Source organism: Arachis hypogaea, chromosome 3 (genome assembly GCF_003086295.3).
Source record: "Arachis hypogaea cultivar Tifrunner chromosome 3, arahy.Tifrunner.gnm2.J5K5, whole genome shotgun sequence".
Lineage (NCBI taxonomy): Eukaryota > Viridiplantae > Streptophyta > Magnoliopsida > Fabales > Fabaceae > Arachis > Arachis hypogaea.
In genome coordinates, this window is record NC_092038.1 from 114241927 (window position 1) to 114314015 (window position 72089).

At 35.1% G+C, this 72089-nt stretch overlaps 4 protein-coding genes across 6 annotated transcripts; 3 read left to right on the forward strand and 1 right to left on the reverse strand.

The window, feature by feature from the left end:
* Window positions 1-29688: 29688 nt before the first annotated feature.
* Window positions 29689-32034, forward strand: LOC112790955 (11-beta-hydroxysteroid dehydrogenase-like 4A). Of its 2 annotated transcripts, XM_025833592.3 has the most exons (5): window positions 29689-30213; window positions 30301-30386; window positions 30488-30619; window positions 31258-31383; window positions 31478-32034. In XM_025833592.3, the coding sequence occupies exons 1-5, from the start codon at window positions 29904-29906 to the stop codon at window positions 31700-31702; spliced, it is 879 nt and encodes a 292-aa protein (XP_025689377.1). In that variant the 5' UTR covers window positions 29689-29903; the 3' UTR covers window positions 31703-32034. The 2 variants fall into 2 exon arrangements, with proteins under 2 accessions (XP_025689377.1, XP_025689378.1); XM_025833593.3 differs by lacking the exon at window positions 30488-30619.
* Window positions 32035-32441: 407 nt separating this feature from the next.
* On the forward strand, window positions 32442-34216 carry LOC112790954 (11-beta-hydroxysteroid dehydrogenase A). The gene is made up of 6 exons (XM_025833591.3): window positions 32442-32691; window positions 32785-32977; window positions 33056-33141; window positions 33231-33362; window positions 33456-33620; window positions 33717-34216. Exons 1-6 carry the CDS (start codon window positions 32509-32511, stop codon window positions 33999-34001), a joined length of 1044 nt encoding a protein of 347 aa, XP_025689376.1. The 5' UTR covers window positions 32442-32508; the 3' UTR covers window positions 34002-34216.
* A 10549-nt stretch (window positions 34217-44765) lies between these two features.
* LOC112790956 (recQ-mediated genome instability protein 1) lies at window positions 44766-48671 on the reverse strand. 2 transcript variants are annotated; one of them, XR_003817862.2, is made up of 8 exons: window positions 48139-48671; window positions 47621-47791; window positions 47067-47212; window positions 46733-46866; window positions 45934-46616; window positions 45631-45706; window positions 45380-45508; window positions 44766-45266 (listed from the first exon to the last, which is right to left on the reverse strand). XR_003817862.2 is itself a non-coding variant. In XM_025833594.3 (8 exons), exons 1-8 carry the CDS (start codon window positions 48592-48594, stop codon window positions 45096-45098), a joined length of 2001 nt encoding a protein of 666 aa, XP_025689379.1. In that variant the 5' UTR covers window positions 48595-48671; the 3' UTR covers window positions 44766-45095. The 2 variants fall into 2 exon arrangements, 1 of the variants encoding a protein (XP_025689379.1); XM_025833594.3 differs by having other exon boundaries at window positions 45596-45706.
* Window positions 48672-48867: 196 nt separating this feature from the next.
* LOC112790958 (DEK domain-containing chromatin-associated protein 2) lies at window positions 48868-52268 on the forward strand. Its single transcript, XM_025833595.3, has 11 exons — window positions 48868-49277; window positions 49366-49399; window positions 49564-49643; window positions 49742-49801; window positions 50001-50111; window positions 50226-50306; window positions 50570-50641; window positions 50938-51346; window positions 51597-51694; window positions 51798-51828; window positions 51916-52268. Exons 1-11 carry the CDS (start codon window positions 48897-48899, stop codon window positions 52041-52043), a joined length of 1485 nt encoding a protein of 494 aa, XP_025689380.1. The 5' UTR covers window positions 48868-48896; the 3' UTR covers window positions 52044-52268.
* The last annotated feature ends 19821 nt before the right edge of the window (window positions 52269-72089 follow it).

Genomic DNA, 72089 nt, shown 5'->3' on the forward strand with positions numbered 1-72089 from the left:
TGCTAAAAGCGTTAGCATAGTATGGTAATAATAAGGAAAAGTGGGGTATGATTAGAAATGCTTTATGCTTTGAGTACTTAAAAGTTTAGTGAGCTTATACAGATACTGATTTTCGATAATTGGAATTAATTGCGGCTGTGAGCCTTAATGGTCCTGAAACGGATGAGGAAATTATCATTGATGCGTAGTCGGATTTAGATGATGATTGAGTGCAAGTTGTTGTGTTTGAGAGATGAGTGCTATGATGTTTGGTCATGATGACCTTGGATTTAGATCAAGATTTGTAATGATCGGTTTCAGAGAAATCGTTTGGAAACCTTTAAATTGCAATGCTGATGCGGTACTGAGATTGGTTTGAGGGAACCCGTGACGGGTGGTAAACTCCAATTTTTGGGGAGGTGCTGTTGAAAATTTTCCCAAGAATTTGAAGGAGTATTTGGTTATGTTTTTGAAAATGATTTTTGATCTGAGTAACTTCAACAAAAGAGATGTGTCTCGAAAGCTTTTATAGATTATTAAAGGAAAGCGGATTCATAAGAGTTTGTCAACTTGTTAGTACAAACTCATTGGATTCTAAAAACGAAGAAAGCTTTGATTGATTATAGTGATGTGGGATGATGGCTATGATTAACGATGATGGCAATATTATTGATGAGATTTAATAGGGTGTGGGTTGATGAGACGGTAAAAGTAAGGAACGAGGCTGTTGGTCGGCGTTGAACAAATGACCGAGACCCTTGGAGATAGAGAAATCAGAGCGCGGCAACGGAAGCGTGCAGAGTAAAAAGACCTTGGAACTGTTATGCGTTGGATATAAAGGCACACTACGTGCGCATACTCGTAGTGATGGATGGAATTTTCGAGGGCAAAAATTTCTGTTAGGGGGGTAGAATGTAATACCCGGTCTAACCGAAATTAATTAAATAATGAGTTAAGTAGGAGCGAATATGGTTGAAAGATTTGGCAATTGGAATTTGATGATTTAAATATGATATATGGATTCAGTGAATTTTTCCGAGTCGAAAAACATAGTTTTCTGCGTAAAAGCGCGCAGTGGAATTTTGACTGGAAGTACAGGCTGAGATCTGTCTGGTACTGCAGCTGAGAAAATTGATTATGAGTAAATAAGATTAAGAAATGAGGAATTATGATTAGGGGAGGTAGAAATATTTGAAGTGCGATTTAGAGCGCTAATCTTAAAGGTTTTGGTCCAAAATTGGGCCAACGGACAAAAATAAGTGAACTGGGCCTAAGTGGGCCCAAGACCCAACATATATAAACATTAGTTATGAGCATTTCAGCTCATTTTACCCTAAAAGAGAGGTTGGGGCGCTGAAATAGAGAAGAGAGAAGAGAAGAGAGAAAACCTAACTCTCTTTGATCTTCAAATCACCATAACTTGAGCTACGGAGCTCCGATTGACGAGCCGTTTGCGGCCACGCGTCGCTCTTTTCATCCTCTACAATTCTATCTAAGTTTTGTGGTGAGTATTCCATTCATCTCTGCCCAGTTTTCGAAATTCCCCACTGTTACACGTTTTTGGGAAGTTAGTGTTGAAATCTTGTGATTTTGGGTATTTAGGGATACTCCAACATGGATTCTAAGTGGGTTCTATCCCTACTTCATATGGGCTGAGGTAAGAAGTGCTCAAACCCTTGTAATTTGTCATTTTTATGAGCCCTAGGTTGATGTATGTATGTGATATTGGTTATGTTAGTGCATTTGATGATCTTGGTGCACAATTGGGAGATTGGTGTTGCTTGAGGAACTTTAGTGAGGCTTGGGACTAAGGTTGGTGGAGACTTCTAAAGAAGAGGCTCAATTGGTTTGGCTACAAGAGGTACGGTTTAAGTTTCATTTAAGTACCGTGTGGTGTGATGAGAATTCCTAGGCTAAATGCCCCTAGGATTAAGTTTGGATTGTGTAAATGATTGGTGCTAATATGCATAGTTGGTATGTAATGTGAAATTAATGATTGGATTGAGAATTGTGTGGCCTTGTATGTTTGGTGTATTGAAAATTTGATGTATTGGGTAATGAGTATTGATTTGTGGCTTATGCATTTAAATTGTGAAATTGGGCCAGAGGCCGTAAATTTTGGGCCGGAGGCCGGTAAGAGGTAAGGAAGGTAAGTTGATGTGTGCATTGTATGATGACACAAGTGATTAGATGGATTTTAGATAATGAATATATGAGTGATTGGGTTGATTATTGAATAATGAGGTTTGAGGAGTTGAAGTGTGGAAATTGGTAATTTTGGGTGAAATTATATAGATGAGATATCTTTGGTTTTGGTTGAGGTATGTTATGTGGTCATATATGTGATCATGATTATTGATGCCTTGATGGTATGATGATGCATAAGAGATATGTATGTTGTGGTATATACTTGAGAAATGATTAAGGTTGATTTGTGGGTGAAACCATGTGACAGTGAGTATAATATTGATTATGTGTAATGATGATTGATTGGAAGTAGTATTGTTGGAAATTGGGATGAGGAAAGATGTATGACATGTTAATGTGTTTGTAATTTAGCCATTTGTTTGAAATGGGTAAAAATGGTTATATGGCGGTTTTGTGCATCATGGTGAGTTGAGGAGGCTTGATGTGAATTTTGGTATATTTTGATTGATTTTAAAAAAGGTTGAAAATGGCTTGTTTTGAAAAGGGCACCTTGTGGTTTTGTATGAAAAACATTATTTTTGGGCATACTTTGACGGGACATAACTTGGACTACGGATCTCTGTTTTGTACCAAATCTGTTTAGAAATGAAATTGGATCCGGGATGTCCCTGCCGTTTGAAGAACGGGTGAAAAACGATTTAAAATGAGGAAGTTATGTCCGTCGGAAGATTGGGGGTTGAATCTGTGAATTATGCAACTTTTAACTTAGAAAATTTTTAGCAGAATGACCCTTCACGCGTAGGCGCACTTGGCGCGTACGCGTCGTTCTTCAAAAAGGCACCATCCACGCGTGCGCGTGGTGTGCACGTGTGTGTCGATGCGCTGCATCCAATGCCCAGCCATTTTTCCCGAGAGTTGTGCCAGAGTTGTGCCAGTTTTGTGCCTGGGGCGCAAATGCACCCACGCGTACGCGTGGCTGACGCTTACGCATCGTCTGGCTGTGTTTCAATCCGCGCGTCCACGTGTATGATGCATACGCGTCGATGAGCTTTGTGGGCGTCCACGCGTGCGCGTGGAGTACGCATACGCGTGGCCCTATTTTCATCCCAAAGTTGATTTTTGAGTATTAAAAGCCAAATCTCATACTTCTAAGCCTCCGATCTCACCCCTTATGTATTAAATCATTATGATATGCCTAGCAATGAGAAAGGAGTTAGGAGATGTGGTAACTTGCGAGTGAAGCAAGTGGAAAAGTTATGATCAATGATGATCAGCGATGATTGTATGAGATATGGAGGATGACGGTAGGAGTACCGTGTATGCCATGAGCCGAAGGGCTATATCTATTGATAATTGGCTGGTTCTTGATTGAACCATGAGCCGGATGGCTGAGTTATTGCCGGGTCACGGCAAAGCCATTATTGATTATGGCTGAGTATAAATACATATATGATTAATGAATGAATGTGTTGAATGGATAATAATGGAAAATGTTGAAATGTGATGTGTAACCCCGGGTAGTAGGCAGTGGCGTTGTCCACTTGCTCCAGGTATGAGACGGAAAAGGATGTTTATGATAAATGAGTTAATTATGGAGTTTTGAATGAATGTAACTCTGATACCTGGGCAGTAGTAAGGGTTGGGGTTCGTCCCACTTGCTCCAGGTTAATGTTTGAGATTTGATAACAATGAGGATTGATAATATGAATTGAGATTGAATGAATATATGTTTAAGATACCTGGGCAGTAGCAAGGGTTGTGGTTCGTCCCGCTTGCTCCGGGTTAATGCTTAAGATACCTGGGCAGTAGCAAGGGTTGTGATTCGTCCCACTTGCTCCAGGTCAGAGATTGTGACGCCTGGGTAGTAGCGGCAGAAGTGGTGAATCCACTCGCTCCAGGTTGAGCTTTTAAACACCCGCCTGGGTAGTAGCCGCAGTAGTGGTTGTTCCACTGGCTCTGGGTTGAGCGGGTAGTAGCAAGGGGGTTGTAGCTCAAACCTACTTGCTCCGCAAGGGGTGTTTCTGTCCAATGGTTAGCTACCAGGACATGTCGGGTTGGCTATATAACCGACAGATGATATCATCAGCCATAGGGCAGGCATACATCATTTGCATATGTTTGAATTTGTTTGGGTTTGCCTATTTGTTTTGGATTTCTACATCATATATGCTATGTTACCTGATTATATGCTACTTGTTCTACTTGTACCTTATTTGTGTATTAATTGTCTGTATTGCTTGTGTTTGTACAACTGAGAGATCCCTCATGTTGGTGTCGGTGGATGTTGAGGGCTGTTCTTGATGAGATGAATTGATAATGCGATTGCATGATGATGATGATTTTTGAATGAGATAACTTGAGACCCCCTGGGTAGACACAGTGATGTGATTTCACTAGCTCCAGGCGAGGGTATGATGTATTGATATAGAGTTGCTGAGGCAGAACAACAGGTGATGGTTTTGCTTATGATTCTGAGTCTGATTCGTGGAAGAATCAGCGAGTAGGGAAACATGTGTAACATGAACTAGATTTAGTATCCCCTTACGACAGATGCCTATTTATGGATTAGTGAGAATCTAGGCTGGATACTTGGTGAAAAGGAGTTTAGGATGCTTAGTGAGTTTTTATTGCAGTGCATTGTATTTATTTGGCACTTTTACCGTACTGGGAACCCATGGGCCCGGGGTTCTCATTCCGTATATATCTCTTGTTTTTCAGATACAGGTTCAAGTGCTCAAAAGTGAGCTGCGGTTCGTCTGAGAGACGGCGAAGATATTTATTTTCTCTACTTTGTGTTTTGCTTAGAATCTCTCCATCCATGTTTTGAAAAGATTATATTATGTATTGAACTCTTTTGAACTTGCCTATAGAGGCTCTTATGTTTCCTTTGGGAGAGATTAGGATGTTCTGTTGTCAACTACTTTCATATTGTACCCTAGCCGGCCTAAATTTCGCGGGTCGCGACTAGTGGCTATTTACTTATGTTATATATATCTATCTGTTATCTATCTCTTAATCTCCTTTATGCCTTGTCCGTATATCGCTTTCGGCTTCACGTCTTATCTTTTCGTTGTCGAAACGTGAGTGATACGTCTTCGCGATTTTATTTCTACTCTTTTCAGGCTTCTCAATTAATATTCCCTTCAAAATTACCTATATTTATATATTAAAAATCCACCTGAGAGTCGTAGCATCGTAATATCATTGACTTATGACTCGAGCATAAGGATTTGAATATTAGGGTGTTACATTATGGTATCAGAGCAGTTCGTCCTCATGAGCCTGAGGGATGAAACTGCTTATGCTTCAATGCATACTCTGAGTTTGGGCCTGTGCTAGTTAGGGTATCTAACTGATTCATCTAGCATGAACTCCATGAGTGTACCTTTGATACTTTGAAGCACTATACTTCTGATATTGAGACTGATCAACTTGATATCGATTGTTTGGTGTGTATAGGAACCAGATGGCGCCTCGTGGACCCGGTCGGGGACGTGAGAGAGATCGTACTAGCACGCAGGAACCGGAAGTCAACCCGAATGACTCGGTAAACCTTATGGCGGCGTTGGAGAATATGGCTGCTGCTATGCAGGCCACTACGGAGGCTCTTGGGCAACAGATAAACAATAATGGCAATAGCGGAAGTGTAGCTCAGGGCCCGATGACACTGGCAACTTTCTTAAAGGTTAATCCACCTATGTTCAAAGGAACCACCAATCCGACTGAAGCTGACACTTGGTTTCAGGCCATGGAGCGAGCACTGCAAGCGCAGTTGGTGCCTGAAGAGTAGCGTGTTGAATTTGCTACCTATCTGTTCACGGGGGAAGCATCGCATTGGTGGCAAGGGGCTCGACGTCTCCTGCAACAGGGGAATGATCCTATCACTTGGGATGCCTTCCAGGTAGAATTCTATAAGAAGTACTTTCCGAATTCTGCCAAAACAGCCAAGGAATTGGAGTTACTGCAGCTGAAGCAAGGTGCTATGTCCGTATCTGAGTATACAGACAAATTTGAGGAGATATTCAGGTTTTCCCGCATGTGTCAGGGAGCTCCAGGAGACTTTGAGGAATAGAAGTATATTAAGTATGAGGGAGGACTTCGAAGTGAAATCCTGAGCTCCGTTGGACCGATGGAGATTAGGGTCTTCTCTGAACTTGTGAACAAGAGCCGTATTGCTGAAGAATGTGTGAGGAAGGCTGTTGAGGCAAAGAATGACCGTCGGGAGTCCCACCGCAGGGAGCACAATCAAGAATACCCAACAAGGGGTCAAAAGTTTAAGAGAAGAGGATACCCACAACGTTTTCCTCAAAGGCGAAATGACCTTGCGACGAGTGAGAAGTCCCAAAGGAACGGTAAGGGAAAACGGGCAGCGGCTGCTTCTGATGTTTCGAGCTGTCAGAGATGTGGAAGTCATCACCCAAATAGGCCGTGCCGATTGGGGTCAGGCGTATGTTACAAGTGCGGGTTACCAGGGCATGTATCAAGAAATTGCCAACGAGGAGAGAGTCAGGATGCGGGCCGATTGCGGCAATAAGATTGAGGTAATTGCAATAATCAGGCCTAAATGGCAGTGTGTGATTTTATAATACCGCATGTACAGTAGAACTGGGACTGTCGAACATAATATTAGACTGAGAAGCAAACTGGATGGTCCGAGTAAGGATTTGCCTTAATATAAATGGATGAATGCCTGTGATGTAAATAATTTTCTGTTGAGAATGATGTGTTGTGCTTGTTTTGTAGTTGGTTGATTTCTAGATCTTTGGTAAAACGGATTGAACCTGTGACTTTTAGTTCCTTTGATTTAAATAGATAAGAAATGGTCCTAAATGATGGATTTAGAAACGTTGATTTGAAATACCAGTCATGTTAAGTTGTGGTTGGATACTTGAGGAAATAAGTGATGGAGCTAATACTTGACGAGAAATCAAAGTGGCATGGCAGAAGCTTGCTAAAAGCATTAGCATAGTATGGTAATAATAAGGAAAAGTGGGGTATGATTAGAAATGCTTTATGCTTTGAGTACTTAAAAGTTTAGTGAGCTTATACAGATACTGATTTTCGATAATTGGAATTAATTGCGGCTGTGAGCCTTAATGGTCCTGAAACGGATGAGGAAATTATCATTGATGCGTAGTCGGATTTAGATGATGATTGAGTGCAAGTTGTTGTGTTTGAGAGATGAGTGCTATGATGTTTGGTCATGATGACCTTGGATTTAGATCAAGATTTGTAATGATCGGTTTCAGAGAAATCGTTTGGAAACCTTTAAATTGCAATGCTGATGCGGTACTGAGATTGGTTTGAGGGAACCCGTGACGGGTGGTAAACTCCAATTTTTGGGGAGGTGCTGTTGAAAATTTTCCCAAGAATTTGAAGGAGTATTTGGTTATGTTTTTGAAAATGATTTTTGATCTGAGTAACTTCAACAAAAGAGATGTGTCTCGAAAGCTTTTATAGATTATTAAAGGAAAGCGGATTCATAAGAGTTTATCAGCTTGTTAGTACAAACTCATTGGATTCTAAAAACGAAGAAAGCTTTGATTGATTATAGTGATGTGGGATGATGGCTATGATTAACGATGATGGCAATATTATTGATGAGATTTAATAGGGTGTGGGTTGATGAGACGGTAAAAGTAAGGAACGAGGCTGTTGGTCGGCGTTGAACAAATGACCGAGACCCTTGGAGATAGAGAAATCAGAGCGCGGCAACGGAAGCGTGCAGAGTAAAAAGACCTTGGAACTGTTATGCGTTGGATATAAAGGCACACTACGTGCGCATACTCGTAGTGATGGATGGAATTTTCGAGGGCAAAAATTTCTGTTAGGGGGGTAGAATGTAATACCCGGTCTAACCGAAATTAATTAAATAATGAGTTAAGTAGGAGCGAATATGGTTGAAAGATTTGGCAATTGGAATTTGATGATTTAAATATGATATATGGATTCAGTGAATTTTTCTGAGTCGAAAAACATAGTTTTCTGCGTAAAAGCACGCAGTGGAATTTTGACTGGAAGTACAGGCTGAGATCTGTCTGGTACTGCAGCTGAGAAAATTGATTATGAGTAAATAAGATTAAGAAATGAGGAATTATGATTAGGGGAGGTAGAAATATTTGAACTGCGATTTAGAGCGCTAATCTTAAAGGTTTTGGTCCAAAATTGGGCCAACGGACAAAAATAAGTGAACTGGGCCTAAGTGGACCCAAGACCCAACATATATAAACATTAGTTATGAGCATTTCAGCTCATTTTACCCTAAAAGAGAGGTTGGGGCGCTGAAATAGAGAAGAGAGAAGAGAAGAGAGAAAACCTAACTCTCTTTGATCTTCAAATCACCATAACTTGAGCTACGGAGCTCCGATTGACGAGCCGTTTGCGGCCACGCGTCGCTCTTTTCATCCTCTACAATTCTATCTAAGTTTTGTGGTGAGTATTCCATTCATCTCTGCCCAGGTTTCGAAATTCCCCACTGTTACACGTTTTTGGGAAGTTAGTGTTGAAATCTTGTGATTTTGGGTATTTAGGGATACTCCAACATGGATTCTAAGTGGGTTCTATCCCTACTTCATATGGGCTGAGGTAAGAAGTGCTCAAACCCTTGTAATTTGTCATTTTTATGAGCCCTAGGTTGATGTATGTATGTGATATTGGTTATGTTAGTGCATTTGATGATCTTGGTGCAAAATTGGGAGATTGGTGTTGCTTGAGGAACTTTAGTGAGGCTTGGGACTAAGGTTGGTGGAGACTTCTAAAGAAGAGGCTCAATTGGTTTGGCTACAAGAGGTACGGTTTATGTTTCATTTAAGTACCGTGTGGTGTGATGAGAATTCCTAGGCTAAATGCCCCTAGGATTAAGTTTGGATTGTGTAAATGATTGGTGCTAATATGCATAGTTGGTATGTAATGTGAAATTAATGATTGGATTGAGAATTGTGTGGCCTTGTATGTTTGGTGTATTGAAAATTTGATGTATTGGGTAATGAGTATTGATTTGTGGCTTATGCATTTAAATTGTGAAATTGGGCCAGAGGCCGTAAATTTTGGGCCGGAGGCCGGTAAGAGGTAAGGAAGGTAAGTTGATGTGTGCATTGTATGATGACACAAGTGATTAGATGGATTTTAGATAATGAATATATGAGTGATTGGGTTGATTATTGAATAATGAGGTTTGAGGAGTTGAAGTGTGGAAATTGGTAATTTTGGGTGAAATTATATAGATGAGATATCTTTGGTTTTGGTTGAGGTATGTTATGTGGTCATATATGTGATCATGATTATTGATGCCTTGATGGTATGATGATGCATAAGAGATATGTATGTTGTGGTATATACTTGAGAAATGATTAAGGTTGATTTGTGGGTGAAACCATGTGACAGTGAGTATAATATTGATTATGTGTAATGATGATTGATTGGAAGTAGTATTGTTGGAAATTGGGATGAGGAAAGATGTATGACATGTTAATGTGTTTGTAATTTAGCCATTTGTTTGAAATGGGTAAAAATGGTTATATGGCGGTTTTGTGCATCATGGTGAGTTGAGGAGGCTTGATGTGAATTATGGTATATTTTGATTGATTTTAAAAAAGGTTGAAAATGGCTTGTTTTGAAAAGGGCACCTTGTGGTTTTGTATGAAAAACATTGTTTTTGGGCATACTTTGATGGGACATAACTTGGACTACGGATCTCTGTTTTGTACCAAATCTGTTTAGAAATGAAATTGGATCTGGGATGTCCCTGCCGTTCGAAGAACGGGTGAAAAACGATTTAAAATGAGGAAGTTATGTCCGTCGGAAGATTGGGGGTTGAATCTGTGAATTATGCAGCTTTTAACTTAGAAAATTTTTAGCAGAATGACCCTTCACGCGTAGGCGCACTTGGCGCGTACGCGTCGTTCTTCAAAAAGGCACCATCCACGCGTGCGCGTGGTGTGCGCGGTTGCGTCGATGCGCTGCATCCAATGCCCAGCCATTTTTCCCGAGAGTTGTGCCAGAGTTGTGCCAGTTTTGTGCCTGGGGCGCAAATGCACCCACGCGTACGCGTGGCTGACGCTTACGCATCGTCTGGCTGTGTTTCAATCCACGCGTCCGCGTGTATGACGCATACGCGTCGATGAGCTTTGTGGGCGTCCACGCGTGCGCGTGGAGTACGCGTACGCGTGGCCCTGTTTTCATCCCAAAGTTGATTTTTGAGTATTAAAAGCCAAATCTCATACTTCTAAGCCTCCGATCTCACCCCTTATGTATTAAATCATTATGATATGCCTAGCAATGAGAAAGGAGTTAGGAGATGTGGTAACTTGCGAGTGAAGCAAGTGGAAAAGTTATGATCAATGATGATCAGCGATGATTGTATGAGATATGGAGGATGACGGTAGGAGTACCGTGTATGCCATGAGCCGAAGGGCTATATCTATTGATAATTGGCTGGTTCTTGATTGAACCATGAGCCGGATGGCTGAGTTATTGTCGGGTCACGGCAAAGCCATTATTGATTATGGCTGAGTATAAATACATATATGATTAATGAATGAATGTGTTGAATGGATAATAATGGAAAATGTTGAAATGTGATGTGTAACCCCGGGTAGTAGGCAGTGGCGTTGTCCACTTGCTCCAGGTATGAGACGGAAAAGGATGTTTATGATAAATGAGTTAATTATGGAGTTTTGAATGAATGTAACTCTGATACCTGGGCAGTAGTAAGGGTTGGGGTTCGTCCCACTTGCTCCAGGTTAATGTTTGAGATTTGATAACAATGAGGATTGATAATATGAATTGAGATTGAATGAATATATGTTTAAGATACCTGGGCAGTAGCAAGGGTTGTGGTTCGTCCCGCTTGCTCCGGGTTAATGCTTAAGATACCTGGGCAGTAGCAAGGGTTGTGGTTCGTCCCACTTGCTCCAGGTCAGAGATTGTGACGCCTGGGTAGTAGCGGCAGAAGTGGTGAATCCACTCGCTCCAGGTTGAGCTTTTAAACACCCGCCTGGGTAGTAGCCGCAGTAGTGGTTGTTCCACTGGCTCTGGGTTGAGCGGGTAGTAGCAAGGGGGTTGTAGCTCAAACCTACTTGCTCCGCAAGGGGTGTTTCTGTCCAATGGTTAGCTACCAGAACATGTCGGGTTGGCTATATAACCGACAGATGATATCATCAGCCATAGGGCAGGCATACATCATTTGCATATGTTTGAATTTGTTTAGGTTTGCCTATTTGTTTGGATTTCTACATCATATATGCTATGTTACCTGATTATATGCTACTTGTTCTACTTGTACCTTATTTGTGTATTAATTGTCTGTATTGCTTGTGTTTGTACAACTGAGAGATCCCTCATGTTGGTGTCGGTGGATGTTGAGGGCTGTTCTTGATGAGATGAATTGATAATGCGATTGCATGATGATGATGATTTTTGAATGAGATAACTTGAGACCCCCTGGGTAGACGCAGTGATGTGATTTCACTAGCTCCAGGCGAGGGTATGATGTATTGATATAGAGTTGCTGAGGCAGAACAACAGGTGATGGTTTTGCTTATGATTCTGAGTCTGATTCGTGGAAGAATCAGCGAGTAGGGAAACATGTGTAACATGAACTAGATTTAGTATCCCCTTACGACAGATGCCTATTTATGGATTAGTGAGAATCTAGGCTGGATACTTGGTGAAAAGGAGTTTAGGATGCTTAGTGAGTTTTTATTGCAGTGCATTGTATTTATTTGGCACTTTTACCGTACTGGGAACCCATGGGCCCGGGGTTCTCATTCCGTATATATCTCTTGTTTTTCAGATACAGGTTCAGGTGCTCAAAAGTGAGCTGCGGTTCGTCTGAGAGACGGCGAAGATATTTATTTTCTCTACTTTGTGTTTTGCTTAGAATCTCTCCATCCTTGTTTTGAAAAGATTATATTATGTATTGAACTCTTTTGAACTTGCCTATAGAGGCTCTTATGTTTTCTTTGGGAGAGATTAGGATGTTCTGTTGTCAACTACTTTCATACTGTACCCTAGCCGGCCTAAACTTCGCGGGTCGCGACTAGTGGCTATTTACTTATGTTATATATATCTATCTGTTATCTATCTCTTAATCTCCTTTATGCCTTGTCCGTATATCGCTTTCGGCTTCACGTCTTATCTTTTCGTTGTCGAAACGTGAGTGATACGTCTTCGCGATTTTATTTCTACTCTTTTCAGGCTTCTCAATTAATATTCCCTTCAAAATTACCTATATTTATATATTAAAAATCCACCTGAGAGTCGTAGCATCGTAATATCATTGACTTATGACTCGAGCATAAGGATTTGAATATTAGGGTGTTATAGTTGCCAAGAGGATTGATCAAATCCTTGTGGCTCCTCCCACCTTTGAGTGTCCCAACCTTGATGCATGTTCTCATTGTAATCTCCTCTTCCTGCAACACAACTGTAACCAGACTCATAGCCAAAGGGGTGAGAGTTCATAGTAGTAATAAAAACAAAAACTAATAAAAATAAGCAACTAAGTCCTAAAGCTAACAAAAACTAACAAGAAAGCAAAAGCAAATATTTATAATAACCAATAATAAGGCACACGTTTACAAATTTCCCGGCAACAGCGCCATTTTTGACGATCGGATCTTTGCTAGTAAAGAATTCACAAAAGTAATCACATTGTAAGTATAGTTTCTAAACCAACAAATAATCCTTTCATACAAAAACTTGTTTGTTACAAATAACAAACCCCTAATAAAATTGATAACCGAAGTAATTAAACCTCGGGTCGTCTCTCAAGGAATTGCAGGGAAGTGTTCTTATAATTGGTTATGCAAAGGTATCTTTTGGGGGTTTTTTTAAGATAAGAAGCAAGAATAGTAAATGGTAATGAAAATCAAATGACTAGAAAAGCTCTTGGCAAGGTATAAGAACTGAAAGTCCTATCCTAGCTATCCTTATCAATTATGATGAGAATTGTTCACTGCTCCCACTTAGTTAACCCTCTAGTTACGAAGGTATGTCAAGTGGATAAATCAATAGAATCCTCAAGTCCTAGTCAACTCCCAAGGGAAGACTAGAGTTAGTGGAATTCAAGTTGATTAGCAATCTTCAATTATCAATCAACAAGGGAGTTTGATAACTCAAGAGTCTCTAATTACTCAACCAATGCCAAGAGATTCAATAACAACAAATGGAGAAACAAAAAATAAACATGAAATACCTCAAATTGCATTAATAAGAGAAATCAAATCTAACATGAGAATTCATAAACTAAAGTAATAGAATAAATAAAAGTAGAAGAAAAACTAAATTAAAGGAACATTTAACCTAGAATTGGGAAGAAATAAACGTAAAACTAAGAGAAATCTTAAATCCTAAAACCTAGAGAGAGGAGAGAGCCTCTCTCTCTCTAGAAAACTATATGTAAAACCTAAATTTTTGAATAATGAGAAGTTGTTTCTGATTCCTCCATTCTGCTACCTCTAATCTGTGTTTTCTGGGCCAAAAACTGGGTCAAAATAGCCCATAAATCGCCCCCAGCGATTTCTGTACTTTCTACACGTGGCCCATGTCACGCGTATGCGTAGGTCACGCATACGCGTCGTTTGACGAAACCCCTTGTCACACGCATATGCGTCGCTTGTCTTCTGCGCTAGGCACGCATACGCGTAGTCCACGCATGCGTGTCGCTGCCAGCTTCTCAAAACTTCATTTTTGCACGTTCCTTCCTGCTTTTGCATGTTTCCTTTCCATTCTCTAAGCCATTCCTGCCCTATACAGCCTGAAATCACTTAACACACATATCAAGGCATCGAATGGTAATAAGAGAGGGTTAAAAATATTGAATTAAAGGCCAAGAAACATATTTTCAATCATAGCACAAAATCAAGAAGGAAAATGTAAAACATGCAATTTACATGAATAAGTGTGAGAATAGTGGATAAAATCCACTCAATTAAGCACGAGATGCACCACGAAATAGTGTTGCATCAGGAGCTATGTCTATTTGTATGGATTGATTATTTTTTTTATTTTAATTCATGTACTGATTTATAATTCAAGAATTATTTTCGTTCTTTATCTTATGAATTTGGGTGGAACGGAAGTATGACCCTTGTTCTAATTGAGTTCTTGTATAACTTGGAAAAGCTCTTTACTTGAACAACAGCTTGAAAATAATTTTTCCTAAACTTCTAATTATCTAGGCTTAACGGGATATGTAACATATAATCCTCTTATATTTGGGTAATTAGGATTTTTGTGGCATATAAACTAGAATTGAACTTCACCCTCTAATTGGAATTAAGTGACCAAGGAATTGGCGGTTGATGAATTTTAGAGGAGACTAAAAAGGCCTAAGGAATTAAGGTTTAGTCACATATAGTTTGCCATTAATTAAATCTTGCATGATTAAAATAGTTAGTAAGAAAACTCAATCCGGAAAATAGATAACTCTGAAGTCTTAACTGTTTCTCCATATATTATTCACAACTTGTTTACTGCTTGCTTTCTGGTATTCTGATTTACTGTTTAATACTTTTGAACTCTCAACACCATTTTCTGCTTGTCTAACTAAGTAAATTAATCAACCATTGTTGCTTAGTCCATCAATCCTCATAGGATCTACTCTAATTCACTTGAGGTACTACTTGGTACGACTCGGTGCATTTGCCGGTTAGTTTGTAGGTTATAAATTCCGCACCATTCTCTCTCTTGAGTTTGAAGGATTAGAATTTAGAATTTTCTATCTTGAATTTTGAAGGATTCTGTTATTATTGATGAATTTTTTAATCTGAGTATATTATTATTGTTGATTCTGTGTTAGTTTTGTTTGATTTTTTTGAAATTAAAAAAATAGTTGGTGTTGTTGTTATGATGGATTTTTGAATCTGGATATAATGTTATTGTTGATTCTATGTTGGTTTTGTTTGATTTTTTTAAATTAAAAAAATTGTTGGTATTGTTGTTGTTGAAGATTTGGGTGGAGAGATTGGAGTAGGAAGGAGGCTGAGGTAGAAGCTGAAGTGAACAATGGAGTGAGGAAGGTAAAGGGAAAAGATTATGATGAAGGGTATTTTAGCCTAAAATTTTAAAAAATAATTATTTTATAACGTTTTGTAACGTTAAAGATAATTTTAATAACAAAAAAAGGTTGGGGACGAATTTGATTTTCACCCCAAACCTTAGAGACGAAAAAAGTACTTAACCCTTCAAATTTACTTAAGCTCTAAGAATTAGGTGAACTCTTGTATTTGATAACTTTGACATGTGTTTACACTCCCAAGACATCAAGTACATAAATTCATCTTAGTCAAATTAACATATTGCCATTTATGTTTGTTAATACTTCCAATTTTTTTGCACATAATCCCATTATGTATCCAACCCCTCACTTATCATGTTATAAAGCATTTGATTGGCAAGACCTTAAATCTATTCATTTAAAATTCTAATTTATTTGTTGTTTTCTTCTTTTTATGAATATGATGCTTATTTAAGATTATAAATTTACCAGATGTTTCACTTACTTGAATTATGATTGTTGGTCCCTAGAGGAAGATATGCTCTTGTGCGAGGTAATTAGGAACTTCATTTGAACTTCATTTGAAACAATTAATGAATATGACTTTGAAATTTGGACTTTCATCTTTTTCTTTATATGTTTCTGTTTTTTTTTTTTTTTGAAATAATTAATGAAGTGTTTTTCTTATATCAGCCTCATCATCAACAGCCAAAGAGAATATTACAAGCCTTCCAATCTGAAAATTGAAGTCAAAGCCAAGGCATTGGAAGCAATATGAAGCTGGCTCAATTTTAGATCACCTACCTAGACTATATAATCAAATACTACGTGTAAACCAATTAGTTTAGACAGAATTTTAAGAGAAAAAAATGGTACAATGCTGAGACTTTGATACTTACTATCAGATTTATATAGGTTAGTTTGAGTTTATTGACAAAATAATGCTAACATTGTTTTAGTCATTTATTTAACTGAATGTTAATTGTTGATACTTCTTTTATATTTTAATAGTTGTATTTTGTCGCATATTATTTACATTTATTAACAGATTAATTATCTATGAAATTTGCTGCAAAAGTTACTGTGATTTTTGTTGCGAATATCGTTATTTTTTGGGATTCGATGCAAAGATTAGCTGCCAATTTTGACACAAATTAATTATTCGTGAAATTTGCCACGAAAGTTAGCCATAATTTTTGTTGCGAATTTTATTACTTGTGAAGTTTGTCGCAATAATTATCTGCGAATTTTGCTATAGATTAATTATCTGCGAAATTTGTTGCAAAAGTTAGCTGCGATTTTTATGCAAATTTTGTTAGTTGCAGAGTTTTGCTACAACAATTACTTGAGGATTTAGCTGCAAATTTCATTCATGAAAAAAATTGCAGCTAAAATTACAACAAAATTGGACAAAACTCTTTGATTTTTCACAAAATTACCTACGAATATCACAAGGTTTTCGCGGCAAAAATCGCAGGTAAATTACCTGCAAAATTAAAAAACCGCAGCAACAGTTATCCATAAGCTCATATAATGCGGATTTAAATTCGCAGGAAAATGTGCAGCTAATATGCTATTTTTAGTAGTATTCCAAACTTATTAGAGACCGCTAAATTTCCTTTCCCAGTTAGAAGGCCTATTACATTTGCAATTTTAAAATTACAAAGTGTTACTACCTTAAAAATTATCAAAATAAGTTGATACAAATAATTCATATATGAATTATACAACTATTAGCTATCAAGTGCGAGTTTTCTCTTTTTTCTTGGAGTATTTTCTCGTACGATTCAAAGCAAAATGATTTTATCAGGATTGAGGAATCTTCAACCGAATGCAAAATGATATCCTTCCTGAAGTAAACTTTATATTCATGCCTTGTTGGCTTGAACCTAATATTATGTTGACTTACGCTAAGATTAGTCATAATATAAACACTTCTTTTAGATATCCTTTTCCCAAATAGGGATACCTTTTGACTTTTTATTGTGCATTGTATATGAAAACCTTGTAGAGTAATATCACAACAAAAAAGTTAAAACTAATAAAAATAGAAAATTAATTTAAGGGTAAAGTTTATTTTTTGTCCTAAAGTTTGGTAAAAGTTTTAAAAATACCCCTAAGTTTTATTTTGTTTCAATTTTGTCCCAAAAGTTTTCGATTTGCATCAAATATACCCTCAACGGCTAAATTTTCAAAAAAATTAAGACCAATCTAACAATAATGCATGAAAATTATGCTTGATTTGCTTGTGTTGAGGGTTGTTCTTATGAAATTGTTGTTGAATTGGTCTTAAATTTTTTGTAAAATTAGCTGTTAGGGGTATATTTGATGCAAATCGAAAACTTTTGGGACAAAATTGAAACAAAATAAAACTTAGGGATATTTTTGAAATTTTTGTCAAACTTCAATGACAAAAAATATACTTTATCCTTAATTTAAAAATAATATATCGGAGCTTTTTGTGTATGCGTTTCAAATTGCTTGACACTCCATAATTAAATTATTCTAATTTTAAGTTTGCAAACTTTATGCCTATATGTTGCCTTGATATTCTTAATAAGATCATACTTGCAAAAAAAATTAAAATAAAATAAAATAATACAATTAAAAAGATTAAAAAAATTACATTTAATATTATATTAAACTCAAGATTAGAACATAACCTAATAGGCATGATAATGATTAAGAAAAAAGTATAAGTTTCAGATATAAAAGTTCACAATCACATAATACATTAAAAGAATATATATATATATATATATATATATATATATATATATATATATATATATATATATATAGTTTAGAATTGATTTGCTCTAAATTAAAAATAGAAATATACAATTAATACTAAATTAATTTAATTATCTATTTCAAAACAAATTCTTATAATTATAATTATGTACATTTAATTCCAAAATTAAAACTTTACGATTTTTTTATTTAATAGAGTTCCTATTTATGCTACCCGAATATATTAATTGTTAAGTTAATGGTTATCTTATTCTTGGTATATATTTATTTGTTTAAATAATATTTTTATTTATGCTACCTGAATATATTTATTTGTTTAGTTATTAAAGTCGTGATTTCTATTTCCTTTATATATATATATATATATATATATATATATATATATATATATATATATATATATATATATATATATATATATATATCAGACCTACTATACATACAAGTTTTTTTGCCTTATAAGTTATACAAGTAGGGCTAAGTCCAACAAAAATAACCCTCATCAATACGAGCGTGTAAATACGCGCTAACTTAATGGTTTCAATAGCGCGCTCACTCACCATTATGAAAGACGGTTCTTCTTCTTTCTCAATCAAAACCACAACCTTGAAGATTCAAATGAAGTTCAAAATCTCTCAAGAAACTATCAAAATCATCGTCAACACTCAAGAAATCAACAAGAAAACTTCAAAAACTCTATAAAAAACATAGAAACAAAAGAAGAAAGATTATTCAAGGTACTCTTTTACTAATCATCGAAGTTTTTCACTTTTTTCTTTCTCATTTTGAACACGAAACACTATATAGTTGTATTTCTATTTATAAGTATATTCATTATGTGTTCTTAGTTTAAAATAGATATTACTATTTTCGTCAAACTGTTCAATCGGTGATAAGTGTTTTCCATTCTGTTTCGCGAATAGTTTAACATAAATTTTCAAGTGTTTTTGTGCATGTTTGGAACTGAGTTTGTTAAAATAGAAACTTTCGCTGTATTTCAAGTAAATTCGATTGTAATTGGTGTTATTGTTATTGAATATTGTCCTTGTGCTTCTAGTGTCCTTTTATGCATGTTTGGTTGACTTGAAAATAATGCATATTATGTCATGTAATCTAAAAAATAATAGAGGTGTATGTGGCTAGTATTTCGGTGCATATCAAGAGAATTCGAGTGTAACTGGTGATGTTGTCCTATACCCAGTGTAACTAGAAACAGAGTATTGTCCTTGTGCTTTTGGTGTCATTTTATGCATGTTTGGTTGACTTGAATATCATTTCAAATTCATATTATGTCATGTAATCTAAAAAATTATAGAGATGTATATGTATGTTATTTGGGTGTATATCAAGCGAATTCGAGGGTAATTAGTGATGTTTTTATCTATTAACCATATTTTTTATTCCTTACAGTGAAAATGGCAAGCAAAAATCCTGTTGCAAAAAAAATACAATGTAAGCACATATATCTTAGACCAACTCAATTTTTCTTTGTATAAATATAGCTTATTTAAATGATTCTCATTTTATTTCTTTATAGAAAACCAAAGATTTGAGATGCTCGATAAGACTATTGAATGAAAAATTTCAAAACATGAGTGAAAAAAAGAAGGCCATCGTCCGAAAATTGGAATTCGATGGTTTGATGCACATCCCTCCAATGAATCTACCACATAAGCTGTTGAGGGAGTTGGCATATTTCTTTAATGTGGTAAGAAATAAATTGGACACCCGGTATGGTGAGTTGAGCATCGACCAGAAAAATATAAGAGCTGCCCTTTGCTTGAATGCATCTGGTAACTGATTACACAAAACATTTATACTTGCATTCTTTGTAATCTAGTCTTTGTAACCTATTCTTTTGAACTCATATTATCACATGTAATAAAAAAATAAATAGAGGTATATATGGCTGGTATTTCGGTGTATTTCAAGTGAATTGGAGTGTAATTGATGATGTTGTTTTGCTGCTTTTGTAGGGGAGCTATTTCCAGACAAAGTTGGCTTTAAAGAGTTATCTGAGGAGGACAAAGAAGTTTATAGAAGTTTCCAAGGAAAAATATTGAAGAATCTCACAGATTTGATGATGGATATTGGTGTTGCCACTGATGAAGATCGGCTTATGTTCAAAAGAGTGTTCATCCTCTATATTCAAATGGCGTTCTTGTTTTCGACAACAATAAACAAGGTTTCTCCCGTCCACATGCCTCTAATTTTTTGTGTGGACACCATAAGGGAGTGGAATTGGGGTGGCTATGTCCTCGAATTCCTCATCAAGGGCATAAGTGAGCACCACTTGAAAAAGAAAAAATTTATTGATGGCTGCCTTTATGCCTTGATGATTGTATGCTTTCATGAATCAAAACACAAAACATGGATGCAAATGCAATCCCTGGACTGCCCTGGGTGAGACATTGGACTAGGGAGTTACTGCTTCAGATGATCGAAGCTGAAACTAAGGGTCATATGGTAACTGAACAAAATCTTTTCTTTAATTTGGGTGTATTTGTTTTATGTACATGATGTAAACTAATGTTTTAAGTGTTTCAGGGCATCGTCAAGAGGGCAAAGCTGAAAAAGAAATTGACGAGAATGAAAAAAGAAGAAAAGAAGAAAAAAAAGAAAAAGAAACAAAAGAATGACATTTCATCGGAGAGTGATACTGCTACTACCTCGAGTATGAGTCTAAACAAGACTCGGAAGAGCTACCAAAAACAAGAAAATAACCAACCAGAATAAGAAAAAAGTAAGTAATATTTTTTGTGTATTTTGTCATTTTTACCGAATTTTTTACTAATAATTGTTTGCTATCCAGAATAGTATCCAAAAAGAGGAAGCAGATTGTTGAGGATATGTCTTCGAAAAGCCAAAGTAGATCTGATGATGAGTAAGATTATGAAATTATCATTGCATTGCTATATTTTCTGTTTATATCAAAATTTTATGTACTAATAAAGTGTTTCTAATTTATTGTCAAAAGTGAAGAATCGGAGTGAATAATAAAAGAAAAATCGAAGAAAAAAGTTCAGACTCCACCAAAAAAGTATGCATTGCTTTGGGGGGTATTTTATCCATTTTGTTGTATTTGTCTTATTGATACTTTTTTTATTTCCAAGATGCAATCCAGAAAAAAAAGTACATTATTGAGAATTCATCTTCTAAAAAAGAAACTGAATCTGATGATGTATAAGATACATTCTAAAGCTATCTTACTCTTTTTCATAAAAATTTTATTTGTTAACATATTCTTTTGTATGTTCTGTCAAAACTAATGTCAGAACTGAAGAAATACAACAATTTTTTAGAAAATCAAAAAGAAAAAAAAACAAATGAAAAGGCTGCATAAGGGTATGTTGATTTTCGTGTATATTGCCAATTTTAAGGTGTTTTTGTTGCTGATGATTCCCAAGATGCGGGAAAAAAGGGCATACATACCAGAAGGTGGGCTCCCCTCCACGGAAGCTCACTATGATTCTTCCTAAATGTAAGATCCCTTATTTGATAAAATTTCATAAATCCTGATGTAATTAAATAGTCTAGTTTTACTGAATGATATTTATTTTGTCCTTAGAATGCCGAATGTAAACTTGGAAAGTGAAAATGATCCTATCCTTCAAATACAGACATATCAAAGCAGCGTAAACAAACCAAGTGATAATATGTAATTTTTATTTCTATTGCCAATTTCTTAATTCTTGTGTTACCATCTTCTGCTTCTGATTTTGTATATATTTTTAGAAAAAAAAGACCTTTAATGATTTATTCAAAAAAAAAAGGTAGAAAAAACTACAACTATGTAAATTCTCATAAAACATAGGCTGTATTTCTATTCAATACTTGAGGTATATTCTGACATGATTTCGGTGGATTTTAGGTTGGGTGGAGAAGAAGAATCATTTAATGAATCAGCTCAAGAAAAAATGATCGTTCTTCGAAAAGAGACACATTCACAATCTGAATTGCTCGAGATGTGAGTTTTCCAACTTACTTTCAACCTTTTTATTTTTATCTTTGTTAGACTTCCACTTCAAATATGTGTACCTTCGTCAGAGACAAGAGCATCAAGTACTCTGCAGAGTGAACCAACCCCTCCAAAGTCTCCCAGCAAAAAAATTAGAGAAGAAACAATTAATGGGTAAGGAATAATATTTGGTTACATGTCTTTTATATAAAGGTGCATTTGGTTCTTATTTCAATGTATCTCTTGTGAATTGAGGTGGAATTGGTCTTTTTCTAATTTAAAACCTTTTCTGTAATCCTGTAGCACTCCACAACCACATCAACCTGCTGAAAGCACACCCACAGAGCCAGCAACTCCTTCTAAAATGTAAGTTCTACACAATATAACTCTCTTTCAATATCTTTTGTCTATTCTTATTCTTATAGTATTTTATATGTCACTATGCAATCATCCACTCCCTCAAGCCACTGCTGCATTAATGATGATTGCTAGGACAGCATCGTTTGTAAAGCATGAATTCTCTGCGCCATCGTTCAGCCTTGGCTTTACTGATTCGAGTCAGGAAGAAACACTGACTCAAGAAGGGCGACCGACATCTGAGAAAGGAAAAAGTCAAGAGAGCCCAATACTGGTTGAAGATTTAGAAGAGCTGGTGGAGCAGGTTGTAAACACTGGGGTTGCGGCGGCCTTAAATTTTGCTGAGGATAAAAGTCTCCCACACCAAAAGGTGTAGCCCGCATAACGATTTGTTGACAAGTTCGAAACTCATGCGAGGCAGAGCGAAGTATCGGGCTACAAATTTGAAGACCTATGACGATGGAAGCACTAATGAGTGAGAGACAATGTGCATCCTGAATGCTCAACAACCAATGGAGATAACAAAAGGCCACTTTGCATATTTAAAAGCTAGTACATATATTAAAGTTGAGGTAATCTTAGAATAAGATTAATGATTTTATTATGATTTGTGACTGTAATGTTGATGTAATTACTTTGGTTTTTTGTTTTCCTAGATTGTGACTGCAATGTGTCTAATTCTCAACAAAAAAAAGAATTAAAAGATTTGAAGAATAAATTTACTGTCTCTCCTTTGATATTGTGATAAGGTGTATTAAGCTTAAATTTCAGTATATTTATGTAATGTATTGTGTGTAATAACTATTTCTTTCGGTGTTATACAAATTCTGTAAAATATGGCTTTGGAGAATCAGATGGTGAGTTCTTACGTAAAAAAACAAAAAAGTCCTTCGACATTCAAGCCCTTCAGATATTTGTCCCAATTTGTTACGGGAAACATTGGTGGATATAGATGGCAGATGTTAGATACAAGAAATTTCGTGTCCTTGACCCATATCACAAGAAGTGTCCCTCGCCAAAAGGAATGAAACTTAACACATTTGTTGTAAGTTGCTTCCGTTTTCTCTATAAATTTTTTGGTTTGTGTTTGTTGTTAACAATATAAGAATTGGGTGTAGTTCTGTTTAAAATAAGGTGTATTATTGGATCATTTCGGTGTAATCAGGTTTTAAATGTAGTCTTTCTTATATTTTTATTTTTTTTATTTTTAGAGCTATGTGATTTCTAAAATGAGGGTATTTGCCGGAGGGTAACCTCTCATTAAAAAGAACGATCAAATTAAACCCCATATATCAATATTGCAGGCCTAAAAATGAGGTATAAATCTTTCTCTATGAGAAATTTTGTGTTTTCTCTTATTGTCTTATTTTATTTTGTTAATTTATTTTTGTTTTTTAGCTACGATTCTGCAGTTTATGTAATAAAATGGCTCGAGATAATCAAACCAAAAAACATTAAAAAGAGCAAATATAACTGGGAGAATTGGATGTAGGTAACTATGTTTAAAAATAAATAATTCTATATTACTTTACTAAATTAACAGAATTTAGTAAAAGAAATTTTTTTAAATTGTAGGCAGAGGTGGACCATTTCATAGTTGAATACACTTTGCTGATTCTATTTAATGAAATGAATCAACTAAGAGATAGAGTCATTCAGAAAAGCTAAGCAATCAGATTGTCCAAGCCATCTGTAGCATTATTGAGTCCATATTGTCAATTACATTAAGAAGATATTGACCATCAATAATTTAATATTGTGTAGTTTGTGAATAGTTTGAACATATACTTTTTGTATAATTTGTGAATATTTAATTCAATCATATTATAAATTTTGTTTGCATAAATAAACTTCTGTGAATCTGTTTGTACTGTATTTAAAAGTTATTAATTACATGTTTAAAAAAATCAAGAAAAATAAGATCAAATATACAAATATGCCAAATTTTTTTTATAATACACCAAAAAATAACTGGTATACACCATAATTGCGTGCTTATAAATTTTCCTGAAAAATCTAACCAAGAGTTATGGGAATTTAAAAATTTGAATTATTACCCTCCTTAAGTATTAAATTGTGTATGTATTATAAATTTAAAACAAACAAATCCCTTCATATAGTTCAAGACACTAATTTCTAACACAAACAGCAACATCTCAAAAATATAAAAAATAAAAAAAAATACACAAGTGTACACAAGAATAAGTCATATTTTTATTGAAAAATAATAATTTTTTTATTTATAATAAAAAAATTCTTGTTAAATATGACTTATTTTCGTGTATCTTTATATTTCTAGAGACAATGATAATGATTGCCATTATCGCCAACAATGTTAAAGAAACTTGTGCCAGAGCTTCATACAGACAATACAATGGAGCCATGTCCAAAATATTTTATAAAATTATTATTTTTATTACAAATTTTTCACAAACTCTTAGGTTTGGGTTCAAAATTTACTATATATATATTCTTTTCTTTTTTTAAGGTCATCAAATTATCATTTTTTTAATTTTTAGTTTTTTATAATAAAAAAGATAATCTTATTATTTTAAAGTATAATGAATTAAATAAAATTCAACTGTAAAAGAATAAATAATACAAACAAATAATTTCATGCTATTTTATTAATTTTAATATTTTATAAAACAAAATTATTTTTAACTAAGTTATAAAATAGATAAACTATATATATAAATATTTATTAAAATAAGTCTAATATTTTAATTTTTTTATATCACTACTATCTTTAATATGTTGCACAATATAGTAATTGGTATCATAATATCAAATAAAAAATTTATTATATTTTAAGTTTATCATCTTATATTTTTTCTTGATGTTCAATAATTTTTAAAAAATAATTGATATGGACAAAAAAATTATATATTTATTATAGTTTTAGACGCTATTATGTTCATTATAATTTTTAATTTTTTAATAATTTATTTCTATAATTATAAATTTATAAGGATTAAAAAAATAAAAATTAGTACATTTAATTTAAATATAAATACTCTTATATAACATATATAATTAATTATATATTTGGTCCTTCTAAAAATTTTTGTCAAGATCCCCACTCGAAGAAGTCATATTTATTATGTATTTTTGTATACTCGTATATACTCTAGATATCATGATAATGGCTTAAAATTTTGTGCTTCGTGCATTTTGAAAAAAAATTAAAGTGAAGTTTGCTGGAGTTAGGCGAACTCTATAAAAAATATAGAGTTCATCGGAGAACTGCGGCCAACTCGTCCTAAATCGAAAAAAATCGTATTTAAAAAGGTAATGCTAGGTAATTAATGACTTTTTTTGAAAAATATGTACAACGAATGTTCAATTCACTAAGTATGCAGATTAATATTAAGATTTAAGTGGATAATTTAAAAGTGTAACGTGTTTTTACTTTATTGGGTCCAATATTCACGTTGTTTAGTGTTCACAAAAACTATTATTTACCTATATTTTTTCTACCTAAAAATTAAAGTTAAAAAATTAGACATGAAAAAATATTTTTTTTATTTTATTTTTAAAAAAAATCACTATATATATATATATATATATATATCCAAAATAATTGATTTAGATGACTTACCTTAATATCTTATAATGGAACAATAAATGTTAACAACTAACATGCCAACAATCAACAAACTACAAATCATAAATTTAAGACGGAACCATATACCGACTTATTTAATGTGTGAGACAGGTGGAGGGATCATAGCCAGGGCCAAGGATGTACACGTTAAATCGACATATTTTGCACGACTTAAAACACCATTTTACACTATTAAATATTAACGATAAAGGATTCGGTTTTTCTAAAATTATATTATCATTTTAAAAAAATATACTATTAATTATTTTTGGGTTAAAATAATAAAGTTTACAAATAATAAATATTACAAATTTAAAAATAAATAAAACATCATTTTATTACGTCATTAAATACTAATATTATCACTTAAGAGAATTTTTTTGCAACAATAAAATACTAAAACTGCTTTTATTGATTTTTGAATATGGTGACAAAAATAATTTTTATTTTCGATAAAAATAAAAATATTTTTATAATATTTTAAAATTTTATAAAGATAACAAAAACTATAATTTTTTTATAAATAATAAATAATTTTTATATTTAATAAAATATTCATATATTTTATTCAAAATTTTATAAAAATATTTGGATAACTATTTAATAAATATATAAAAAATTGAACTAAAATTTTATTTTTATTTTTTAAAAGTACTTTTTATCATTAATAAAAAAATCTACAAAAAAAATTTACTTATCATAAAATCGTCATATTTTAAAGATTAAAATTTATAATCTTTTTAATCATGTTTAAAAAGATATTAAAAAAACATAATATATAAAATATTTTTTAAATATATCTTTCATAGTAGATATTTTTATCACATTTTAAATTATTCTAAAAATATTTTATTATTAACGAGAATAATTATAGTTTATTCTATCAAAGCCCTCTTTTTCAAAATTTTTCCCCTGGTTTGTTCTTCTTCCTCTTCTTCCTTGATTCTCTTAGTGGGTGCAGCATGTCGGTCATATGAAAAACTTTTAGGTACTCTTATGCAAATTATAACTATTTACTAATCTAATGGGTAGATGATAGAATAAATATTTATAATAAAATCACTTTAGTATATATGTTATAAATTGATAAGAGAAAGTAAATCCTTTTATTTACTTAAAAGTATCTAAAAATAACTCCGGTCATATTTGAGTCAACATCATAAATTGAAGTATTGAACATTGCTTTAGGCTAAATGTTAGTTAGCAGAGAAAATACACTTTAAATGATACTTTCTTTTTTTATTTATAAAATATATTATTCTTTAAAATGGCATATATTTAAATTTATTTAATTAAAATATTCATAAAAACTAGTAATAATTATTTAATTAAATTAATAATAATATAAAATATATATTTGTATATTTATTATTATGAAAAATATGTTTTAATCTTATAAAAAAAGAGTATATATTTTATAAATAAAAAAATTATCATTTCAATATTTTGTAAAAAAATGAATGTCGTTTTCTCTGATTATTATAAACATGAGATGACTATATTTACACACTTAACTCAGGATTGATCTATATGATATATTTTGTAATCATTTTTTAATGTTTACAAATTACATTAAAAAAATAATATAAAAAATATTAGGTGAACAAATACTTTTGTAAATAAGTTCTTATTTTAATTTTAAAAAAATATTGGTTTTTTTAATTTTAACAAATTTATATAAAACTTTCTAAAATTTACACAAAAATTCTTTAAAATAAAATAAAAATTTCTTTAAATTTATACAATTTTTTAAAATAAAACATTGTTTTAAAAAAGTATAGAAATTCTACATAAAATTCATGAAAATTCTAACAAAAGCAATAAAAAATCATGTCAAGAAGAACATGTAGAAAGAGAAAAAGAAGAGCTTGCTCTATTATTCCTTTTGGAATTTTTACTATTAGTTGGACATTTAGTTGAAAAAAACTTGTTACTCCCATACATGTTATATAAAAAATATTTGATAATAAAAAAATTAACTAAAAATAGTTAAAATTTGTATGGTCTTATTTAATATTTATTAATTTTAGCAACAATCAATAAATATCAAATAAGATAAATTTTTTTAGTATTACCAATGATATATACACTGAAAAAATGTTATAAATTAACATTTTAGTGTAATAATTATAAACAATTTGGAGTTTTATATATTTCAAATTTGATTATTTACATACAAATTTTTTATATATTTTTAAAAAAATTATAAATTAATTTTTAAAAGGTATTTTTCAAAAAAATAATTTTTAAAATAAATAAATTTTATTTATTTTTAACCATGCAAAATATTAATTTAATGTAATTTATAGGTGTCATATTCTATAATCATTTTTAATGATAAAGAAGAAAATGAATCATTGTTATTTAAAAAGATAGGAGAACTCTCATTTAACATAAAATTTTTCACATAAACAATTAAAAATGTTTGTGCAAATGCATATAAATGCACAACTCTTTGGAACTTGCATGCAATGTGAACTAAGTCATCTATGAAGTCAAATTTGTAAATGTTGGTTAACCACAAGATCAATATAGATGATTTACAAAATCTCAATATAAAGCTTCTCATACTTTGTAATACTTGAAGATGAAATGTCTTGACAAATCCAAGTGTTCTGTTCATATTTTTTAAAAAATTTTAGAATTTAATTGTTGTAATGTTGCACAAAATAAACTTAGAATTAAAGCTATTTGTGCTACCACATTTAACAATTATGCCTAAAAAAAATATATTTTTCACTTAAAAATATTTTTTTAATTTATTTGGAGTCAATATCGTAGGAGATTAGATATATAAATAATGGTTTTTATAATTCAATAAGCTCTTAAATTTAGTTATTATTATTATGGTTTTTATATGACTATATTACCTTAATATATATTAACTTAATATAGGTATCATATGTTAATTATTAAATAATGTTATTTCTATGATATTTTAGTATTAATAAATAAAATTATATGCTAGTATATATTTTGTTATTTTTTGTATTTTTTATTTATTATATATTTTTTAATGATATTATATTTTTTATTAATAAAAATATTATAAGACAATAATTTTTAAAAAAATTACAAATATTCGAAGAGACTATTTTGGATTTTTTAAAAATTTTCAAAAATTACTTTGAGATTTTTTAAATTTTTTGAGGATTGTGTTATACTTTATTATAGAGATTGATCTATCCAAAACGCACATGTGAACACTTAGCGACTATGCGTGCGAGTTAACGTTTTTAATTCATACCCTACCCGCGCGGGTACCCAACCTGTTCGAGTAGGTTATGGTATGGGTTTAGGGTGTACTCTATCCGGTGTACTCTATCCTATCCTACCCGCACCTTATATATAACACATAATTTATAAAATTTATCTATATAGTGAAGGAAGTGAAAGTTGAACCCACAACATCTCTTATATAATGACTTATAATAAGTGAACAACCACTAAACTAGTTAGTTAATTTAGTAATTTAGAGCATTAGTTTTTTATTTTTTATGTTATTAATACGTATAAAATTCGAAATAATTGAATTTTATATTTACTTTGAAAAAATTTGATATTTCTGCAGGTAGGGTAGGGTAGGGTAGGGTTTAGAATTTTAGGGTGCGGGTAGGGTTAGGGTTGAAAGATTCTCAACCCGCGGGTAGGGTAGGGTAGAGTTTTAATAAAATTTTCAACCCGCGGGTAGGGTTAGGGTAGGGGCCAAACCCTATCCTATCCTACCCATTGCCAGCCCTAATGCTAGATAAATAATGACTATTTTGAATAACATGAATAACCACCAATTATACTATACCATAATTTAATGTTACTAATTAAATTTAAGATCAATTTACTCTCTTAATCCTATTAATTCACATTGCTCAAACATGATTTAAAAATGTTGTTGGTTACTTGTATTTTTCATAAATGAATAATTAATTTCGGGGAGCGCAAGTGCGGAAATAACAGTTCCACTCGTCCTAGCTTGTCCCATTGCCATCTTAAGTACGAGTAGTAGATTGAGAATATAAAATCTAGTAACAGACTACTACTCCACTGTACACTGATAGTATAAGATCTACTTGATTTCTTGGGTATATCTAATCAAAGCAATCATGGCTGCAATTCAGAAGCTACTGAACATTGCATTGCACCCACTATCATTGGTGCTTCTATCCTCGTTCATGATACCTTTCCTTATCTTCAAGGTTTTTATTTATGTAAGGAATTTGTTTCAAACCGATGAAAATGGAAGGAGAGGAGCAGTTTTATCACTGGTTGACATTAGGGAGGACAATCTTGTAGTTGTGGCTGAAAAGGCCAGATCTCTGGGTTCTCCTGATGTTATCATCATCGCTGCAGATGTTTCAAAGCTCCAAGACTGTCGTCGTTTTGTGGATCAAACAGTTAATCATTTTGGACGATGTATGAATATATATGCGACCTATGCTAGCTATCATTCAATTTTCATTTAACGATAGAATTGTATCAATTTGTGTATGTTGTCCGCAGTGGATTGTTTGGTGAATAATGCTGGAATTGGCAAGCCTTCAGGATTCAAAGATTGGAGTAATGCTTCTGAATTTACTCCAATGATGGTAAGGCCATTCATCATGAAATTCTAGACTATTCTATCTATTTATATGATTAGATATTCATGGAATACTTACTCAACAATGTGAATTCACATTTTACATAGGACGTAAATTTCTGGGGATCAGTTTATGGCACTTTATGTGCAATCCCACATCTGAAAACAAGCAGAGGCAGGATCATTGTGATTGCATCGGTTTTTGGATGGTTCCCTCTCCCAAAAAGCAGTATCTATAGTGTAACCTTCCGTTAACCATTGCGATATTATAAAATAGGATAAATTATTATTTTGGTGGATAACGTTAATCTTAATTTAGTATATAGTATTTTAAATATTTTATTTTAGTTTTAAAAGGTTTTTAAAATTTTTATTTCAGTCCTAAAAAATTTTAAAAGTGTTTAATGTTATCCCAAGATTAAATTTGATACTAACAATTAGTATATTAAAGAGTTAATAAATTTGATTTTGGTATTCAAGTAAAATTCATTTACCAACAATTACTAACATAAATTTTTTTTTTTTTATTTTAGAGCGTTGATGATTGATTGATAGGATTTGAATTTTTTTTTTTATAAAAGATCAACAAAAAAAATATTACAAAAAGATTTTAGTTATATTTTTTTAACACATAAAAAATATAATTTAACAATAAAATTGTTAACATTCACATTAATCATTCTATTAATTATTCATGTTAAATTTAACGATAAAATAATATAAATCCATTTAAAATTTTTAAGATAGAAATAAAACGTTTAAAATATTAAAAATTAAATTAAAATTTGAGTCAAATGTTGCAATCAAAATAGTGCTTTCCCCTGTTAAACATGTTTATACTGTTTAGTCTTGTGGAAGTAATGATTACTCCTAAGCAGGCAAGCAAGGCAGCGGCTATAAACTACTTTGAGACTCTCAGGATGGAACTTGGTCGTGCTATTAGCATAACAATAGTCACACCTGGTTTGATCAACACGGATCTAGGATTAACTGTAGTAAAAGAGGTTGGTGGTGAAACTGAATTGAATTCTCAACAAAGTAGTTCACAATAATGAATATAATTGGTAGTTAACTGTGATATTTTTGCAATTACTATAGGAGCGTATAATGGAAATAATTCCACTGTTATCAGCATCTGAATTAGCAGAAAGCATAGTGAAAAGCGCATGCAGGGGAGATATGTACTTGACAGAGCCATCTTGGGTCAAGGTTTTGTTTCCTTTCAAGCTGCTTTATCCTCAACTAGTAGACTCGGCCGTACGCTCCTTTATTGGGCTTTCCCGAAAAATAAATAATTCTGCAACAGAGCTGAAGCTAGAGTAAAGTACTGTGTGCCACTTCCATTTTTTTACAGGTCTAAGTTGTATTAATCTAAAATAAGTTGATTACAATCATTGGTTACCAAGCTTTGTATGATTTTCGACACACTTCTAGTCAAGTAAAGCTAGCATGGTTACAGGCTAATTTTGCCGATTCATGAGTTCCATGATTAGTTTCTTGCTTTGTATGTGACTATGTGAGAACTGGCAAGAGTGAAGTCTGCAGTGTTTGTACCATTATTTTCCCTAATTGGATTCCCCGCTTCCATTTGCTTAGTTAGTATAATTTGTATCAGACAAAAAACCTTATGTAATTTGTTCCACTTTCTTCTTGTATGGCTTGATTTGAACGGTTGAACGCACTTCGTTAATATAACGTAGGCAATAATAAGACTAGGTGGGAATACTGATATTATGATTTTTCCACATAAAATAAAAGGGAAAAAATATTATCTATACTTACTATAATATTTAAATATTTTTTAAACTTAAAATACACCATGGGGGAGTGATACATGCAATGTATTTAATTTATCCAGAGACTAGGAGACATTATTCTGTCAACACCTAAGAATTATTAGATTAGATGCTACTCTTGCTATTGTTGACTTATTTTGAATGAAAAGTTTTCTGTAAGCTTAAGGCTAAGCTACCACGTGTTTAGTTCTGGAAAGTGATAGGTGTTGCATGTTGGGCATGCAAAACGCCAGCGTTACATTGGCACCTTGGGATATATATCATATATATGAGTCTACTTCCTTGGTGTTTCCCCCCATCTCTCTCACCGTATTCCTTCAGGCAGCAACAATAATGGTTGTGGATGAATGGATCTTGAACATCCTAGTTCCACCTACGTGCATAGCTTTGCTCCTTTTCATTTTACCACCTTACCTCTTATTCAAGATTATCTACTACGTTCTGAGATCACTGCTTAAAGAGAACGTTGCAGGGAAAGTTATCCTTATAACTGGAGCTTCCTCAGGCATAGGCGAGGTACCTTAATTAGCAATTATTCTCTCATATATTCTTAAAGAAAAACAATGTTTGTTATATTATATGTTATGCGTTTGGTTTGTGTTTGCAAAGCATATAGCATATGAATATGGAAGAAGAGGAGCGCGTCTGGCTCTTGTTGCTAGAAGAGAGAATCGACTGAAGGAGGTTGCACAAAGAGCCATGGCGCTTGGTTCTCCTCATGTCATTACCATTCCTGCAGATGTTTCCATACTCAAAGATTGTCAGCGGTTCGTTGACTGCACGGTCAACCGATTTGGACGATGTGAGTATTAAAACTTAATGTATGATTAGGAATTATGATTTTCAAGTTTAGGGATTAATCAGCTGTTTGTTTTTGCAGTGGATCATCTGGTGAACAATGCTGGGGTTGTTCCTGTTTGCTTGTTTGAACACGCCACTGATATCAGTAATTTTGCACCCGCAATGGTAACTACTGAAAATCTTCAATGTTTTACTCTGCCTTCTAATGGTTAGTTAATTATTATGAAGAACTTGTTTCCCTGTTTGCTTAACAGGACATTAACCTGTGGGGTTCGGCGTACGCCACTTATTTTTCGATCCCACACCTCAGAAAAAGCAGAGGAAAGATCATAGCAATAGCTTCCTCGGCTGGATGGTTGCCTACTCCTAGAATGATATTCTACAATGTAATTAATACTCAAGCTTCATTCCCTTCATGTCATCATCTGTGGCTCTTTCTGTCAATTACAATTACATTATAACGTGTTTTCCATGTTCAGGCAAGCAAAGCAGCAGTAATAAGCTTATATGAGAGTTTGAGGACTGAACTAGGAAAGGACATAGGAATAACCATAGTCACACCAGGGTTGGTCGAGTCAGAAATGACACAGGGCAAGTTCCTATCAAAAGATGGCCAAATGGTTCTTGACCAAGAAATGAGAGATGTAAGCTTAAAATAAGAATACTGAATTGTCATGGCATCTATTTGGTGCCCTCAGCATATATAGCAAATTATGGATGCTTAATTTTGATTGGCGCAGGTTCTGGTTAGTTTGATGCCCATAAGATCGGTGACGGAAGCTGCCAAGTCAATAGTGAATAGCGCCTGCCGTGGAGACCCGTACCTGACAGAACCAGCTTGGATTAGGACAACTTTGTATTTACAGATATTTTGCCCTCAACTACTCGAATATTTAAGCCGCTGGACCCTAATTTCAGGCACTTCTGAGAGGGACACAATTAGCAAGAAGCTCCTTCATTTATCATGCCTGAAGAAATATCTCTATCCTGAATCAGTCAGAAATCCCACGCTCCAACCCAACTAGAATGTAGATTCATAATACAGGCACTTAAATGGCAATAAAAATGTGCCGTTCATGTACTTTTGATTGCCTCAATAGTTTGTCCTTCTAGATTACAGGGCGTTTACAATGTGTTTACCAAACTCTCAAGTCTCTTTGTACAACTCAACTTTCTAAAACAGATAATAGAGTGAAACGGCTCAGGATTGAAGCCAAGGCATTGCTCTGATTTTTTATTATTCTTTTTCTTGCTCTTGTTCCGTTCCTGGCGACTTTTAAGTACGAATTTGTCTTTATATCAAGGTTCAGAAAACCGGACCGGTCATTAAACCGCTCTAATCACTGGTTTACTGGTCCAACCGGTTCAACCGGAAAAATCGTTTTAGAATAGAATAATATATAAATTATAAATACACATCCTAAAATATAATTATAGTCTGATATAAATCTTAAAATATCTTCGAAATTTAAAATACTACATAAAATATCATCAACCAAATACATATTGATCGTATCAAAATCCAAACTCGATCTATTTTTCCAAGCTAAATCTGTTTTTCCCCTAAGGTTAGAAGAACCTTGTGACTGACTATCGTTAGCATACGGAAATTGGGATTAGCAGCATCATTCGGAAGTGGAGTATCGGCAGGCATGTTATTATTCACAGAAGCATTGTTATCAGCAGTTGCTTCTTGATTAATACTATCTTCCATAACCGAAATTAATAAAACATATATGAAATTAAAAAGTAAAAACAGCCGCAAAACCACAGCACAACACATCACAATGAACATACACAGAAATTGAACAGTTCACAGATGAAGTTCCAGCAATTAAACAGTTCACAGAACAAATTCATAGAAATTGAACAGTTCACAGATGAAGCAAAATAGAAGACCAGGCTGCTTAATTTTCAGATTATTAATTTCCTATGCTCAGCAGCAAATAGAAATTGAGCCAAGGATCAAACACAAATTGACAAACAAAATGAAATTGTGCAACAAACAGGAATTGAGCTGCAATATAGAAGACCAGGCTGCTTAATTTTCAGATTATTAATTTCCTATGCTCAGCAGCAAACAGAAATTGAGCCAAGGATCAAACACAAATTGACAAACAAAATGAAATTGTGCAACAAACAGGAAGTTAGTTTTCAGATTATAAATTTCATGCAAGGTTTCTACTTTCTACTGAGGAAGTTCATACTGCACATAGTATCAAATTCACAGCCACAGCCACAGTTCACAGCCATAGTTCACAGCCACAGTTCATAGCCACAGTTCACAGTCCACAGAGATTAAATTGATCAGCCACAGCCACAGTTCACACTTCACAGAGTATCAATTTCATGCAAGGTTTCTACCGGGGTCGATGGAAGAACATGAGCAGAGGCGAAGAACAAACAAGATGAGCAGAGGACGAGTCACTGACCTGGGGTCGATGGAGGGCTACCGGTGCTGAGTGTTGACTGTTGAGGACCGCGCAATGGAGATGGAGGGCTACCGGTGTTGACTGCGTGCTGCGGTGCTGGTGTTGAGAAAATGAGCATAGGATGGAGATGGAGGGCTACTGGGCAGGAACCAGGCGAAGGCGACGATGGAGATTTGAGGGTTACTGGGGCTGAGGATGGCGACACCAGGGGACGAAGGATGGCGACAGGGGGGCTATGGTTCAGGGCGGCTAGGGTTCTCCGTTCTCCATTGGAGATGATTCAGAAAGGGGGAATGAATGAATGGGGTCGGGGGAAGAAAGGGGGGTGGGGTGCTCCGTGCTAAACGAGCGGGTCGGGTCGGGTCCGTTTTTTTATTTTTTATTTTAATTATAAAAACGGCGTCGTTTAGCATAACCGGCCGGTCACCGGTTCGGTCTAACCGGCCGGTTTTTGATCGGTTCGCCGGTTCTTAAACGGTTTTTGTTTGGACGGTTTTTATATGAGGGACCGGACCGTTTGTAGCGCCGGTTCACGGTTAAACCGGTCGAACCGGCCGGTCTGGTCCGGTTTTCAGAACCTTGCTTTATATATGTTCCAAATCTTCTAAACTTGAAATCTTCCTCCAGAATATCTGCTCGCAATTTTTTAGAAGTTAGAACCTGTTCTTGCCTGGCTAATCCGAGGTATAGCTCGTCCCTTAATGAAGATCGGCAAACTCCTCAATTGGAACGTGATATACGTCGGTGATGTAGGAACAGTAGAGGTGGGTACCTGCAAAGGCACTCTAGCGCTCAAGTTAGTAGAAGTATAAATTGATAAGAGTTATTTCTCGGAAGAAGTTGCATACCTTCTAAAATTTGTTCGTCCTTTTTTATATAAGGTCGGCCATTTCCTCTGTGCTGTAACGCTCAAAGAGAGGATTAATTGCATATCCGACGTTATGGATTAAGAGTTAATTATAGTAATTATGAAAACGTCGGTTATGACTAAAATTTTGGACGTTATCGAGCTATAACTCGTAACCGATGTTTACTGGTCATACCACAGCCCCCAAGCTTAACCTGGCTTTAAAGGGATAAGTTGAGCTTTATAAATGAGTTATAGCTCGGTATATAGAACTCCCAGGTCAACGTGTCTCATTTAAAGTTACTTGGGGCTAATTGAAAATACTTGGACATAAGAGGCTGTAACTATAATGCTTTTGCATGGTTTAAAGTGTGTGTAGTTTTATTTAATATTTTATTTAAACTGGTCCAAGTTCCAAGGTCTCTTTATAACCGTTAAAAGTGGGTTTCATTTAGTAGTAAGGATTTTGTTAAGGAACTGAAGAGTTAAGTAAATGAAGGGCTAGAAGACTAACGCTTTGTTTCCTGCGATACACTTGGTGTGGCTACGTGATATCTAAAGAAGCCTTTAAACACAAATGACTACTAGAGGTTAGTAAAATTCTTCCTCTTATTTTCGTTCTGTTTGTTAGTATTTTTCTGATTTTGTCAAAAAATGAATGAGAACTGTTTGCTAGTATTTTTCTGGTTTTGTCAAAAAATGAGTGAGAAGAAAGGTAAATTTTTGTCCAAGGTTAAAGATGATGAGTCTTATGATTGGGTCGACGAAGACGTCAAGATACGGGTTTCCTTGTTTTTTGATAAAGATAGTGTGAATGAGGTTAAAGTAGCTAGTATAGTGAAACCTGAATTTCGTTTGGAGTTGCTACCATGCAATCAGTCTGATCGTGTTTTTCATAGAAAAAGGAATTTTGAAAACTTTTTTATGTATAGTTGTGTAATGGAAGAATTACGTGTTAAGCTTCCATTTACCAACTTTGAATGTGATATTCTCAAACAAATGAACTGTGCACCCTCACAAGTCCACCCCAATGGCTGGGCGTTTATAAAATGTTTTCAAGTTCTGATACAATTCTTTGAAATTAAACCTGAGTTGGAGCTTTTCTTTTCACTCTTCCAAGCCAAAGGGGTGTGGAAGGGTTTATGGGTCAACCTAAATAGTACTCCTGGCTTTTCTATTTTTAAATTGTATAAATCCTCTTTCAAGGATTTTAAAGAAATGTTCCTGAAGGTGAAGTCATTGGATGATGATTTCCCTTTTTATCTAGATGAGCATTTGGGGGAGAAATTCCCGCTGTACTGGTGTTGTCAACCGCAACATATATTAGGTCCGGAACTGATAACTAGTCGAAATGAATGTATCATATCATTTTTAATTGAGATGGTAGATAAGGGAGGTTTGATATCTGTGTCTGAGTTGCTTTCATGGGAGGAAGATAGGTCATCTGTGATGAAATATTTTGGTGAGAATATCAGAATTTATTTGTATTTATTTACATGTTAATATTTGTTTTATTGATGTTATTATTTACTTTGATACAGCTGGAAAATTCCCTGGAGTATCTGCCTCAACCCTAAGGGCCCGGTTTAAATCAAAGAACTTCGAAGGTTCTTCTTCAAACCCTGAAAAGGTGGATGTTGGGGGTGAAGTCAACCAGTCCCCTCCGAAGAAGAAAGGAATCGTTTTTAAAAAGAAAAAGTCAGACATGGTTATCATCGATGATGAACAGGACAGGGAGGGAGTGGTGCAGCTCGAAGATTTGTTGAGCTTTACAGTGAAACAAGAGAAGCTTCATATTTTTGAAAACGACGGGGATGGAACATCGGTTTGGGATCGGAGGTTCCCCTTTAATGTTGTTGCAGATGAAGTTGTTCAATGTTTTTCAGATATATCCCGGGTGGACGAGGCTGGGGATATAGGAATTGATCAATTTCTTTAGGTCAGCTTTACAGTAACTGTCTTGATTTACTTAAAAGATTATAGTTATTCTAATTCTAATCTTGTGATTATAGGTGTTGGGATTCCGGTTAGCCTGTATCGGTCGTAGTCAGGAGAAAAAACACAAGAAAGCTGCACTTGAGACTTCGGAGAGTGCTACTTTAAAAGAAAAGCTTATCTTAAAAGAAACAGCCCTGACTGAATTGAAGAAAAAGGTTTCTGATGTGGGAAAGGAGCTGAAAGTGGAGAGGGAATTAGTAAAAAAGAAAGAGAATGACCTAGAAATTGTAAACAAGCGAATTATCGAGTTGACCTTACAGATGAAGGAGATTGAAAACAGCAGAGATGGGCATATTCTCGATGCCTTTGCTGAGGGGTTTGAGCGAGCGGTTACGTAGGCTAAGTTTCTTGCGCCTGACGGGGATTTTTCATCAATGGATCTGAGTAAGGTGATTCGAGATGGTCAGCTTGTGGATGATGAAGAAACCGTTGAAGAGGGGGGTGATAATTTGGTTGATTAATGTTATGGTTATGGTATTTTGAATGTACACCATATGGCTTTATTTTGTTTTCTTAGGAACTATGAATCGTGACTGTTTTGTTTTGGTTGTTTCTAATTAATTGGTGTAATTAGGTTTTGGTTGTTCCTAATTATTTTGTCAGGTACCCTTGAAGGGGATTGGAAAATGTGTTCGACTGTTAAAGCCTTGCTTAGCATATTGTCTGTTTGTGTTAAAGGAGTCTGACTTCTGATCCGATGACAAAGCTGCTTTATTGTTTTGATAATTTGAAATTGTTTGATAATTTGAAATTGACTTGACTTATAAGTCTAATAAGAATATGTTGGCAGAATATTATAAGAAAAATTTTATAAATAGATGGAAAACCTCCTTGAGCAAAACCCTTTTGGGAAAAAATCTCAAGGTAGGAAAAAGAGTACTAGCATGCTGCTTCTTGCTAACTGTAATATTGCTTTAAAGAATGGATATTCCATGTATTTGGGATTCTGGTGCCATCCAATTGTTCTAGTTTATAAGCTCCTCGTCCTAGGGCTTCCTGTACTCGGTAAGGGCCATCCCAGGCTGCAGCAAGCTTTCCGTGGGAGGACGGTCGGCGAGCTTCTTCGGTTTTTCTTAGTACCAGATCTCCAATGTTAAATGATCTCGGCTGGACCTTCTTATCATGTCGTCGGCCAACCTGCTGTTGTAGAGCTTGGTGGCGAATGGCCGCTGTATTTCTCACCTCTTCTATTAGGTCAAGTTCTGCTCGGCAAGCCTGATCATGGTGCTCAGCTTGCGCCCGTATTGAGTGTTGCGAAATTTTCAGTGGGATCATTGCCTCAGACCCATATACCAGGCGAAATGGGGTTTCTTTAGTGGTTGAATGTGTCGTAGTATTGTATGACCATAGTACTTCTGGAACAAGTTCGGCCCAAAGTCCCTTGGCATGGTCGAGCTTTTTCCTCAAGGCATGTAGGAGGACCTTATTAGCAGCCTCTGCTAATCCATTAGATTGTGGGTGCTCCACAGATGAAAAGTGCTGTTTTATCCTTAGATTCTGAAAAAAATCTTTGACATTATGGCCGGTAAACTGTCGACCATTGTCAGTTACAATATGGTGAGGTATACCAAATCGGCATCTGATATTTTTCCAAACAAAGGATATCATCTGGGATGATGTGATTCTCGCTAAAGGTTGTGCTTCGACCCATTTAGAAAAATAGTCGATTGCAACTACCAAATATTTCACCTATCTTGGGGCAGTGGGGAATGGCCCGAGGATATTGATTCCCCACTGGTTGAACGGCCAACTTACTACCGAATGGTGAAGATGTTCGTCCGATATGTTGATGATCGGAGCATGCTTCTGACACTGGTCGCAAGTTTTGACCTTTTGTTTGCTGTCTTCCCACAACGTCGGCCAATAAAAACCGGCGCGGAGTATTTTCTGTGCCAGGCTTCTTGCCCCGGAATGTATTCCGCAAATTCCTTCGTGAGCTTCGGCTAATGCAAGATCAGCCTCCGACCTGTCTAAGCATTTCAAAAGTGGTCGAGAATATCCCCGCCTATACAGGACATTATTCATTAGTGTAAAGAAAGAGGCCTGTCTTCTAAATTTTTTCTGATCTGAGACCCCTTCTGGGATGGAACCATCTCGAAGATATTGCATATAAGGTAACTGCCAACTATTGTCACTTGAAATGCTTAGAATATTAAGTGTATGAATGCTCGGCTTATCTAAAGTTGATTATAAAAGTGTTGCCGTTTGTGCCTGTGTAGTGGCTAACTTTGATAAAATATCTGCCCTGTTATTCTGATCTCTAGGGATATGGCAAATTTCAATTTTTGAAAAACTGTTTATCAACCGTTGATCAATATCTAGATATTTTAGCAAAATTTGATCTTTTGTTTGAAAACTTTGATTTACTTGTTGAACAACTAACAATGAATCACAATAGACCTTTAAGCTAATAATGTGTAAATCAATGGCTAACCTTAGCCCCGCAATAAGGGCTTCATATTCGACCTGGTTATTACTGGCTTTGAAAGAGAACTGCAAAGAATGTTCCAGGATTATGCCCTCCGGACTTTCTAACAATATCCCCGCTCCAGACCCTTGAAGATTTGAAGCTCCGTCAACGAACAAGGTCTATTCCGAGCTTTCTGCGTCCGGGTATGGTTCTGTGAGTTCGGCAACAAAATCAACCAAGTACTGCGACTTGACAGATCCCCTTGGTTGGTATTGAATATCAAATTCTGAAAGCTCGATGGCCCATTTGATGAGTCGTCCTGCTAGTTCGGGTTTAGAAAGAATCTACCGAAGAGGCTGCCCAGTTCTAACGATGATTGTGTGACTCTGGAAATATGGTCGGAGCCGTCTTGATGAGAAGACCAGTGCTAGGGCGAGCTTTTCTAACTTTGGGTAACGAAGCTCGGCACTTTGTAATGACTTGCTCACAAAATAAACTGGGTGTTGGACCTTCTCAATTTCTGTTATAAGGACAGAACTAATTGCCACATCAGTAATAGACAAGTATATATATAACGGTTGTCCGAGTTTTAGTTTTTGTAAAACAGGTGGTTTGGAAAGAAATTGTTTCAAACTCTTGAATGTAGCTTCACAGTTTTCGTTCCATTCAAAATGTTTTGTATTCTTTTTTAAACACTGGAAAAAGTTAGAGGATTTAAGTGCCAAACATGGTAAGAATCTCGACAAAGCAGCGAGTCTTCCTGTTAGTCGTTGAACCTCCTTTATTGTTGTTGGACTCTGCATATCAAGTATTGCTTGACATTTTTCTGGATTTGCTTCTATGCCTCGGCTAGTGAGGATGAATCCGAGGAATTTTCCTCCCCGAACACCGAAGGCGCACTTTTCAGGGTTTAGTCTCATGTTATATCATTGGATCTGTCCAAAGATCTCAGCCAGGTCCTGGATATGGGAGTTTCCGACTATTGTTTTGGTGACCATGTCGTCAACATAAACTTCGATATTCCGGCCTATTTGTTGCTTGAAGACCTTGTTCATCAGCCTTTGGTATGTTGCGCCTGCATTCTTTAAACCAAAAGGCATAACATTATAGCAGTAATTACCATACTCTGTTATGAAGGCAGTTTTTTCTTGGTCTGATGGATGCATGAGAATCTGGTTATAACCAGAGTATGCATCCATGAAACTCAAGGTACCATAACCACAAGAGTTATCAACTAAAGTATCAATGCAAGGTAAAGGATAAGCATCTTTAGGACATGCCTTATTTAAGTCAGTAAAATCGACGCACATGCGCCACTTACCGTTACCCTTTTTTACCATAACAACATTGGCTAACCATGTTGTAAACCTGATTTCTCTGATGAAATTAGCGTCAATGAGCTTTTTAACCTCGGCTATGGATGCAAGACGTTTCTCAGCTCCTAACTTTCTCTTCTTTTGGGAGATCGGCCTAGCTGCTGGATTAATCGCCAATTTGTGTGTAATAACAGATGGATCTATTCTTGGCATATCGCCAGAAGTCCAAGCAAACAAGTCGGCATTCTGTCGTAAAAAATTGACGAGTTGTTCTCTTTCTTCAGTACCAGTCGAAGTTCCCCCAAAAGTGAACTTCATTGGATTCGTGGTAAGAGCGACCTTTGTTAACTCTTCATTTGGCATAGGCCGATCTTCAAAGTCGGCCCTGGGATCTAGCTCGACCAGTATTGGTTGCTCGGATTGTATGGAGTTGACGCGTGCTGTGTTGTTTCTTTTGATAGGCTTTAAGCTTGTGTTATAGCATTGCCGAGCCTCATGAAGGTCACTGTGAACTGTGGCTACTACATTGTCCTGCATAGGGAACTTGACACAAAGGTGAACTGTGGATACAATTGCAGCAAATCTATTTAAAAATGGTCTTCCTAATTTAAGATTATAAGGGCTAAAGCAGTCGACAACAAGATACTGAATATCTTGCGTCTTAGATAATGGTTGCTCACCGAGCGTGGTTTGTAACCACACAGAACCCAAAACAGGAACTCGTTCACCTGAAAATCCGACCAATTCTCCGAGATACGGCTGCAAAATGTTGCTGCTTAGCTTCATTTTTTCAAACGTGGTAAAAAATAACACATCGGCATTGCTTCCTGGATCAAGTAATACTTTTCGGACTATCAGGTCCCCCAACTGAACGGAGATGACAACAGGGTCATCAAAGTTGGTATCAGAACAAGTAAAGTCAGTCGGACAGAAAGTCATATCTGGAATGTCCGGAACCGGTTGAGGATCCTTGGGGGCATCCGTGACTGCCAACATGGCCCTGTAAGTGCGCTTTCGGGCCGAGCTTGTATGTCCGCCTCCAGCGTAACCCCCTGAGATACAGTTGATCACCCCTCTGGGTTGGGCCGGAGCTTTATCCTTTTCTTTTGATGATGGACTTGCTGTTGACGCGTCAGAGCCAGGGATTGCTCTCTTCTGCATATGACTTGCAATAAATTTATCAAGGTGGTCTTGTCTTGCCAGGCGTTCCAGGAGATCCTTAGCAATCACACATTCATCGGTTGTGTGTCCGTGTTTCTGATGAAAGGTGCAGTATTTAGATTTATCAACACTTTTTGATTCTGAGTAATTGCCAACTTTACGGGGAGGCTTAATTAGCTTGGAATTGAGTATCTCTTTAATAATTTCATCTCTCTTCGTGTTGAACTGAGTGTATGACTCATAACGGGGGACTGGCTTAAAGGCCTTCTTGCTATCCCGCGATATATCATCATTTTTACTTGTGGCCGACTTTTCTGTTTTTCGTGCTTGCCAAAGCTCTTCAACGTTTATCTGTCCTTTGGCTTTTTCGCGAAACTCGGCCAAAGTTTTAGGTTTAGCCACAACAATGGTCTCCTGAAATTTACCTGGGCGAAGGCCACTTTTAATAGCATGGAGATGGACTTCAGGGTGGAGGTCGGGGATTCTCATGGCGACCTTTGTAAAGCGGGTGATGTAATCCTTCAGACTCTCTTGTGGACCTTGTTTAATGGTTGTCAAATAGTCGGAATCGTGCAAATATATTGCTGATGCTGCAAAATGATCTTCAAACTGCTTAGCCAACTCCTAGAAGCGTGATATAGAATCTGCAGGCAAAGAATAAAACCAGTCAAGTGCAGGACCATCTAAAAAGGACGGAAAACAACGACATAAAATAGGGTCGGATGCACCGTTAATGATCATAATAGATCAGAATTTTTTAATGTGCTGCTTTGGGTCTCCTAACCCGTCATATGGGGTTAAAGTCGTCGGCAGGGTGAACTGTCTGGGAAGTTGGAAGTTCATTGTGTCGGCTGTGAATGGCCCTGCAGAGTTGTCACGCTCATCTTCGTCAGCATCGGGCTGGGCTCCTTCACTTCGATGGCCCCCGTTGTCATCACTCCGAGGTGTCTCGGAGACATGAGTCGGTGCCGATTGACGCTCGTCATTCATCTGTCGCTCTTCGTGATCATTATTATGCTCTATTCGAGCATTAACTAGTTGCGCGATTTGGTTTTGCATTCTTTGATTTTCCTCCGCCATTCATTGATTTGCTTGTTGAAGCTCGGTAACCATTCGTAGGAGCTCGGATGAGGTAGGAGGAGGAACATCAGCCATGGGTGGATGTAAGGGTGTTGTGGGGCCTTTGAGGAATAATATCTTAATTCTTCGGCCCCACGGTGGGCGCCAAATGTTCTTGCCTGGCTAATCCGAGGTATAGCTCGTCCCTTGATGAAGATCGGCAAACTCCTCAATTGGAACGTGATATACGTCGGTGATGTAGGAACAGTGGAGGTGGATACCTGCAAAGGCATTCCGACGCTCAAGTTAGCAGAAGTATAAATTGATAAGAGTTATTTCTCGGAAGAAGTTGCATACCTTCTAAAATTTGCTCATCCTTTTTTATACAAGGTCGGCCGTTTCCTCTGTGCTGTAACGCCCAAAGAGAAGATTAATTGCATATCCGACGTTATGAATTAAGAGTTAATTATAGTAATTATGAAAACGTCGATTATGACTAAAATTTTGGACATTACCGAGCTATAACTCGTAACCGATATTTACTGGTCATATCAGAACCCAAAATCTAATGCAAAGAAAAGAGAAGGCTCTTACTAGTTCTGAAAAGAACGACCATTCTGTATACATATGTCATGCCTATTGCCTTAATTACATCCATACATCCATGTGCTATAAGTCTTACTTTACATCACCAAATGCTTGCTTATAATTCATAACTCCAATCATAATTTCAAGCTCGGTAGAATACACAAGCGAAGGAGCATAGCCATAAATTTATGAAAAAATGATTCAATTGTCCAACAAATCCAAGTCCATCTCAATTATGCAAGCAGTTTGCCATAGGTAACATGACAATAGTCAGAGCCCAACTTATAACATTCTACCCATTCAGATAACTATGGTGACAATTCAATTGGATTCGAAGGACAATGTGTTTGGGTTTGTGGAGGGTAAAGGGACTTGAGCCGTCTCAGAAGTAACCACGCATCAGACTGAGGGCAGCCTTGACTCATCTCTACGGCAACTGGAAGCGATGATTTTCTATTTAGTTCCACATGCATTATACCCTACAGACACAAAAGCAACAAGATTCGCATTAACAGAATAAGGAAGCATATTTTAATTTCAGCATAACTTGCTGGTCTATCAGATTTTCAACGCTAAGAGACATTTGTATCACCTCGAAGTTTATTAAAAATGCTTGGAACTTATGCATTACGTTCTTTATGTTCTGCACTATTTTGTTGTCAGAAGAAGAAAGTGCTGCAGTGACTTCCTCCGGAGAATAGCCAATTCCATTCTGTACAACCTATTTGTTTATCTCAAAAGAAAAAAGAAAAAAAAAATGAGTACAGTAACCCTCATAATAAAAACTTATTTTCTAGAGAAAACTCACATGATGATCAATAAGAACTTCGGCAATGAGACTACCATCATCTACATATGCCTGCAGCTCGTATGTTGTCCTTCCCTTATATTGGAATCGCTTTACACCAGTTAAAAAGCACTGCAAAAGAAGAAGAAAAAAGAAGGGGGGGGGGGGGAGTTGTTATATTGAGAAAGAAAAACCATAAGATTGCAAAAAAGTCATAAGTAAACATAAGTAGTAGTATTATGGATAAATCCATTTGCAGGATGGTTAATGGGTCAACAAAACAGAAACTGACACCAGCATATGCATAAACAAGGATAGAAATCATTGTTCAAAGAAATAGTGGATAGATTAACTTTTACCTTAATTTTACCATGAACTGAAGGAACTTTCTCCTTCATTGTAACCCACTTGGCTGACAAACTAGCTAAGTATGTGAAAGGAACTTCTTGGTCTGCAGACAGCATACGTGGGTGGTCACTGTCATCAACCATATGGACATTGTTATTGTTTACAGAAGTGGAGGAAGATCCTCTCCAAAGATCATTATCTGTAACTTCAATGGCGTGGTAATCGTCATCAACCATATGGACATCATGATTGTTAGGAACAGTGGAGGAAGATCCTCTAGGATGATCATTTTCTGTATCTTCAATAACTCTATCCTTATCTGTCTCGACATTTTGCACAATAGGAGAGCTCTTCGGGGGCACATAACTTGTTCTTGTTATATGAACAGTATCTTTATGTGCCGTTGCATCATTTGTAGACAAATGAGAAGATTGGTTGCCGACCGAATTTTCTCCTGCTATAGCTGCAGTATCTATATGCATCTCCTGAGCCCTTGCAACTGCTGAAGAGAATTGAGTGGCTGTGGAATTCACAAAGCTTGCAGGGTTGGTATCAGCATGCATATCCACATTCATGGTGTCAGCATTTGCAACCGTGCTGGGTATTGAATTGGAAGCAGCATTTCGTACACCCATGAGATTGGTATCTTCTGTAGTTACACAGTTTCCAGTGCCAGACATGGTCAGGCCAGCACCTGTAAATAAATAAGATCAAGAAAACTAGGATAAAAACAGGCTTCATTGTAGAGGTATGCTCGCCCAGGCACAAAAAAGCAGATGTACTTTCAGTTATAAAATGAGGATGTAGTACCTTCGTTGTTAATCTGGACAGAATCAGTACTTTGAAACACAGAGCTGCTGCGCCCAGTATCATCAACTGTACTCGCTGGCCATGCTGCAAGAGTTGCTCTAGTTGCTAAAGGAGGAAGGACTCCATTTTTAGTTCTGCACGAGGATAAGAAAGACTAACTTATCAAGGTTTCCCTAAATATAAAATGAATAATTACAACAGTAGCAATAGTAGAAGACTGCAGGAATTAGGAAAGTTTGCACCATTTTCCAATGTATCCTATACTTCCATGCCAAGAGATACAACATTCCATTTCACATAGTAGTCCAAATAATCCAGCTGCAATAGTTTGTACCTTTTCCCCCTGGGTGGCTTGTTCAATTCATCAACTAGCCGCTTTCGAGCTGCATCCAGCTGCTCAACTAGTCCCCCCAAAATTTCAATTGTCTCAGGGACAAGCATCAAAAGCCCACGTCGCACATGTACATTAGAGATAGCAACCTATAAGTATTAAATAGATCCCTCAAATTCATCTTAACAAGCAACTAAAGAAGCAAAGAATTTACGTGTGCCATAACAAAATCACTTGAAAAGAAGAAAGGGTCAATGCTTATTTGATCGAGTCAATAGCACATACGAGAAGCATTAAATTAAACAAAAGTCTAAGACTATGAGCATACGAGGTTAATAATCAATGTAGGAAATAACTTATGTCTCCAGGCCAAAATAGAAGCACATAGGCAATATGACTATGAGCATTATTATTTTGGTTTGGCACAATTCAAAGATTAAGATTAACATATGTCTTTTGCAACATAAATACTATTTAGAAATACATCCATCATAATCTTAGCAAGTCAATAGTAATTTGTATCAGTTCAGGAAAAGAGTGGTATCAGAAAGAAAAACCTTTAAACCAGAAGATGCACAAACATCAAGAGATAGAATGGGCCTATATTCCATCGCAAAGACTCTCTGAATGCCATCCGTCATTGATAACTTCAGGCATCTCTTTAATCCGGGTGGGGCTTGTTGATATCTCCCTCGAAGAGGACAACTCATATTAAGGATTTCATCAACCTGCCAATGCAATGCGATGGTAAAAATAGATAGGCACATGAGTTCTCCATCAGAGCAAAAACACTTGACACATGGTTTATCAATTCAAGAATTGGACATGATAATATATACCGAAGATGCAAGACTCAATACTTGTTAAACCAAGTAGAATAATGAAATTCCCGCTAGAGTAGCAAAACCTGAGTAACTCGGTCATTTAAGCATTTAGGCAAACATCAAGCTACAACTACAGCAAAGTATAGTTCGTCAAAACTATAATATTGTAATCCACTTTATCATACTAAATTCAAACAATAACACAAACACATAGACGATTAAAGCAATGAAACAAATAACTGAAGAGGCACCTGCAACACAAAAGGGCCGGAGAGATTAACGAGATGCATCGAATGCACATTGGGAGGCAGCACGCCGCTCCCACACGAGTTCATATCCGAAAAGAGAAATTGCTCGAAACAGAGCTTGGCCTTCGCAGTAACATCGAACCCCGCAAATCCCCTCACGGAGCCCTCAAGTTCGCCAAGGCATGCATCCACCCACTCTCTCTTCAGCCCCAGTCCCAGCCGACGAAGAGAGTCGCCCACGGGGCAGCTTGAAGCACTAGGTTGCGGAGGAGGCGGCGGCGAGAGGTAATCGGGGACGTCGACGAAGGCGGCATCATCGTCGTCGTCGGAGATTAGAAGAGGCACAGATGGAAAGTTAGAGGAGTTTGAAGGTTGGGGCGTGGATGTGACGGAGGGTTGCGGAGTTTGAAGTTGTTCAACTTCGTCGTCGTCGTCGAGAACAAGGCGACGTATTGTCATTTTTTAACTGCAGTGGCAAATCGGTAAATGTGTTCCTCCATTCAGTCCATTGTTAAATTCGAAGTCAAACAAGTGTTATTGGAGGGAGGAGAAATTTTGCGTAGGCGGGAATCTGAGAAAACCGCGTAAAAAAACTCAAAATATTTGAAAGATCGCGCCCTCTTGTTTTTTCATCGCCCTCCAAAATTTAATTTCCAAATCCCAGTCGCTTCAATTTAGGTTTTATACACTCTTGGGATCTTGGCACTTTACAATTTACAATTTACATTCTCTCTTATTTCTCCTTCTATCTGTTCTCAAACATGGCTACTGAAACCCTAGATGCTCCCAAACCTCAACGACTGGCTCCCAATGGAGATGCTCCGACCAAAGCAGAAGCTGACCAACACGAAATTCAAGATGAAGAACAGCAACACGACAAGGAAATTTCTGACGACTTTCCCGAGCAGAAAAACTGTGGCCAATTAGAAGAGAATGTGGATCGTGAAGAAGATGCAGAAGAAGATGAAGATGAAGATGAAGATGAAGAGGGTGAGAAGAAAGAAAATGATGTTGTTACACCAGTAAAGAGTGCAAGTGGGGGTAGACCTACCAGAGAAAGGAAATCAGTAGAAAGATACACTGTGTCCTCTCCACACAAGTTCCCTGGTTATGCTGCTACTAAAACTATCTCAATCGACCAGGTAGTTTCGTAGTTTTATGATTCTCGAACAACTCTGGAATTTTTGGATTACTGAGATTGTTTGATTAATTATGCTATTTGGATTTTAGGGCAATGGTACTCAGCTTAAGGACATCCCAAACGGTACCTCTATTTTATTCTCTGCTTGTTATTTGAATCCTGAAGTGGTAAAAGCATGATGACCTTGAACTAAAGATTTTGTTTGTAGATTTCTAAGTTGATTGCTTGTTTTTAGTAACATGATTTCCTAAAGAAGTGTTATCAATCAAGATCCTAATAATTTTCAGTGGCTTTCAAGCTATCAAAAAGAAAAGTCGATGATAACTTGCGTAGCCTTCATAGTATACTGTTTGCGAAGAAAGCAAAGGTGACCCATCAACTCTTTTTTTCCACTCATGTTGGCAATTCTTATAAATCCCATTCGTGATTTTCTTTGCTTTGTGATTGACATGCTTTCTGATGTAGGCACAAACTTTAAAGAGAAACATTGGCATGTTTTCTGGCTATGTGTGGGCAGAAAATGAGGTACAATTGCACTATGTACTGAGCTATTGGCATATTGCCCCTTTTATATCCCTAATTATGCAGATGATCTTATTAATCTTCTGTGCATGTTGTTGTTATACATGTTTTTCCTCAACATTTTAGAAATGGAGGCTGTGTGTAATAACAAACTTATATCAGTTATATGTATTAAACATACAATGGTTTTATTTACTGGCAGGAAAAACAGAGGGCCAAGGTAAAAGAGAGGCTTGACAAATGTGTGAAAGAAAAGTTGATTGACTTCTGTGATGTGCTCAATCTTCAAATAAATAAGTCCTCTTTGAAGAAGGTAAAAGTTAATCAAATAGTTTTATATAATTTACCAATTTTGAGGGCTGTCTTTTATTTATAACAAAAGAAGATGAAAAAAAAAAATTGATGGGATCATGGAACTCTATTCCAGGAGGAACTGTCTGCAAAGCTGTTGGAGTTTTTGGAATCCCCTCATGCTACAACTGATGTATTGCTTGCTGATAAAGAAAAGGTTTTAACTTTCTAGCATTATTTTGCATGAATTTATTATCAGTTGTGACTGGTGGAAGTTGTCGTATAAAATTAATCTTATTAGTACTTTCTTAACTCTCATATCATTAAGTCACCAACAAAAAACTCTCATATCATTAAAGTTTCCTTCTTATTAATCATGTGTGCCTTTTATTGGTGTCACTTTATCCTGATCCATTATATGATTAATTTGTTCTAGTTTGTTTTCCTTTTCTTGTTTTTTTAATACCTCCTTCATTACAGAAAGGTAAAAAGCGTGCCAAAAAGAAAACTCCAAGAAAATCTTCTGGCGGTGCTGTTGAAAACCCTTCGAAGGTGTGTTCTTATGCTATGCTACCTTGCTTCACATCTGTTATGCACTAGCCCTTTGATTGGTGTTCTCTTTCATTAAAACCTAGCAATAAATGTCTAACTCTTCATGTTGCATTTGATGTGATTTATGGTAATTGTTTGAGTTATTGTCCTTTGAAATTTTGTTATTTTTATGCTGTATTGAACTTTGTCTTTCTGTAAGTTTTGATTTGATAATTTTAGTTTTCTACTGTTCTTTCTCATCCTGCTATGCTAGAACATGCCTCTCTTTTTTAAATAGAAAAATGTTTCTCTTTTAGAGGCAAAAGCAAAGTTCAGAAAATGGGAAAAAGCGAAAGCAGTCTTCTGACAGTGAGGAAGATGATACAGCCGAACCTTCAGATGCAACAATCAGTTCTCAGGAAGATGAGGAAGATGGTGAAAATGTTTCAGTCCCAAAAAGTGAAAGTGACTGTGAGGTTCAGGAAAGTCAATCTGATGAAGAGGAAAATAAAAGCACTTCAGAGAAAACTGTGAAGGAGGATCACTCTACACCAGTCAAGAAATCCTCTCCTGAAAAGGCTGCCAAGAGCAATGACAAAATGCCAAAAAAATCAACATCTGCGTCCAAGAGACAGAAAACTGATGGTGAAAGCAGGGAGAGTAAGCAAAAGATTGCAAACAAAAAAGAAACTGGCAAATCTTCAAAGTCAGTGTCTAAGGATCAAGGTACTATCTTCCTTGCACATCCATTATTGGCAGTGGTCATAGTCTGTTGGTTGCTCAAAAGTTAAATCAATTTTGTTCTTTATAAGTTGTCACTCTCTTTGAAATTTACCTGCTGCTTATATACTCCCTATAGTTGGATAAGTTATTTGAGTCATGAGAATTTTTTAATTCTAGAGGATTGAATTTGCTATTAAATATGCATGTTTTCAACTGTTATTTGTACTTACCAATTCCAAGCCAATAATGGCAGGACAAGACAACATCAGTAAGAAAGCAAATGCAGAACCTACTAAGGAGGATATGCAAGCAGTGGTTGTTGATATGTTGAAGGAAGTTGATTTCAACACTGTCAGTAATGTTATTTTGTTTTCATTGGTTTGTTTAAATTTCATATGCTTTTATTTTTTAATTTTGTTATTATTTTAAAATAATTCTACCAACATTGATACAGGCAACTTTATCTGATATCCTCAAGAAACTTGGTATGACCATTTTACACTTGCTGATTCTCTTACGGAAATTAACGGAAGTTATTTCTTGAAAGTTAATTTGTTGCGAAATGTTGACAGGTACTCATTTTGGATTGGATTTAATGCATAGAAAAGCTGAGGTAAAAGATATAATTACGGATGTAATCAATAACATGTCTGACGAGGAAAATGAAAATGGAGATGATGAAGATGAAGATAATGCATGATTATACCTCAGAAAATAATCTTAATTTTGTGCAGAAAACATATGCATGTGGTTTATTTTACTGCTGGCTTTGCTGATCTTGGGCTTTAGTAGATTGTATTTTGTGATCCGTTTTCATTAGTTAGGTTGAATTGTGTCTTTGAGTTAGGCTAGATTTATTCCCTTTCCTTGTGTTTATTATGTAACCTGAATATTATATATGATATATTGTTAAATTATTTTAAAACATGTAGTATTTTGGTGTTTGGTATATTTTGGCATGGTTTTGAAAATCGGTAAATTTAAATTAAAATTGTTAAAAATTAGTAGTATGTAATTTTAATTATTTAAATCTAATCATTTATACATTAAAAAAATTTATAATTTTATAATTCTATATAATAATTTAATTATAATTTATTATTAAAATTTATAAACAAATTCAAACATCAAAATTTGTCATTAAAAAAAAATAAAATGTACATAATTTCAAAATTTATAATCCTAATATATCTACTTTATACCAATAAAAATTTACAGTCAATAGAATTACCAATTAATAATTATGTTTGAGATATTACGAATTTAATCAATAAATTTTAAAATTTTAATTCCTAATATCTAATTTAATACTAATAAATACCTATATTTAAAATTCTATTAATACTTTTTATTCTAAAAAAAAATTCAAATCATAATCTCTTGATTCTCTTCTATTCATTTGCCTTTCCTCATTCATTTTCTCTCTCAATTAGAAAACCAAAACTAGTTAGCAATAAGTGAGCAACTATTACATTAATTAATTAAATTAATTAATTTAATAATTTAGAGTATTAATTTTTTATTTTTTTTATTAATATACGTAAAATTTGAAATGATTAAATTTTATATTTATTTTAAAAAAATTAATTTTTGCGGGTAGGGTAGGGTTTAGAATTTTAGGGTGTGGATAGGGTTAAGGTTGAAAGATTCTCAACCTGTGGATAGAATAGGGTAGAGTTTTAATGAAATTTTCAACTCGCGGATAGGGTTAAGAGTAGAGTCCAAACCCTACCCTATCCTACCCATTGCCAGCCCTAGTTGTACGGTGTCACTATCACAGAAAATGACAACGCCAACACCGAAACGAACCTTTCCACCAGTAATATAATGCAACGGAAACTCTCCATCGTCGTCCAGAGAATTCGTAGCTGCGGATCTCGATAGAACTTTACTCATCTCCCGTTGTTCCTTCCCTTCAAGCTAGTCGCCGTCGAGATTGGCAGCCTACTCTGCGGCCTAATTCTCCTCTTTGTCCCATTCGTCATCATCGCATACCTCTTCATCTTTGAAGTCATCAGAATCCAGATCCTCATCTTCATCTCTTTCACTGGACTCAAGATCTCATTAAAATATGAGAATTTTAAAGTTTTGGAATTAGGATTTTTGGTGATTTTCTCTGTTAAAGTTAGGGTTCTTCAGAAGGAGATTTTGAATTTGAGAGAGAGAGAGAGAATGGAGGAGGGGTGCTGCGTGTTCTACTTGAGCTGGTTTTTTTCCCTTCCCGATAAACGGCGCCGTTTTTAGGGGTGGTAGCAAACCGGAAATTCAAAAGCGGTCCAGTTTAGTTAGTTTATTAGTTATCCGCTGATTTGACCGATTTTTTCTACTGGTTTTTTAAAATGGTTTTAGAAATTAACCGGACCAACTAAAGGATCGATTCCTAATTAATTTATCGAACCGGTCGGTCCGGTTCGATTTCAAAACATTGCATTTTGACATCAGTGTTTATAAACATTATATATAGAAAACATTATATATTAATGATAAGATTTGTTAATAATTAATAATTATGATAAAATGTCAATAATTATAAAGTTATACATTAAATAAAAAAAATTCATGTATATTAGCATTTTCATTTTCATTTCCATTTCATACATGTTTGTTTGACTAATAATTTAATATTGTAGTTTTTATAACTAAATTGGCTCGTTTGATCAAGCTAATTAGAAATTGGCCATTAAATATAAAAGTTTTTATTAGTTTAGAGGATGAGGATTGAATTATGACTTTCTTTTAAATTTGATTAATTTTGTCTCAAACTAGAAAGAGTAACTTAGCTTCTGTTCTGTCTACGAGATGGATTATGTAGGAGACTGGTGCACGAATTTGTGATTCGCACAACTAACCAGCAAGTGCACTGGGTCGTCCAAGTAATACCTTACGTGAGTAAGGGTCGATCCCACGGAGATTATTGGTTTGAAGCAATCAATATTTATTTTATTAATCTTAGTTAGGATGTCAACAAGGTTATTTGGATTTAATTGTAAGAAGTCAAAGTATTTAAAATTATAAGTTGGAATTATTAGATTTGATTGGAAAGATAAACAAGAATAATAGCGTTACTTGTTGTGCAGTAATGGGGAATATGTCGGAGTTTTGGAGATGCTTTGTCCTTTGACTTCAACTCTTCCTTGAAATCCTTCAACACACGCAAGGCTCCTTCCATGGCAAGCTCTATGTAGGGTGTCACCGTTGTCAGTGGCTACTTCCCATCCTCTCAGTGAAAACGTTCCTATGCTCTGTCACAGCACGGCTAATCATCTGTCGGTTCTCAATCAGGTTGGAATAGAATCCATTGATTCTTTTGCGTCTGTCACTAACGCCCAGCCCTCAGGAGTTTGAAGCACGTCACAGTCATTCAATCCCGGAATCCTACTCGGAATACCACAGACAAGGTTTAGACTTTCCGGATTCTCATGAATGCCGCCATCAATCCGGCTTATACCACGAAGATTCTGATTAAGGAATCTAAGAGATACTCATTCAATCTGATGTAGAACGGAGGTGGTTGTCAGGCACACGTTCATGGATTGAGGAAGGTGATGATTGTCACGGATCATCACCTTCTCCATAATTAAGCGCGAATGAACATCTTAGATAAGAACAAGCGTGTTTGAATGGAAAATAAAGGAATTGTATTAAATCATCGAGACGCTGCAGAGCTCCTCACCCCCAACAATGGAGTTTAGAGACTCATGCCGTCAAAAAGTATGTAATTCCGATCTGAAAATGTCATGAGGTACAAGATAAGTCTCTAAAAGTTGTTTAAATAGTAAACTAGTAACCTAGGTTTACAGAAAATGAGTAAACAAAGATAATTGGTGCAGAAATCCACTTCTGGGGCCCACTTGGTGTGTGCTGGGGCTGAGACTAAAGCTATCCACGAGTAGAGGCCTTTCTTGGCGTTAAACTCCAGATCATGACGTGTTTTGGGCGTTCAACTCCGGATCATGACGTTTTTCTGGCGTTTAACTCTAGACAGCAGCATGAACTTGGCGTTCAACGCCAAGTTACGTCGTCTATCTTTGCGCAAAGTATGGACTATTATATATTGCTGGAAAGCCCTGGATATCTACTTTCCAACGCCGTTGAGAGCGCGCCAATTGGACTCCTGTAGCTCCAGAAAATCCATTACGAGTGCAGGGAGGTCAGGATCCAACAGCATCAGCAGTCCTTTTTCAGCCTAAGTCAGATTTTTGCTCAACTCCCTCAATTTCAGCCAGAAAATACCTGAAATCACAGAAAAATACACACACTCATAGTAAAGTCCAGAAATATGATTTTTGCCTAAAAACTAATATGATTCTACTAAAAACTAACTGAAACATGCTAAAATCTACATGAAATTACCCCCAAAAAGCGTATAAAATATCCGCTCATCAGAGACAATTTCATTTTGTCTCATAAATTGTAAAAAAATAGAATCAGTGCAGGGAAGAAGATAACACAGTCATGTATCCTGGTTCAGTTGCCTTGTGTAATACAAATTACATCCAGTCTCCACTAGAACAGTGGTAGAATTTCCATTATCATGTCAAATATTACATACATCAATTCCTTAGAATTCTATCCAATCCTATCTGGGACAAATTCAGCTTTTAACCCAAACCAAATTTGACTATAAACTCACCCTCGCTTTCAATAGCAAAGTGTTCATCCAACTTGCAAGGTTTACAACTCAAAAATCAAAAACAAAAGAGAAATACAAACAAAGGAGATAAGAAATAAATCTTATATTTTCTCTCCAAGTTTCTCTCTATGCCTTTTTTCTCATTGGCTTTTTCTTAATGGCACTTTTTTATGCCTTTTTCACTGAATAGAAACAAAGATAGACATAACATACAAACAAAATACTCAATGATAAACCATGAAAGAGATGATGTTGCACAACTTTAATATTATAAGTTGAACCTGATTCAACACTCTCTGATGAAGCTCTTCATCTTAGCAGAATATTTCTTTGATGTAGAAACACTGTCCAAAACGTTGAACTCTCAGAGGGAAGCTCTCAATAAAACTCAAAACTCTGGTTCTCTCTCCTTGCTTACAAACTGAAGTGATTTTCTTATTTTTATAAGCTCTGTTTTTCTACTAGGATTTTCTTCATAAGTCAGCTCCTTAATTCTTGAATTTAGAGCTAACTGAGGTCTTTTTTCTTCTTTCTTCCATCATTCCTAAAAATCAGGAATTTTTTATCAGAGACAAGTAATACAGCTTCCTTGAAAACAGATCATCAATGGATTTGATAAATGCAAGCCTTTAATCTTGTACTTTGTCTCCAAGAAACAATATTATCCATTGATTTACAGCGAAAAAAAATTGCCTCCATTTTTCTTCATATTTCCGAAATGGTAGTGTAGAGGGAAAAAGACATTATCAAACGATTTTCTTGCATGTAAATGGATACAAATTACCTTTTTCTTCTAATTGTGTTTTGATTAGACAACTACTTTTCTTTCTTTTGATTTGGTGCCTAATAACAGGTAGAGCAACTTTTTCTTCTTAGATGTTTGGTGATAGAATGAGAAAGAGTTCCTTTTTCTTCTCTGGGTATTACCCGAAGCAACATAGCATTCCAACTTAAGGTTGCTTTCCTTTATTCTGATTGGCATTGGGTTGGGTAATGGACTCATTTTTCAATTTGCAGCCTTAAGAGCACTTGATCTTTCTAGTTGGGCTCCTTGGCTTCTTTGATTTGGACTATACTATGAACATGGGCTGCATATACTAAACATCACATCAACAACACACTTGGCTTATCAACCCAAAATAAACTTATGTTTGTCATCACCAAAATTGTTATTATTGTTTGCTAAACTCAACACTCTCTCCATTAACGACAATCATAATTTAATGATAAAATTAAAGAAGATTAAATACAAACTTCAGATTAGAGACTTCCCTTTGATGATATCCTGAGATATGATCAGCTCCCCCTTTATTTCACAAAGGTAGCTCTCCCTTAATGTGAGCTTTTCAACCAATAACACTTATATCTTATTTGCATACATATCAGTAGTTATAGAGCATGATCAACTCAGCAACAAGTCATAGCAAATAAGCAACAATTAATAATTAAAACAGCATAAGTTCTTATATCAGAATAATTTTTTCATTCAGCAATTAAAACTTCAAAGCACCAGAGGATGCATTTAATCATCAAACCATTTAAAACATCAGGTTCATCAAATTAAGATAATCACCAAAGCATTCAAAACATGTAGTTTTCAACAATTCACATTCATCTACCTTCTACTTTAACTACTAACTATTTTTCCTTTTGTCATCAAGAGAAGAAACTAAAAGTAGTCCAGACTTATAAAAGATGGATTAGTTCCCAAAATTCACATAAACCGAACTGAAATAAGTGCAAATTTAATAGATACAGTCATCCAGAAAATAGTAAAAATAGTGTCTAAATTCCAACAGTCAAATAAAAGTAAATGCAGCAGAATAGAAGTTCTTCATCATGAGACATCCCTAGGCATCCGAGACTTCATCCTCAGTGTCGAATGGCTCTTCTTGATCAGTGGCCATAGCGTTATCTTCATGAATGTTGCCCACATATTTCAGGAGAACTGTCACTCTATCTCTTTGACTTGCGCAATGCATTTTCATTCCGAATGGCCAGCTTTCTCTCTTGTTGATTTGTGGAGATAAGGTGATTGTACAGATTCACAAACTTCTGCAAAACATTCATAACAACTTCATACAAAAGTGATTTGTGTCCAGTAGAGTGATATGTTCCAGTGGTGGAAGGAAGAGGAATGTCATCAAGCTCTTCCTCATCATCATCAAGGACCACTCTTTCAGATCTTGTAGGTTCTTTCTTTTGTTGTTTCACTGCTCCACCCCTTTTTAGGTAAGAATTTCTATTTTCAAATGTCTCATTGTCCAGGTCAACACCAAAGAATTTAAAAATACAAGTTAGAAACATGCCATAAGAAAGTGACACATTCTTATCACTCCTAATGCCTTCATACATATGCCTCATCATTAAATAAACAAAAAATTTCAATTTTCATAATAATAGCAAACAGCACCAGTGTATCACAAAATAAAATCCTTTGGTATAAACCGCTTGGAGGAAGAATTATGTGATTCATTATACGATAAAGTTGAGCACAAACTAGGCCTAGAGCCTTATGGTTAGGAGTGAGACCGTCAATCAGATTTTCATAAATGTAGGCTAGGACATCTTGGTATGAAATACCTAATCCTTCATCTCATTTTTCAGAGGTATAAGCAATAATACCAACATCCAAATACCCTAAGGCATTACTAATGGTTTCATTATTCAAACTTAACTCACGCCCTTTGACATAAGAATGAATATTTTCATCATGATAGGTGATGTTTGCATAAAACTCACAGACAATATCAGGATATACAGGCTTTTTGATTTTGATCGAAAAGATGATCCTAGTCCAAAAAAGTTATATTTTTCACAAAGGTGAGACCTTTCTTTTCCAAAGCAAGTAAATCAGCAAGATAAGTAGGGAACAAGAGACGGTGAATAATAACTTGTCTATAAAACTCATAATTTATGGCAAAAGAGAAATGGTGAGGGTTGAAGTGAGAATGAGAGGTAGCAAAATGATATTTGAATGCAAATGGGTCAACATTTGGAGGTTCTTTTACTGAACAAAGATGGGTCCAAAGGTTACCTCTTTAAGAGCATTGAGGAACAGACTTAGATTTAGGTCTCTAATGTTCACAAGGTTCTTCTTCACTGGCTGGACGTTTTTCCCTTTGAAGCATTTTGTCTCGAAGGGGAACTTGATGGTTCGGCAGCTTAAGAGGAGGAGGGGTGCCTTGTCGTTGTCTTGGTGTAAGCCATCGGGTTTGTACGAGGAGGTCAGGGAGATGGAGAAGGTGTATGAGAATGTGTTGATTCGTGAGAGTGAGAAGGTGCTCGTGATTTTTCAGGGATTTTGGAAAGTTAATGATGTAACGTGTCTCTATGGGTTGCCGTTTTCTTTCTCATCTTAATGACACAAGGATGTTACAGATTTTCAAAAATTTGAAATGATGAGAATGAAAAACTGAAAAGGCATGCAAGGTATATAAAGATTTTATGTTATGCAACTACAACAAGTTAAAGGTTTTTTGGAAAAAAGGAAGTTCAGAACCCTATGACTACATGATTTGAAAAGAATTTGACCTTTGTTTGAAAAAGTTTTTATTTAAAATAAAATATTAAGTGCAGAAAGGACAAAACAAAAATAATTTTCAATAATGAGGCCCACTTACACACTAACCAACTCTTATTTGGCCCAAAAGATTGTGTTTAAGAAAACACAAAGGATCATATGATATCTGAAGAAAATGGTTGGCCCACTTGAAATTATTTTAGAACCAAATACTAGATGCAACGTTCCAAGATGAAAGCTCTTCACTTGCCAGAAATGTCTCATCCCAACCTGAGAGATAAAAACCTCAAATGACACATCAGCACAGTTAAAATAAGAAATCGTAACTAAGTGTACCTAAACTTGTTCTTAATTTACAGAACCTATCTTCAACCAAGGGTTTAGTAAACATACCAGCCAGTTGTTCCTTTGATTTAACAAATTGAATGTTTATATTTCTCTTTTGAACATGTTTTCTTATTGAGTGAAATCTCACTTCAATATATTTTGTTCCTGAGTGTAAAATAAGATTTTTTGAAAATATTAATGGCACTCATGTTATCACAAAATAAGAAAATGTTATCAGCATTCAATTTGTAATCAGCTAATTGAGTTTTCAACTATAACAATTGGGAATAACAAAATGAAGCAGTAATATATTTAGCTTCAGCAATAGAGAGAGCCACTGTGAACTGCTTCTTGCTTGACCAAACATTCAGAGCCCTGCCTAGAAAATAGAAAATACCAGAAGTACTTCTTCTATCCACTCTATCTCCAGCAAAATCTGTATCCTAGTAGCCAACTGCAGAAAAATCATCAGACTTAAGATACCATAAACTAAAGTTGGATGTGTCCTGAATATATCTAATAATTCGTTTAACTGCAGAAAGATGTGACTCTTTTGGTTGTGATTGAAATCTTGAACAAATTTCAACACTTTGTATAATGTCAGGTCTAGAGGATGTTAAATACATAAGAGAACCTATCATCCCTCTATACCTAGTCTAATAAACATATTTCTTAGTTTCATCATTTTTCATTTGTGAGTTTGGGTGCATGGGAGTGCCCATGGGTTTGGCATCCTCCATTCCAAACTTCTTAAATAGTTCCTTGACATACTTCTCTTGGTGAATAAAAGTTTCATTAGGAGTTTGTTTTATTTGAAGTCCAAGAAAAAAGTTAAGTAAACTCATCATACTCATGTCAAAATCACTAGTTATTAGTCTACCAAAATCAGCACAAAGTGGTTCATTGGCTAAGACAAAAATTTTGTCATCAACATAAATTTGAACTATGATGAATGAATCATTAGACATCATAGTGTCTATGGTCTGGTGCCTCTTTGAAAATAATTTTTCAAAAGAAAATGATTCATACCAAGTTTTTGGAGCTTGCCTTAAACCATAGAGTGATTTAAAAAGCTTGAAAACATGATTTAAAAATTTTTTATTTTCAAAACTAGGAGGTTGAGCCACATATACTTTCCTATCAATAATACCATTCAAGAAAGCACATTTCATATCCATTTGAAAAAGCTTAAACCCACAATGGACAGCATATGCAAGGAGAAGCCTTATTACTTTCATTCGAGCCACTGGTGTAAAGGATTCGTCAAAATCTATTCATTCTTCTTGATCATATCATTGAGCCACCAATATTGCTTTGTCCTTGCTATACTTTCATTTTCACCCAATTTGTTCCTAAAAATTCACTTAGTATCCGTCACTTTCTTTCCAATTGGATTTGAAACAAGAATCCAAACTTGGTTCTTCTCAAACTGTTGTAGCTCTTCTTCCATGGTTTTGACCTAAGAGGGGGACACTAAGAGCTTCTTTGATATTTTGAGACTCTATTTGAGAAAGAAATGCCAAATTGTTTTCTTCTAAATCCCTTCTTGAAGTAGATCTTGTGGTGACACCTTATGAAGGATCCCCAATGATAAATTCTTTAGGATAATTCTTTAGAAATCTCCATTCATGGGGTCTGGGTGATTTAGGAACTGATTCAGGTATGTTTGGTTCATTGGTACTGAAGTTTCCAGGAATTTCACCAGTTACAGGAGATAAAATGAGATTGTCTCTTGCAGAATCATCTGTAGCAGCTGGTTCAAGATCAGGTTGCCCAGATTCACTTCTTTCTTGGTTTTGGGCATCACTTTTGTTGGGTTCCACTTGATTGCCTGCATCACAGTCCTCCAACACACTTGGAACAATATTAGAATTACAAAATATAATATGCATGGACTCCTCAATGACTCTAGCATCTTGATGATAAACGCTATAGGCTTTGCTAGTTGTAGAATAACCAGCAAAAATACATTCATAAGCTTTTGGATCAAATTTTCTTAGATTTTTCTTGGTGTTTAAAACAAAGCATTTGCATCAAAAAATATGAAAGTAATTCAAATTTGGTGGATTTTATTTCCAAAGTTCATAAGGAGTTTTCTTCAAAAATTTTCTTATGATTGTTCTATTCAAAATATAGCATGCCGTATTCATGGCTTCAACCCAAAGAAACCTAAGAACTTCACTTTCACATAACATGACCCTAGCCATTCTTAAAGGCTTTTATTTCTTCTTTCAACAACACCATTTTGTTGGGGTATTCTTGGACAAGAAAAATTATGTGAAATTTCAATTTTATCATAAAAGAATTCAAAAAATTAATTTTCAAACTCTTTACCATGATCACTTATAATAGAAGTTATCTCTAAATCCTTTTTATTTTGAACTCTTTTGTTAAAAACTTCAAAGGCTGAAAATACATTATTTTTGTGTGCAAGGAATAGAACCCAACCAAATCTTGTATAATCACCCACAATTACTAAGCCATAGTATTTACCACCTAGACTTTGAGTTCTAGTTGGACCAAAAAGATCAATGTGTAGCAATTCAAGTGATCTTTTAGTAGAAATGTCTTCCTTTGGTTTGAAAGAACTCTTTGTTTTTCTATTTGACATACATCAAAAGTAATGTCTTTGTCAAACTTGATTTTAGGAAGACCTTTCACTAAATCTCTTTTAACAAGTTTGTTAATTTGAAACATGCTAGCATGGTCCAATCTTTTTTTTATGGCCATTTTTCATATTCCTTTGAATGAAAACAAGCTACTTTTTTATTCTTAAGCTCATCTAGAGTGAGGCCATACACATTATCACAACGTTTTGCCACAAACAATACTTTTTCATTCACAATAAGACATTCTAATCTTTTGAATATTACCAAGTAACCAAGATCACATAATTGGCTAATACTAAAAAAATGGTGTTTCAATCCATCAACTAAGAAAACATCATCAATGAAAGTAGAGAGACCTTTACCTACTTTTCCTATTATAATAATTTTACCTTTACCGTCATCACCAAAAGTCACAAATCCTCTATCATACTTGTTAAAGTTGACAAAGAATGTTGACTTTCCTATCATGTGCCTAGAGCATCCCCTCTCTAAGTACCACATGTCTTTCTTCTTCTTGGATGCTAGACAAATCTACACATAATCTTAAGTAACCTTAGGTATCCAAATTAATTTGGATCCTTTGAAGTTAATCCATCTTAGTTGTCTAAGTGCATTGAAATCACAAATAACCTTGTATGTTTTATTTCCCACTCTTCTTTTGACAATAAAGCATTGGAAAGAAGAGTGACCATGTTTATTATAGTTAAAGCAGTGATTTTTGTGTGCATGGTGCTAAAAATGATTGAAGTTATGATGCTTATGGTGATTAAAAGTTTGAAATTTACTGATTTTTTAGAAAGGATCATTTCTTTTGACAAACCGATTTCTAGCACTAGCACCTCTTTTAACAACAAAGCTCAGAATTTTTTGACACAAATGGGGTTCTTGAATATGAAGCTTTTTTGTCAAAAAGTGTGAGTTTTCAAAGACAACCTCATTGTTTGTGAAATAACCCAGAACAAAATTTTTTGAAACAGATTCAGTTCTTGATGATGATGTATTTTTTTCAAAATATAGTTTCTTAAAGACAACATCCTTGTTAGAGAAATACCCAAGACTAGATTTATCAAATGAGAATTTTGTTTTTGAAGATGATGCCATGATTGTAGAAAATGGTTTTTCAAAAAATGCATAATTTTTAGTTACATAACCCATGCCTAATTTTTCAAATACTAGTCTTTGATTAGCAAGTAATTTGTCCAAGTTGCTTGAATTACATGTAAATTTTACTAAATCATTATTCAAACTTTTAATCATTTCATTCAATCTTTCATTTTCAACAAGTTTTTTAGAAGGATCAATAATGTGCTTTCCTTTGAATTTTTTAATTTCATATTTTAAAAATCTATTTTCTTCAATAAGATCAATAACACATTCGGTTTTTTTACTTTTTTTTTCAAAAAATCATTTTCTACTTTCAATATTTTATTTTCAGACTTGCATTTATTGTATTTATTTAACAATTTTTTAAAATGGTGAGTGAGATCATTAATAATAACATGTAAGTCTTCAATGGACAAGTCAAAGTAATTTATCTCATCTAATTAATCATCACCAGCCATAAAATAGATTTGTTCTTCATATTCAAAGTCTTCATCCTCATCCGAATCATTCTCAAGATCCTCCCATGAAGCCATAAGCACCTTCTTCTTTTCTTTCTTCGCCTTGTCTTCCTTTTTGAGCTTTGGACAGTTGTATTTAAAGTTACCTGCCTTTTTGCAATAGTGATATATGACTTTGCTCAGTTCCTTCTTTTGCTCCTTTGAACTTGATCCCTTGTACTTGCCTTTACTCTTCATTAGCCTTCTCAATCTCCTAGCAAAAAAGAAAATTTCATTATCCGAAAAACTATCATTAGATTCATCATCCAATAATTCAACTTTTGAATTTAGGGTCACTCATTTTTTTGTGTTTTGGCTAGTTTTTATGGTTTCATATCCTAGAAGTTTGTTTCTCAACTCATCATAGGTTAAAGGACTTAGGTTGTTGCTCTCGGCTAGGACAGCAACTTTTGTTTTCCATTCTTTTGTAAGGCTTCTAAGGACTTTTCTCACAAGGGTTTGTTCAGTGTGGGTCGTGCTCATAGCATTCAAGTTGTTTATGATGATTGAGAATCTTGCAAACATCTTTTCAATATTTTCTCCATCCAGCATGAAAAACATTTCATACTCTTTTCGCAGCATATCAATCCTTGTTTCTTTGACTTGTTTGGTATCTTCGTATGTGCCTTGGAGTTTATCCCAAATCTCCTTTGTCGTCTTGTATCTAGACACCTTCCTGTATTCCTCGAAACTGATAGCACAGTGCATCAAGTTGATGGCTTTAGTATTTAACTCGACTTTCTTCTTATCTTCATCATTCCATTTGGTTTCTTCCTTTGAAGTCACCACCCCATCAGCACTTGTTTTTGTTGGAACTTTATGACCATTCACAATAACTTTTCATATGTTGTAGTCAATGGATTGAATAAAGATCCTCATCATTTTCTTTCAGTAAGCATAGTTCTTCCCATTAAAGAAAGAATGTCTGTTGTTTGACTGAGCCTCTATTAGAATGCAGGCCACAACATTTGCACCCAAGTTGTTAGCCATTGTACATTTTCTCTAAGCTATAAAGTTTGATTCTTGAGACCTAGCTCCTGATACCAATTGAAGGTTTGTGTTGGCCTAGAGAATGAGGGTTGAATCTATGGTCTTCTTTTAAACTTGATTAATTTTGCCTTAAACTAGAAAAAGTAACTTAGCTTTTGTTCTGTCTGTAAGATGGATTATGCAGGAGACGATTTTGTTTTGTCTCATAAATGGTGAAAAATAAAATCAATGCAGGGGAAAAAAAGATGACACAGTCATGTGTCCTGGTTCATATGCCTCGTGCAATACAACTTACATCTAGTCTCTACTACAACAACGGTGAAATTTTCATTATTATGTCAAATATTACATACACCAATTTTCTAGGATTCTACCTAATTCTATCTGGGACAAATCCAGTTTCTAACCCAAACCAGATTTGACTAAGAACTTACCCTAGCTTTCAACAGCAAAATGCTCACCCAACTTGCAAGGGATACAATTCAGAAATAAGAAATAAAACAAAAATACAAACAAAGGAGACAAAAATAAATCTTGGCTTTTCTCTCCAAGTTTCTCTCTATGTCTTTTCTCTCATTGGCTTTTTTTAATGGCTCTCTTTTATGCCTTTTTCATTGAATAGAAACAAAGGAAGACATAACATACAAACAGAATACTCAATGATAAACCATGAAGAAGATGATGTTACACAGCTTTAACGTTATAAGTTGAACTTGATTCAGCACTCTCTGATGAAGCTCTCCATCTTGGCAGAATATTTTTTTGATGCAGAAACAATGAAAACATTGAACTCTCACAGGAAAGCTCTCAATGAAACTCAAAACTCTGGTCTCTCTCCTTGCTTGCAAACTGAAGTGATTTTGCTATTTGTATAAGATCTGTTTTTCTACTAGGGTTTTATTTTCACAAGTCAACTCCTTGATTCTTGAATCTAGAGTTAGCTGAGGTCTTTCTTTCATCAGCCCCAAAACTCAGGGATTTTTCATTTGAGACAAGTAACGCAGCTTTTTTGAAAACAAATCCTCAATGGATTTGATAAATCCAAACCCTTAATCTTGTGCTTTGCCTCCAAGAAATAATATTACCCATTGATTTACAGCAGAGAAAAGTTGCCTCTATTTTTCTCCATATTTCTTGAAATGATAGTGTAGAGAAAAGAAGATATCATCAAGCGATTTTCTTTCATGTAAATAGGAATAAATTACCTTTTTCTTCTGATTTGGTGCATAATGAGAGGTAGAGCAACTTTTTCTTCTTAGATGTTTAATGATAGAATGAGAAAGTGAGTTCCTCTTTCTTCTCTAGATATTATCCGAAGCAACATAGCATTCCAGCTTAGGGTTTCTTTCCTTTGTTCTGATTGGTATTAGGTTGGGTAATAGACTCATCTTTCAATTTGCAGCCTTAAGAGCTTTTGGTCTTTCTAGTTGGGCTCCTTGGCTTCTTTTATTTAGGTTATACTATGAACATGGGCCTGCATATACTAAACAACACATCAACAACACGCTTGGATTATCAACCCAAAATAAATTTATGTTTATCATCACAAAAACTGTTATTATTATTTGCTAAACTCAACAAAATTAATTTGGTTCAACACAAAAATTAGTTAGTGAACTTGTAAAAATTTAAAAAGATTGGTAAATCAGTCAATTGGTCTAGTATTTTAGCAATTAATTAATTTAAAATAATAAAATACAAAATATCATTTTTACAAAAATAATAATATATTTAATTTTTATCTAATTATTTTTAATTGTTTTTACAATTTAAATGTCTTCTTTTAAGCATTATAGTAATCATATATAATATCACACAAAGCATTCGCGTATATTTGTTTTATCAAATATTTTATTTTTATATTCATGTAAAGAGCATAAAATATTGATGACACGTACCAACGTCAATTCTTATGCATCTCTTTTTAATGCCATTTATGGAAAGTTAAATAATAAATTTTGTAAATAAATATGATCATCTATATTATATCAAAAGTATCAATGTCTATAAAGCATTTTAACACACTATTTTGTATATTGTTTTTGTTGTAGTGATGTGCAAGTTAATAGGTGAGGAAGTAATAAATTGGTAGATGATGGACCAATATTTTTTTATTGTAGGCGAGAAACTGACACTAACAATTTGGTAAGAGCAAAAAACCTAAGAAGAACCTTGTGTTCTATGGCCTACACGGAGTTCTGTTGTTCCTGCAAAAGTATTTTCGTGAATTGTGAGAAGTATAGAACTGCACCACGCGTGTTTCTTCTCGCACTTTTTATAAATTTTAAATTTTTTCAATTTGTACATGGTTAAAATAGGATAATGTGAGTGGTGAGATAGTGTAATTTAGTGTTGTGGGAGAAAAATAATTGACATTTTATTAACTATGTAAACCACTTTAAGTTGTAATATTTTACCAAATTGTACATAAACCGCTACATCCTGCAACATACACAATCCCAGTTCAGATAGTAATTTACAATAAAAAAATGAAAAGAAAACTGCTACAAGGCATGGCAGATTACAAGTAGAAAATATTTTGGGGTTAAACCACTTTGAGTTGCAGTGGTGGATTAAGTGAAGCTTGGTTTGGAAGAGGAAAAGAAATTAATTTATTTATAGGAGATAATAACGTCACTCTTGTTTTGATAATGTCACCTTTTTTTTTTACAAATTTATACAAAATGCAATGCAAAAATTATTACAAGAAAAACTCTGAGTACCGTCAGATTTACTGATGAAAAAAAGAAAAAAATTCGATGGAAATTAACTTGTCGTCAGACAAAATTAGACGGTATAAACCTTGTTCGTAAATGTTCACTGTTGGAATTTTTTTGTCTGACGGTAATTTCCATTGGATTTAGTAACAGAATATAGTTAGCATGAAAATGGAATATGTTGGGTGTTACCGTCAGAAATTTTTCGACGGTAATATTGCGCCACATCATCTATCTCCCCTGCCATATTATTGGCGGATTAAGCCAACGGTAATACTGACAGAAATTTTTTGTAAAATATTTTTAAAAAAAATTAACTATCCTGTTACCGTCGGAATATTCCAACAGTGGCATTTTTATTTTTTTTAATTATCTTTATCTTTCCGTTCATCTCTAATGTACCCTAATAATTAACAATTGAAATAGTGTTTAAACCTGATGTGAAGTACAAAAAATATAAATTACAAATATGAAATTATGGTAAGTGAAATATCTGAAACAATGCTAATTATGTTACATTCACTGAAATATATATTACAAATACACAATTTTATAAAGAAATACATATCATAGAACTATGTTTGCATTACCCCTAATCAGATTCATCATCTTCTTCCCCTGGTTCATCATCATCCTCTTCCGAGGTAGTTTTCTGATTATCATTAAACTCGTCATCCTCTTCTTCGTCGCCATCAACCTCATCTTCTTCTTGAAGATTGTCGTCCTCTGGTGGAAGTGTGTCGGTATCTAGTCCAAGGTCAATGATGTCATCATCGATAATAGCAAACCTAAGGGTGATTGGCTCACCGGTATTAACCACCATTTTTAAAGGAGTTGGATCTTCAATCTGGTAAGGCTCCTGACCCTCTATCCTATCATCAGACTCGATACAGCCTATTGGCTTAGTCTTAACTACAACTGCCCAACTAGAATTGCATGAACCCGGATAAGACAAATAGTATATCTGTCATGCATTTTGAGGTAGTATAAAAGGATTATTGTAGTGCTTATATTTCCTAGTTACACTAACTTCAGTGATATATCGTAGTCATTATGCTTTCGTGTTCCTTGTCGCGAACTTAGATAATACCATTCACATTTGAACACACACCTTGTACGTAGTGCGACAAAAATACTGTAATTCAATTATGTTGTGCAACATACCAAACTAATCAGAATGACCCTCGCCTGAATCCCCACGAACCCAAACTTTGGTATTATCTATTTTCTTTCCAATCGATCACTATAAGGTATGGAACCGATATCCGTTAACATTGTATATTGGGTAGCTAGTGGCCTTATTAATTAGACCCCAACTAAGTGCAACTAGTTCTAAATATGTTGTATCAGTTAGCTGTACGCTGACGTATCTCTGAACCAACATGAAAAATTATTCAATGAAGTCTCAGGATTTGCCTCTTAGAATAACCTATATAATAGAATAGGATAATGAAGTTTTAATTAGATTAAGAAGCTAGTATTTTACTAATTGCAATATTTCCGAAGACTTAAAAAACTTGCATTAGATAGGGTAAAATTTGGTCATAGTTGAGCAACATATGTAGATGTGTGGTGTCAATTTCCTTCTGCTCTAACCAATAGTCACTGCCCGCACCCTTTGCAGCTCATTCCAGCAAAAAGATTGGATATGTTGTTCTATTTGATGAGAATTCTCCCCTCTCATCATTCCTTGCAACCCTTGTTCTACGTGACTCAACATGAGAGTGAAAATAGAATGGGAAAAATGCGAAAGTTTCCTTATTTAGGAATGCTTCGCAGATGCTGCCCTCAATCTGAGCTCTGTTCTTCACGATGCGCTTGAATAAACCAATCATCCTCTCAAATGGGTACATCCACCGAAATTGGACCAGCACACATATTATTGTTTCGTATGGTAGGTGGACTACTAAATGTTCCATAATGCCAAAAAATGATGGGGGAAATATCCTCTCTAACTTATAAAGTATGATGGGAAAATTCTTGTCCATGACATTGAGGTCATTAATGCTAAGTTTTATAGCACATAACTTCCTAAAGAACTTACTTATTTTTGTGAGAGATTTCCAAATATTGGTTGGAAGTTCTCTGAGCGCGACAAGAAGCAAGGACTCCATGAAGATGTGACAATCATAACTCTTTAACCCAATAAGCCTACCCTGTTACACGTTTCCATACCTGCCCAAGTTAGAGGCATAACCATCAGAAAATCGTAATCCTCTAATCCACTTACAAATATTTTGTCACTGCTCCTTCGTTAGAGCGAACACCGCTTTTGGTTTAACCCACCGCCTGTTATCAAGTCTCTTTAAGTTCAAATCTAGTCGCCTACAAATATCCATCAAGTCTAACCTAGCCTTATTGTTGTCCTTTGTTTGCTCATCGTCCATTACTGTGTGCATGATGTTACCAAACATGTTTTTTTCAATGAGAATCACATCAATACAATGTCAAACCAAGTTATCCTTCCAATAAGACAACTCCCAAAATATACTCTTCTTAGTCCAATTATGCTCCTACTATATCTCGTAGGTCTCAGATCTGTCCCGTTGTCGACAATCTGTGGAATTCTTTACACACGCTACCAAACTTGCCTACCACCTAACCTCACAGGTACCTTTTCTTGTTCAGTTCTCTTCTTTTTGAACGAGTTCTGGTTGCATCAAAAAGGATGATCCATGTTGAGGGATCTTCGATGACAATCAAACCATGAATTTTTACCGCTATTCGACCAAAATGCTTTTGTATCCTCCATAAAACTAGGACATGCCATTCTACTATATGTGGACCAACCTAACAACATATCGTATATAGAAAGTCATTAATGGTCCACATCAATGCCACCCATAATTGGAAGTTTGTCTTCGTCTAAATATCATACGTTTGTACACCATGGATCTATAACTCTTGTAACTCATCCACCAAGGACTACAAAAAGATATCTATTTTGGCCTTTGGATTACTAGGACCAGGTATGATGCAAGTTAGAAATATGTATGGGTCCTTCATGCATATTTTGGGACTCGGGTTATAAGGTGTCATGACTACGTGCCAACAAGAGTACATGTTACAGAAATTGAAATTCAGTGCGAACCCGTCAGAGTATGAAGCTAGTCAAATGTTCCTGGACTCACTTGCAAATGTAGGATGGACCCGATCAAAATGCTTCTAAGCTTGTCCGTGTGACGGATTCTTCATGATTCAATCATCCCTCTTGTTGCTATTATATAGGTCATGTGAGGGGGCGAATTCATCAATGCATACAATCATTTAAACCTAGGAATTAAGGGCATGTAGTGCATCCATTTCATTGGAATTCTCTTTAACTGGCATTTACCAATATGTTCTCTCTCGAATTAGAACCTCGGTGATCTACAAAATCTGCATTCATGAAGGTCTGCATCCGTCTTGTAGTATAGCATACAACCATTCAAACAATAATCAATTTTCACCGTATTTAGACCCAATTTCAAAACTAGCTTCTTTGCTTCATGGTGGTTTCAGGGGATGCCAGTTGATCTTATATGTATCAGTTTGTTGTAAAAGGTGGTCCACTTATCAAAAGACTCTTGAGTATAATTTGAAATCCAACTTAATACTCATCATTCTAACACACGCAAACAACTATGAATGAATGCAACCCTCGTACAAAGGTTTCGCAGCAGATTCTAACAGATGATAAAATCTCTTTGCTTTTGGGTTATGCTCTTCTTTATCCTCTTCCAATTCCATAACATCTGTTGCATCACATACCATCTCGTTGTATCTCTCTTGGTTAGCCTCCCAAGTTATTTCATTCATGTTTAGGCCTCTCACCACCCGAACCCTCGTTGATTGATAATCGGACCTATTCAAATTAGAGATGGACCGGTTAATTCCCTACTCATCCACTTCTCCGTGTTTCATCCACATCCAATACCCATATTTAAACTTGTCACGGTAGAGGTGAAGCGTTATGTCCGCAAGTCCTAACCACTTAGTCAGCCAACACTTTTGACATGGACACCCAGATACCCCTTCAGACATAAACGGTTCTATGCTAAAGACATGTGTGACAAACGTGTCAACCCCTCAAAGAATTCGGGTTTTAAATCCCCGGCCATCGTTATCCTCTTATACATCCATAGACAATGACTTGAAATCATATGAAACATACACTCTAAAATTCAACAAACAACAAAAATTATTAAATTTTTAGAAAATTTGATAGAGTGTCCCCTATAATTAGAACCTCTCGTTGAATACAATTATTATTTTCTAACAAACCAAACACGTTTTAAACAATTTAAACAATAATTTGGCAAAACTTCTCCATAATTCAGTGACTTCTATCAAATAAATACAACAGT

What these genes read in the sequence shown, in the direction of transcription:
- LOC112790955 (XM_025833592.3), top strand. Translation starts at nt 29,904, where the DNA reads ATGGCTGCAATTCAGAAGCTACTGAACATTGCATTGCACCCACTATCA. An exon ending in CAAAAAGCAGTATCTATAGT is followed by an intron (nt 30,620 to 31,257) that starts GTAACCTTCCGT and finishes ACTCCTAAGCAG; the next exon opens with GCAAGCAAGGCAGCGGCTAT. An exon ending in GATTAACTGTAGTAAAAGAG is followed by an intron (nt 31,384 to 31,477) that starts GTTGGTGGTGAA and finishes CAATTACTATAG; the next exon opens with GAGCGTATAATGGAAATAAT.
- LOC112790954 (XM_025833591.3), top strand. Translation starts at nt 32,509, where the DNA reads ATGGTTGTGGATGAATGGATCTTGAACATCCTAGTTCCACCTACGTGC. An exon ending in GGTCAACCGATTTGGACGAT is followed by an intron (nt 32,978 to 33,055) that starts GTGAGTATTAAA and finishes TTGTTTTTGCAG; the next exon opens with TGGATCATCTGGTGAACAAT. An exon ending in GTAATTTTGCACCCGCAATG is followed by an intron (nt 33,142 to 33,230) that starts GTAACTACTGAA and finishes TTTGCTTAACAG; the next exon opens with GACATTAACCTGTGGGGTTC.
- LOC112790956 (XM_025833594.3), bottom strand. Translation starts at nt 48,594, where the DNA reads ATGACAATACGTCGCCTTGTTCTCGACGACGACGACGAAGTTGAACAA. An exon ending in AAGCCACCCAGGGGGAAAAG is followed by an intron (nt 46,867 to 47,066) that starts GTACAAACTATT and finishes ATCCTCGTGCAG; the next exon opens with AACTAAAAATGGAGTCCTTC. An exon ending in CATTTTTAATAAACTTCGAG is followed by an intron (nt 45,267 to 45,379) that starts GTGATACAAATG and finishes TTGTGTCTGTAG; the next exon opens with GGTATAATGCATGTGGAACT.
- LOC112790958 (XM_025833595.3), top strand. Translation starts at nt 48,897, where the DNA reads ATGGCTACTGAAACCCTAGATGCTCCCAAACCTCAACGACTGGCTCCC. An exon ending in ATGTGTGGGCAGAAAATGAG is followed by an intron (nt 49,802 to 50,000) that starts GTACAATTGCAC and finishes ATTTACTGGCAG; the next exon opens with GAAAAACAGAGGGCCAAGGT. An exon ending in CTGTTGAAAACCCTTCGAAG is followed by an intron (nt 50,642 to 50,937) that starts GTGTGTTCTTAT and finishes TTTCTCTTTTAG; the next exon opens with AGGCAAAAGCAAAGTTCAGA.